This window comes from Eucalyptus grandis, chromosome 2 (assembly GCF_016545825.1).
Source record: "Eucalyptus grandis isolate ANBG69807.140 chromosome 2, ASM1654582v1, whole genome shotgun sequence".
Lineage (NCBI taxonomy): Eukaryota > Viridiplantae > Streptophyta > Magnoliopsida > Myrtales > Myrtaceae > Eucalyptus > Eucalyptus grandis.
This window is the reverse complement of record NC_052613.1, coordinates 26,946,253-27,016,822: the sequence shown is the minus strand read 5'-3', so window position 1 is coordinate 27,016,822 and position 70,570 is coordinate 26,946,253. Positions and strand designations below refer to the sequence as shown.

Sequence of the window (70,570 nt, the reverse complement as noted above, 5' to 3'; positions counted from 1 at the left end):
TCTATAGGCCAATTCTTAAGTGGGCTAAGAAGCATTCTTACCCCTTCGAGGTTCCAGAAGAAGTACCACCTACTTCTTCTATCGCTATGTTCCAGGATGCTGACTTTCCTCCCCTGGTCAAGGAAGGTTCTAAACTCTCGTTCCCGGCTGCAGAAGAGTTTACTGATCCCCAAGGAAGATACCGACATGTTCCTAAAGTTTCTACTCCCACTGATGTGGACGAACATGGAAGACAGAAAAAAACCTCTGCTGCTGAAGCTGTCCTAAACTGGCAATCAGAGACTCTGTTAGCACAAAATAATGCCTTCAAGGCAATTGACTCCAAAATTGGAAATGTGCAACAAGATCTCCAAAGGTATGATCAAAGTACCAAAAAGATACTCTCTGAATTCCAGAAAAGGCTTCACGCCTTGGAGTCAGGACAACATCTTGGGTACCATTATCTTGAAAATCCAAAGCCAGAAATAGAAAAACTCAAAAACCAAATCCAGCTTCTTGAAGAAGGAAGGTTCAGACCGTTTGATCCTTTAGCACATCCTGTTAGAACTGGGTATTTACCTCCACCACCGAAAACATCCATTTTCGCCACTATCCCAACAGATCCTTACAAAAGAGAACCAGATATGGCAGACCTGCGAAATCGCCTCAAAACCCTACAGAAAGAAAAGGGAAAAGAAAAAACACCACCTACAGGATCAAGTTCCATTATTATAAGAGAAAAGCCAGAACAGATGATGCTATCAAATCCATTAGAAATTTTCTAAAGGATTTAGGCACCCAGAACTGCACTGTTATCCAACAGCCCGAACAACCTGATCCTCCGACTTTGCTCTCAATAAAGCAAACTTCTCAGGATACTGAAATAGAATCTTCAGTATCCCTTTCTTCTTCATCATCATTCTCAATCCCTACAGTCGATACCCTCCCTATTGCACCAATTACTTCATCAATATTCATGGCTGACTCTCTAAGCGATGATATGGAATCAGACTATTCCAACCCTGAAATGAGCCAGACAAACAAGCCTACTCATCAGGTGTCTACTGCATTAAAACAATTCTTCACCATTGATGATATTCCTTATCAAAAATGGCCGATAAGGCTTGAAGAATTTCACACTTGGATGAATACGCAGTCTATCACCAACCATGATATGAATGATGTTTTGTACAACTTTGTTACAAGATTCACAGGAAGTCTGAAGCACTAGTGGCAATCCCTTTCAGAACAAGATCAGATCCATTTTCTAATGTCACCCACTTTCAGCCATGCGATTACTCTCTTATATCATGTCTTTGTGGGAAAACCTGGTGATCTCATAGAGATAAAGAAAAGAGAGTTCTTCGAAAGACGATGATGCTCCCTCCAGAAGAAACATCTTGATAAGCATTTTAAGTTAATGCTTCAAACCTTTTATCAGATTGGAGCAGAACCAAATCTGAAGCATGTTTTCCTTACTTCCATTCCAAAAGAACTATCCCAGATGGTGGAAAGATCATTTTTTGGAAAACAAAGGCAGGTACAAGATATTCCCTTGGGAGAAATACAGCAGGAAATCCATCTATGCCTAGAAGAATTATGCTTAAAGCGCAAGATGGTGCAAACATACATCACAGATGACCAAGTTTAAACAGAAACAAATTCCAAATTCCCAACTGCTTCGATGGGCTGAATGGTTTTCAAAATACTCCTTTGAAACTAAGCATATTCCTGGAAAGAAGAATGTACTTGCTGATTTTTTATCAAGGCCAAAGGCACCAGCCGAGATCAACATGTATATCAAAAGGCATGCTTTCCATATGCTCAACCATGGAGTAAAATACAAAATTGAGAACATCAAAGATTCGCAAAGCTGGAAATACCCCCAGAGATTATTCAACAAATCCATAACAATGCCTTGCTGAAAACTTGAGAACCTCATGTGGCAAAGCCACACGACCTATTCAGTTCAATGGAGGTTCGATTCTTTATCATTTTGGGTTAAACATGAATTATCCATTCATTCATCCTCTTATCTCGGAAAGAAGATGATTTTCCCGAACAGCTCAAAACGTTATTATGGTACTTAACCAATAAGTATCTAATAGCCTTTGAAATCCCAACCGAGAAGATTCGTTGCTAACCTCACAAGGATATTCTTGCTCGGAAGAAACATTGAAAAGAATGTGATAGAAATCTTTTAGAATTTCTAAATTGGTTCTATCATCCTACATGTTGGAAACAAGACTTGGAAAAAGAACCGAGATCCATGACACCAGATCCGAAGTCCATACCATCGTATTTTTCCGACGCCCTTGGAATTTTTGCAGAAATAATGGTAGTATTCTTGATGCACCACCGGAAATAGGAACTACATCTTATAAACCTAACCCGAACAAATTTGAGCCGAGAATCCCGGATTTACAAATCTTATCCTAGGTCTGTTCGAATTTGAACGAGAATATCGAGAACCCGTGAGAATCCTATGCCGGGAAAACAAGACCATTCCCGAAGATATTTGGAATAATGCACCACTACGTGGGATCATTATGACCTAGCACCGAAGCTAAGGAAGCACTCGGACAATACTGACAAGCCTCATCGTCCCAAAAGCCTGAAATGACAAGCGAAGATGACATTGTCCAATCCACCCAAGACCCCTATGCATGCTTTGGAGGACCTCTGTCTCAGGATCCCTACGCACAATTCCAAAGCATGGACACATCTTTTTATGCAGAACCATCCAACTGGCCTCAGCCAAGAATTATTGACCTCCAACAAGACGAAGATACAAACTGGGCTGAAGAAGAAGCATCACATTGGGCTCATGAACAAGCATCCTCATCACGAAGGCTGAATCAAATTCTCTCACCAAAAGACCTTGAAGCCCTTGAACAAAAATACGAAGCGCATCTCCTAGAAGAAAACTCGGATGATTCAGTCTGCAGCTACAATGCTCGAGACGGACGAGACCGTTGAGTCCGTACATTTCTACTGTAGCAAATCACTGTTCACTTTTACTGTAGCACTAGGCTAGGGAAAGTACTGTTCACAGTACAATTTCTGTTCATAGTGTTCGAATAATTCCCTTTCGGTGCCCTTGTTTGTTTCCGGACCCATGAGCTAGGTCCCTGTGTGTGTCTTTGTTACCTCTTATTGCCTATATAAGGCAAGGAGGGTGTAATGTTTTGGGCAGAGTCCCCTGAAGTAAAGTGTGTGCCTTGTGAAAATCTCTCCATGGCTTTCTAAATTCCTCTTCTTCTCAAATCTGGTAAGATCCTTCAAGAAAGGCAGCTTGGATAGATTAGAAACGATTCCATCCTGGCATCTCTGAGTGTCTCTAGGCTCGAACTAAAAGGCTGAGTGGTTTTTGCTAACAGCTGTCCCTAAAGGGCTAGGTTCGCCCATGTGGGATGCATACCGCAAGAAATTTACTCTCCTTCTCTAGTTCTCGCCAGGTCCATTCATGGTATCGAGCCATGGTCCCGTTTTAATAAATCCATTCCATGCGCTTGGTAGGTGAATCCAGATCGAGAAGATCTTCCCTCATAATGTCTACAGAACCCGAAATCCTTGACGCATCGGTTACTCTGGCACCTTCAGCTTCATCTTCAACACCTCCAATTTCGTGTTTCTAATGCTTCTAAGATAGACTATCTCTATGAAGTCTCTCTTAGCTATGAAACCAAGATTTCGTAAACCCAACTCCCCTCATGAACCCCTATTCCGCTTTTGCAAAACCAAGCTCTTCGTTTCACCTATCCGCTCCATCCGTAACTCCACCAAAGCCCAAAGCAAGTAAAGGAGTACGTCCAGTCCTCCTTTACTTGCTTTGGGCTTTGGTGAATTAGCTGACGGATGGAGCGGATAGGTGAAAACGAAGAGCTTGGTTTTGCAAAAGCGGAATAGGGGTTCATGAGGGGGAGTTGGGTTTCTGACATTTGTGGAGAAAGTATCTCCGGAAGCAGAGTTGAAGTATCGGGTGTAGGGAGTCCAGAATTCTTCAGGAGAATTTTGGTGTCTAGAATAGAACAACTTGCTCCTGTGTCAATGAGAGCAATGACAGTGATTGGTTTGGCAAACTTTGAGGTGAGGATTTTAACTAGGAAGTGTGGACAATGGGTTTGGCTTGAAAATATGTCAGGGTTTGGTTCTGGGGATGATGGTGATATATGGAAAATATCTTCAGACTCTGAGTCTGACCCAGTTTCACTGGAAGTTTGGTAGGAGGGAATGGCACAAAGAGTTTGTTCAGATGGTTCTTCATCAACAGAGAACAAGGATTCAATATCATCATTTTCAAGAGAAATACCTATTTCGCTTTCAATATGATGGATGAGATGATTGACCTTTTCTCGCTTGAGGACAACTTTTGGCGAAATGTCCTTTCTGAAATTTTGTCAACGTGTTCGTGGCGCATCTTCTCACATTTGGACAGTTTGATTTTCATTTGAAGCTCCCTACACTAGGTTTTTCACAAGTTGATTAAAACTTGCATTTTTGGTCAAATTTATCTTTGATCTCTTGTGAAATTTCTACGTATTACCAAGAACAATATTTTTGAGGTCTTTGCTACTTTGTACCTCTAGTATTTACTAAAGAAGAACTTTGTTCACCCGATTTTGTTGATAGTGAAGATTTTTTGGAAGACTCCAATCCTATGGTTTTTTATCTCCTCACTCCATTTCCACATAAAAACCGCATTGTGTTCACATGCTTAATATTTATTTTTTTATACTATATCGATTCATATTAGGTTTACACAAGATGGGAGATTATTTTATTCCGCTGCATTAATTCGATTTTGTTCGGATTGTTACTGTTCTCCTATCAGCGAGTTGCCTCATCTAGGATTGAATAACAACTTTTTTTTTCTTTTACATTAAACAAAAACGCGATAAGATTATACATGAGTTGAACATGGCAAGGGTCTTGCCCAATACACATGTGCAAGACCATGAAAAGAGCATATGAGTTATTAACTTTATGGATGAGCATCGACTAAACGATAACAAAAAATCCGATGTCGTGTCATTGCTATCATCACTTCATCCGCCCAATGCATAACCATCACATGTCTATGTGATTGGATATCCTTATCTAGATTCAAGCCCATTACAAATGTCCATTTTATGAGTCCCGAAAATTGGATGATCAGGATGTACTTATCCAATCAAGAAAGTCAGGTCATCATTACACACCCTTTTGTATGTCAAGCTATCTAACTCGTGGCTTGGTATGGCGATTATTTATCTCTTTCAGATGAGCTCTTTGTATCCAATACTCGTGGATTCGATAACCCATGTTATTGAATAGTACACAAGATCGAATGACCAATTACAATCAGTCTCTTTTAAGTTTTTGAAACACACTCAGCTTAGCATTGTGTCGAACCATGTTTGCATGTCAACCGCACAAACCATCCTCGCCCTCCTACAAGGATGCAACAGCCTCAGGAGGCTCAAGACCATCCACACGCAGGTTTTCGTCCACGGCCTCCAGAGTGACCCCTCCATCTCGGGCAAGCTCCTCCGCTTCTGCATAGTCTCGGTCTCAGGTTGCTTGGCCTACATTTGAACCCTCTTCGACCATATTGAATGCCTACCACCCATGATTGGAGTGTTGAATAGGTCACTCCTAATTAGAGAAGCCAATGTAATTATGTATATCTGTGGTAGAATATGTATAGTAGTGAGTTTGTAAAAATAAAAAGGAAAAAAAAAATCAAGAGAGATCGGGAGATAAATCAACATGATCTTCTACATCTAGGAAATCAAGAGAGATTGGGAAACAAATCAAAATGATCTTCTCAGATCTACAAAATCAAGAGAGATTAGGAGATAAATTTACGTGATTTCATATCGTACAATTCCAACAGGGATTGCATTTGCTCCTATAAATAGGAGTCCTCTTCAATGGAGAAGCATATACAAAAAGCAAGAATATCATAGCAGCGTAGCACAGCGGAAGAAACAGTTTTCTTCTTCCAAGAGAGTTATCTTTAAGTGAGTTATCCAGTTTGTGAGAGGTTTAGATCCAAAAAATAAAGACAGTGAGAGATCCACCTTAGAGTGAAGTTGTATCCCATTATTTATCATAGTGAAAGTTTGAAGTGGACTACGGTCCCGTGGTTTTTCCCTTCACCTTAAAGGGTTTTTCATGTTAAAATTCTGGTGTTATTTACTATTCATATTTACCACTTTCATTTGGTATTTTATCCTATTTAATTTTCACAAAAATAGTAGTGAGAAAAATTATATGGGCCTTCTTTACAAATATCGTTCTTTTTCCCAACAAGTGTTATCAGAGCGAGGTTGCTCTATATATATATATATATTATTTTATTTTTTGTGAAGAATTAAATGGAGGAAAATCTTGGCAACATGATAAAATTGACTGCATTCAATTATGCAATCTAGAAACCAAAGATGGAGGATCTGCTATATATTAAAGACCTTTAGAGGACAATTGTGATACCGATGGAGGTACCAGTACCAACGTCAGAGGCGTCCAGTCTTGTAGTGGAAGTAAAATTGGCATCATCTTCCGATGGCAAACCGATGACCATGTCCGAAAGTGAATGAATGGTGCTCAATCGAAAGTATGCCGCTCAAATCCGACAATGGATTGATAAGAGCATTTTTCAAAATTTTGCTAATGAACATGATGTTGGTGTTCTTTGGCAAAAATTAGAGAAAATGTATGCAAGAACAACGGCCCAAAATAAAGCAAATCACAGGCGGCGGCTCGTGAATCTGAAATACAGAGACGGGAGTAGTGTCTCGGAACACATGAGTAAGTTCCAAGGTATAGTAGACCAACTCAACTCTATGAAGATGACCATCATGGAGCACCATCATCAGAGGCTTTGCCGGCGGCGTATCCCCTCAGGAGGCCCTTCTTTACTACAACGGCATGCTTGGGTTTTTCTTTTCTTGCCCCAATGGCTATTCTTTCTCGTTTGCTGTCAAGGCGTGTGAGAGAGCTGGGACCAAACGGAAGTGTGGAGAGATTCATGGGACTGTATTTCGATCTGGGCATGTGGTAGATGTCATGGTTTGCACAAATTTGACGAGGTGCTATGCGGGGAATGGGTTGGTCGAGGTCGCGTAGAAAGTCTTTGAAAGGTATGTCTGAGAGGGACTTGGTTTCTCCGACTTATGAGCCCACGATGATGGCATATGTCGCATCGAGCTCAACATCAAATATGTTCAAGCATCATTGCAGCATCTTTCTTGATTCATGTTAGAATTTTTCTAGCTCGACACCAGATCTAGTCAAGCGTCGTTGCAGCTTTGAGCTTGACGCCTGATTAAGACATTATTGTGTAAATTGTGGGGCGCATCAATGGTGTTGGTTGGGGGAGCGGCCGGGGATCAATAGCATGGCAAGGAAAAAGAAAAGAAGAAATATGATGAAGCAGAGAAGAATGAATTTTATATGATAATCGTATCACGTGGTATGACAAGCCAATGAAAAGTGATTATTTTCAACATTTAAGTTCCAATTAAGATGACATACATTTACATAGGTATTGTGGATTGACCGGTTACACCACATCAATCGTGTGATAGGCATGTGAAATTTATGTTCGTGAAAATTTTGGTTTAGGAATTTTGTCTAAAGATGAATATTGCTACAAATGTCAAAACTTCATAAACCGTTTTTTAATGAGAAATTATCTAAAAAGTCATAAATCTATTGTACAACGGTCAATTAAGTCATTAACCATTCAACTGTACCAATTTAGTCATAAATCTTTGTGGGCTAATCATCTTCGGTTTAACACAATGCAACTTAGAGGCCAAGCTGAACTACGATTTTAGCTCGAGGTTCACTATGTGGACCGTAATAGCTTCGGTTGGGCCTTCTCTCTTTCAATGTCGTTCCATTCCTTGCGCCTTGCACTGTCTAGGCCCAACAAAAAGTGTGCTGAGGTTTAACGAAAAGAACGAAAACTGTTTGTCACATCAGTAGTCAATCGACTCCCACTCAACTTTTAGATGCTCTCAGGGATATCTATGAATTTTTTGAGTACTTGTGACTTTGATCTCATTGTCTCTAAGATTTTTTTTTTTTTTTTTTTTGCGTCAATATAGTCTCTAATTTGCACTAAAGTAGGATAATCGTTCTTCCACGTGACCTGAGTTTCAAAGATATATCATTTTTTTCACTTCAAATTAATGATGTCGAGACTATGTAATTATCTAATGATGTAGTTTAGTCATGAGTACCGACTTGTATTTTTGTTTTATAACACTTACTTTTATTTAATTTGAATTAACATGCTTGCGCGAGATCTGAAATTTTAAATATCATTGGATCACTTTTGAACTCGTTCACATAAGGGTACAAAATTATCTACTGCATAACTTCCTTATGTGCAAAAACTGTGGCCAATGTTCAACAAATCCAATTATCAAAAATGCAAATCACATATATGAAAAATTTTAGGGATCACAACCTCAAGATGTAAGTACTAACTCGTAACTTGCAATATGATATTTTTGTTACCTTCCTTTTGGTTACCCTTATTGGCATGAAGTCTAGGTCCACTAGTACCAACCATGGTACTAGTAAAATATCATAACGCTACATAAATATCTTTAAATGTATTTTATAATGTATCTCAATTTTTAAAGATTTAAGTACTAACTCCTAATTTTTGGGCCACAATCTAGAATCGAGCATATTTTGTCGTCTGTTTTTTACGCGTGTACCATGCAACAGTGTATATGATTACAATCGTGGCAAAGATATGTCATGGTTAGCCATGTGGGCCGTATTTGACCGACTAGTTATAAGTTATTGATTTATGACCTATGAAGTTCTATCTTTTAGTGAGTTTAAACTTGAAAAAAATGGATGAAAAGAGTATCTTCAAATTTATTTTTAATAATATGGCCCATTTGCAAACAACTTTGATAGTAAAATTTATGAAATATATTTAATGTGAATTGAAGCAAACTAGAAATTTAAAAAAAAAAAAAAAAAAAAGATATGTATCTCGTTAATAATTGTTCATAACTACAAGTATATTCATTAAATGAATATTTGTCACTAATGTCTCCTAATTATAATGAAATTAGTTACAGTAGAAATTAAAATACATATCTTATCACCCAAAAATTATAATACGAAGGATAGCTTATTCCATTAGTAAATAAAATTCACTTAAAAAAGAAATATGAGCAAAAAATCAATAATGGAAGGGATACCATGAAAAAACTCAAACTGGTATACCTATAATAAATTTATCACAAACTAATTTTTTTGACCATCAAGACCCCTAAATTGGTACACCTTTGATAAATTTACCTTCTATTAATTTCTATTAAATTTTACTATTGAATTGGGATTTTGCTCTGTTTATCACATTTGTACAAGTTTTGTATTTGCTTTATATTAATACAATTTAACGAATAATATATTTGTTATAAATGTACCATTTTGGAATTTTTAGCAATCAAAAATTAGTTTGGGAGCAAATTCAAGTGTACCAATTTGGTTTTTTTTTTTTTTCAGGTCATTTGGGGTAAATTTGCACAAGTATATCAATTTGGATTTTTCGTAACCCAAAAATTAGTTTGAGATAAATTCATAACAGATGTATCAGTTTGGAGTTTTTTTATAGTATTTAACCCATGATAGAAGCAATTTTGTTTGACCACACAACTTACTAATTGACACTGCTAGGTCCAACCACCTAACACAAGTGTTGATTATATATTACCACATGACTATTATTTATATGTAGCTTATTTTATTAATTAAATATATTTCACTTCATAAAGACATTCACTTAATTTTAAAGAGAAAACAATAGTATACAAATATATCTTAGTCTATTTGCAAGATCACAGTTTATAATTTATTCCAATAATTCAATTTTAAATAAAATGAAACTGAAAAAATATAGATGTCTCCTTACCCAAAAAAGAATATATAGATGTCTCAAACGCAACCTTATAATAGTGATAGTTGAAGAATCCTATTACTTTTTCTGGCATTAACAAATCCTATCGCTTCAGTTTATATTATTACTCAATAATTACAAAAGATTAGACATACATTTATTTCTAATGTGATTTATCTATTATTATAATTTATTTATTGCACGCGTTTGAAATTTATTATGCTTAAACTTTTCTATAGATGAATATATGAGGCGATAAAAATAAAGTGAATGTCCACCGCACCCTAAATCAAAGGTAAATTAAAAGGTGTTAAACAGTAAAATGTTTTTTTTTTTTTTTATGGTACTCACCCTAGTAACTAAAGGTAAGTTGGTAGGCAAGACAAATGAAATTGGTACCTCAATAGCAAAATTAGTAAATTAAAATATCATATAAATGTTAGTAGATATCTTATTTGGGGAAAAGTTCATACGTCACTCAAATAATTATTGGTAATTTCTTATAATAGTTGACAAATTTAAAGCAATGACAAGCAGTCAACAAAACTATGTAACAAATAAGAAAAAGATTGGTCTATAAGTGTGACATCCAGATTTTTGCTCGACAAAATAGCAAGCCCCACACATTTGATGATCCACGTTATGTTAGCAAGTTTGCCGTGGGACTGCACTGTTCATATCCTCACCACGTCATCATCAAGTGACACCATTTCCCCTTCATCCAAGGATGCATCTACATCATTGAGTCACCGCCGCTACATCTTCATCAATAAACTATTCTGATGCAAATATCCCAACAATTTCAAGAATTTCTAAGGCAATGGCCCTTTAAAGAAATAACTAAAAAAATTAAAAAATTACCGAAGACTCTTAAATTTCTTGCAAGACTCTTGAATCTTCTCCTTGGCGCCGCAACATCACGCCATCCCAGCTGGCGTGAAGGGAAATGCTGAGTCAACAAAAACCCCCGCCAAAGGAAGTCACAAAGTTGACCGTGAGAGAGAGAGAGAAAAGGGTTGGGGGGAAGAGAGAGAGAGGGACACCACTGCCGCTTCCTTCCTCATTGCCAACCATCATCACGTCCATCTTCAATCTCCCCTCTTCACTCCTGTTGCGGCCAGCAAGAGAAAGCAGCGACAATAAGCAGTTTAGATTCCTTTCTTGCCCGCTCACAGAAGACCGACAAGGCCCTCAGGCCTTCGACCACCGGGCCAGCAGCACGCTGTCGCCTCGTTGAGTTGAGACTACTGTACACGAGAACCCGAGGAAAGTGGATATTTTCCATTCCATCCTATACCGATTATTTGTCGTGCGACGAGAACAGTTTCCTAGAAATTTAAGAACGTTGCTTAGATTTAATCAGAAGTTTCAATTACATCACCTAGCTACGTTGTCGAGTTCAAAGTAATTGAGTTCATGGTTAGGTCATAGAGGCATGGACGGTCGATATTTGCACGTGCAAGGGCTGGAATGGCAGAAACTTTGAAAGAAAGTCGTGATTGGACTGAGGGCAGGTTCAGTTCTAGCCTGACACCAAAGTTTACTAATTTTGTACTGACTTATGTGGTGCAAATTTCATGCAGAATTTTTCACAAAAATCATCCCTTATTGACTGTTATAAGACATACTTTAATTTCAGAATTTTTGGACTTCGTATGACAAAAATATATTTGAAAAACTTCGGAATTCAAAATCTGTTTTTGAGTCCGCTGGACCATCCTATTTCTATTATTCATTTTCTACATATTTTTCGGTCCAGAATTGTAAAATACATCCTTCATAAAAGTTGTAGAGTACAACCCAGGCTACCACATATTAAATTTTCATAATTTTTTGGTGTCATTTGGCTGGAAAAGTATTTGTTTTCCTACTCAATTTCGTTCTGGAAATCTTGACTGTTTTGGGCTCGGTTTACAAAAATTATTTAGAACTATATGAGCGGAATCAGACTTTGAGTCCTCCATATAAAATGTTTTTTTAGGTCTTTTCTACCTCATATTAAAGTATCATAATTTTTTAAAACCTTTTACCTAGACAACAGCCACCATGTCTAAAGGCGCGCTGCACGCCCTATAAGACTAGTTTAGGCCTAGGATGTGAGATCTTCCTTATAGTCCACTTAATATCTATATGGATGAGATTATATTATTCTAAGGGATATCTAAGGGATGAAAAATGCCTGATGATTCATTAGATGCATGCTTGGATCCCTGAATAGTTGTGACTTTAATGTACTTTTAATTGAATTGTGAAATTGTTGCGTCATGGTTTGAATGTGTAACCGAGAATGCCATCAGTCCTTGGGATGACGATGCCCCGGGTTGTAGTGGGGATGCCTAGAGGGACAACCAGGTTCCTCCAGATGCCTAGAGGGTGTAATATGGGTCCCCCAATGGCCTCGCGATGCTGGATGGGTGCAAGATACTTTAGGGTAATTGGGTTCCCCAGATGATGACAATAGCATGAAATTATATTGATTATGACTTTGGTATTTCTGAAATGAATTATGATTATCTATTGGGAAAATGTATTACCTGTATTGATTGGTCATGCATTTTTAAAAGGTTCTCAGGTAAGTTGTTGTGCATGTGATTTACTGAACTTTCTATTATGACTTTTTTTGTTAGTACGGTGATTGATTTGTGTGGTATAGACCAATGGACCTTCTACTTACAAAGTTGTGACTCATTGGTTGTTGACTTCATCTTTTTAGATCAATAGAATGTCGATCCTACCCGTCTCCCCTATGGTCTATTACAAGGTGCCAATTGACTTCACATAGGAGGAAAGCAGGATTTCTGAAGTTAGGATGATTTTGACGGTATATGGGACCAGGGTTAGGCGACGCGTGTACAACTAGGTGAGGATGGGTGACCGACATATAATCCAGTGTAGTCAGTAGTCCTGACTTTTTGAACTGCTCAATGTACCCCACTTGTCGTCTGATGTGTATATAAATAAATAAATAAAATGAAGTTGCCCCATTTACCCCTAGATTTTCTTTAGTCCATTATGCTTCCTCGTGCTTAAGAAAAGTACAAGAAAGATAATGGCACTAATAGTTCTACAGTAACCGTGACGCGCCGGGGTTGTAACAATAAGAGAATTTGTTAATATGAAAAACGACTTATTGACTACTAACTCAAATAATATTTGGTAGTGTAAAAATTTAACTGGTAACTTAATAGAAGAAAAGTGGGTAATAACTTTAACTAAGGTTGGTAATTTCTAACTACTTGGTAAGTAAGATGAATAAAAGTTGAAAACTCCATAGAAAAGTTGGCAAATTCATATTATATATATATAAACATTGGTAGCAACTCAAATTAGAGTTGATAATCTAATGATAGAAAGTCAAACAATCACACGGATAAAATTTGATAAATTCATATAAAAGTTTATATGTATAAGGTGTTTGTAAGAAAGACAAGCAAAAGTTGATAAACTTAAAAAATTAAATAAACATTGGTAAGTAATCCAAATAAAAGTTCATAACGTGAAAATGAGTTAGTAATTTAAATGGAAGAAAGTTTGTAAGTCTTTCAAATTAAAAAAGTAAAGTAATATAAGAGTTAGTAACTTTAAGGCACTACTAAGAAAGAGAAATAAAAATTACTAGAAAGATAAAAAAAAAATGGCAATTTGCAAACGATTTCTAAGTGAAATTGATCAAAATGATTATATTGAAAAGTCATCAAAAGATTTAGGACTGAATTGATCAAATTGGAAAATTCAAAATTTGATTGCCAACTACTTTTGAGTGAAATTGATCAAAATGATTATATTGAAAAGTCATCAAAAGATTTAAGACTCAATTGACTAAATTGGAAAATTTGAAATTGGAATGGCCACTGTATAATAAATTTAGAACTTTTTAAACAATTATCCCGAGATATATCAAATGAGTTCATTACAACAACCTAATTTCACAACGGTACAAGTTTTGGATGTTACCATCCCATCCTACTTTTATGTGAATATAATAAATCTTGTTGGCTTTTCAATCCGTAGCCCAATTTTAAAGGGGAACCAAAGTTCACGTGTTGGGTGGCCTTGTGACATTTTTTAAACATGCGAAGGGGGGAGGTTGCATTCCTAAAGCGGTCACTTGCATGCTGCCAAACACCAAAAATGGAGTAGAAAAACGACCAATCGGATAAGGAGATCGAAAGTCAACGAGAGCCAAAATGCCAGAAATAATTGGAGTAGATAGATGATATTATAAATAAATGACCTGCCAAAACCCCTAAACTTGTGTGGTTAATGTGCTAGTTGCATTTAGATATGCCATAAATTAATTTATTTAATTGTCTCCACCTGTAAGATTCCCGAGCCGTCCTCGGACGCTTTCCCAAATTCAGTAAAGGCCTTTGAAAATTCCAGAACTGATAGTTATAAATCATTTTAACTTGTTTATTTTTATGTAAACATTCTTTCGATCAAAAACAATATTTGGTTACGGAAACTAGTAAAATTTTATTTATTTTCAGCTCGCTAAACAATGTTTGTCATGTCCAGATGTTATTATACCTTTTATTTGTGTTAGTCCATGATATCTTAAATCATAATGAAAATAAATGTCAATTAGTCAGAACTAACAAAAGTAGCACATTTCTTTCTGTATAACATTCACAGAACTACTCTAGATATCCTCATCGTTTATCATAGACACGAGAAAGTTTTTAATTATTGAAGGACAAATAAAAATGTCAAAGATGCTGATAGCTATTAAAAGAAGGAGGATACCCTCATTTTTTGCGTTTAAGAATAGAAAAAATTGATTATATAAACATAACCAAATGACTTTTAAGTAAGTGCAAATGATATGTACTCCATCAAACTGCTACAAAGCATATGCCATATGCCCTATTAGGTTCCATGTGCATAAGCCTTTTTGTTAGGGTGCTACGTGCCAAATTAAGATGTGTATTTTTCTGTATGTAATGAATTTAGAGATGCACACAAAAGTAACCGTGAATTTGATGCAATTCGCAAGCATATCTAGAGTCAGAATTGAATCTTGATATATGTATATATAAATATAGACAGAGAGTAACGATAGTGATAGCAAATGGTTTGTTGAATTGATTTCCTAAGTTATATACTATGTGTAAAGGGCATTCAAGATGAGAATGTTTATATTTAAGCACTATGAGAAATTTACAAAATCACTCCATAAACGTGAACTAACTTTGCATAAGTGTGTCAAGCATTTGTTTCCTAACGAAAAAGATGGTTCGATGAATAGCACTATTTCGTCGGGTGGGATCCCGTAACGAAATGTCTTTTATCAAGTGTTATATTTTATTTTTTATTAAAGGAGACTTAGGTTCTACGCTTATTGGACAGAAAGGGTCAAATGCTAATGAAGGTATATATTATATAGTCTCGAATCTAATGGAGTCGTTCAATACAAGCTTGGAATCAATGATAACTAGTGTTGAAATCTAATCAATAGCTTGATTCAAACACACTTCAACACGTTAATGAAAGCCCACTAAAATCAATGTGGTTTGTACAATAGCGAAGCTAATTCAACAACACTAGACATTGAAAACAATATCAAGAAGACACTACTCCTAGTTGGGTTCAATCACACAATATTGGAACCTAATCAATGACGCTAGACGGTGGAAACAACACCCCAGTAGCTACGTTTCCTAGATGGATATGAGGACACAACATCGAAAACTAATCAATGCTAGATACCAAAAACAACACCTGGTAGGTATTGCTCCTACATAACGTCGAAATCTAATCGATGACACTAGACAGTAGACACAACACCTAGTATGTACTACTCCTAGATGGATACAAGGACATAACGTCGAAATCTAATCGACGACGTTGAACAGTAGGACAATATTGGAATCTAATCAATAGTACTACCAAGAATATAGGCACTCACTAGAATTAGATCTACGATGGGAATCTGAAGTTACAACTAAACTAAGCTAGGCTAAGATAACTAAAAGGATAAGATAAAGGATTTTTATGTGTTGTTCAAGGGGGTCTACGTTGGATTATTTGCAGTATTTATAGGCCAATCTAGTAACCATCGGTAGCTGGTTGAATCCTCCTTGAAAGCCAATCCACATTCTCTGGTTAACCACTTTATCCATATCTTGTTGTCTTCTAACTTGATCGACAATGCTCACATGACTTGTCCAACAAATTTTAGCCGCTCCTTTGACTTTTAAGCACTAACCGTTCTTGCGTAAATCTCAATGCCAATTCTATCTAATTTTACTTCTTCAATAGTATCTCTTGGCCTTGACACATGGCAATCAAATGTTTTATCATTGAATCACATATCTCCACTATTTTTGTATGGTCTATCTAATACGTTAATAAATTACCTACTTCAACTTGTCTAACTAGTCAAACAAAATAAAACTTGGCTTTTTCCTCTCTATCCTGTCCTCGAACGAGATCTGGTGAATTAACAAACTAAAATCAAATGTGCATATGGAAAGATGCAACTTTGGTGAGGCATAAATAGATATCATAGTGGCAAATCACGATCAAAATCCCTCAATTGGTACACCTCTAACAAATTTACACATAACAGTTGACTAATGTACCAATTTAAAATTTTACTCTCTGTTTGTCACAAATGTACTAATTTTGTGATTTTTTTTGTGATATTAATCCAATTTATCGAAAGGTATACTTGTCATAAATATATCGATTTGGGATTTCTTACAGTCAAAAGATTAGTTTTTGGATAAATTTGTCACAAGTATATCAGTTTATGATTATTATTTTTTATGGTTATTTGGGATAAATTTGTTATAAGCATACTAATCTGGGTTTTTCCTTATCAAAAAATTAGTTTTGGATAAATTTGTCACAAATGTATCAGTTTGGGGTATTTTGTACTATTAACCCATGATAAAAAATACTTCTGTTTGACCACACAACTTACTAACCAACACTACTAGGTCAAACCACCTAACACAAGTGTTGATTATATATTACCACATGAATATTATCTATGTGTAGCTTATTTTATTAATTAAATAAATTTCACGTAATAAAGATGTTCACTTAATTTTAAAGAGAGATATATCTTAGTCTATTTGCAAGATCACAGTGTATAATTTATTCCAATAATTCAATTTTTAAATAAAATGAAATTGAAAAAATATAGATGTCTCAAACGTAAACTTATAATAGTGATAGTTAAGAATCCTTTTACTTTTTTTCGATATTAACAAATCATATTGCTGCAGTTTACATTAATACTCAATAATTACAAAAGATTAAACGCAAGAAAGTTTTTAATTATTAAAAGATGAATAAAAAATTCAAAGATGCCGATAGCTCTTGAAAGACACCCTTATTTTTTGCGTTTAAGAATAGAAAAAGTTGATTATATAAATGGAACCCAACGCCTTTGAGAAGTGCAAACGGATGCAAAGCTTATGCCATATGCCCTAGTAGGTTCCATGTGCAAAAGCCCTTTTTTAGGTCACCACGTTCCATGTGTATTTAGACATGCACATAAAAGTAACCACGATTTTGATGCAACTCCCAAGCATATCCGGAGTCAAAATTGAATCTTGATATATGTAAATATATAGATAGAGAGTGGTGATAGTGATCGCAAATGGTTTGTGGAATTAATTTCCTAAATGATATATTAGTGTAAGCTGGGCATTCGAGATGAGTATTGTTATATTGAAGCACTATAAGAAATTTACAAAGTCACTTTGTAATCGTAAACTAACTTTGCATAAGTTTAGTCTGTCAAGCATTTGTTTCATAGCGAAAAAGACAGGGTCAAAAAATAGCAAGAAATAACGTTATGATAGCGATAGCAGATTCATGAAAGAACCAGCCCTCAAGGGCACTTTGTCGACCTTGTCATCTGACTTGTTAAAAGGAGCCTTATAAAAGAAGTTTGGCATGTCATTCCAGCAATCAAGTTTTGAGCCCCTTCTTCTTTTCCATCAATAGAAAAGCATAAAAATGACAGAGGTGCTAGGAATTATTATAAAAGTTCATTTTCATAGTTTTGCTGAGTTTAATAATTAAAGAAATTTTGAGCTGTTTTTCTCCTTTCCAATTAATTGGTAATAAATTATTTTAGTTTTTTTGTTCTTTAGTTGGTCAATTATTTGAGTTTGAGAAGGCTTTTTCTTTGGGGCTAGGAGACATGTTTCATGCTCTGCGGCTTGATATTGTAACCGCATTCAAAAGTCAATGCCTGACAGTGCTATTTCTCCCTTATAAGTACTTCACTCCAAGCTGAGAAGAAGACACCATTTGCCATTCAAGCCTTCTTCTTCTTCGCTTCCCTTTTGCACGCCACTATCAATGGAGATCGGTCCAAGAATGGTGGCTACTGTTGTTACAGTCATGAGCTTCGCCATCTTCCTGGGCGTCGTTTCTGCTGATCCTGACATGCTCCAAGATGTCCGTGTCGCCGATCTCGCTTCCAGTAAGAGCATATAAGCTTGTCTATGCGCATTTCTTATAGTCTTCTTCTTAAACTACCGATTACTCCAGACAAGTATCAATAAATCCTAGACATTAATTCTATCATGTAGGTGGCTTGTTTTCTCTTATACTTCTCCATGACAGGGACTTTATATCTGTACTCTTTCTTGTTTCATTAGCCAAACTATTTCTTTTGTTAGTATAGAGCTCATAAGTTTTTCTCGCGGATCAAATAATATGCACGTTTAAGGCTTCATATGATTCATAGTATGGTGATGAACAGAAGTGAAAGTCAATGGATTTCCTTGCAAAGCGGATTTCAACGAAACGGACTTCTTCTTCAACGGCCTGGCCAAACCTGGACTCACCAACAACACCTTAGGCTCTCTAGTGACTGGGGCCAATGTTGAAAAGATACCAGGCCTCAACACCCTCGGCGTGTCCATGTCCCGCATCGACTATGCTCCTTTCGGCCTCAACCCACCCCACACCCACCCACGAGCCACCGAGATGGTGTTTGTGCTATATGGGGAGCTACACGTTGGGTTCATAACCACTGCTAACGTCCTCGTTGCTAAGACCATTAAGGCAGGCGAGATCTTTGTGTTCCCTAGGGGTTTGGTCCACTTCCAAAGGAATGTCCAGCATGCCCCCGCGGCCGTCATCGCAGCATTCAACAGCCAATTGCCAGGGACTCAAGCCATCGCGACTGCACTGTTTGCGGCCAAGCCCACGGTGCCTAACGACGTGTTGGCCAAAGCATTCCAAATTGATGCCAAGGAGGTCAAGATGATCAAGGCTAAGCTTGCCCCCAAGAGCTAGTCTCCTTGTAAAACTATAGACACTTCAATTCAAGTTTGATTTGACCCTCAAATAAAATCAAGTTTGACAATGCAATTTCCATTCTACTCCTCTGAGAATTATTATTTTCGCAAAAACCCCATGTTTGTAATCTTTTTGTACCCTTTATATTGAATAAAAGAGGCTTTTGAGCCACCAAAAAAGGGTTGGAAGATATTACTACTTTGTGCTACTAATGTCAACTTTAGGGCTTCCTTAGAAAACTTGTATTTTTGTATGACGGATCTAATACGTAAATAAAATACCTGCTCCAATCTGTCTAACTTATCAAACAAAATAAAACTTGGCTTCCCTCTATCCTGTCCTCAAACAAGATCTGGTGAGTTAGCAAACTTAAATCAGCCGTCTATATGGAAAATATGCAACTCTGGTAAGGCATAAATAGGTAATCATAGTGGCAAATCGCGATCAAGGGACTCAAACTTTGAGATAAAATGATCTAATTCTATCCGAATTTGTTCAATATCAAGGTAGAATCTTTGAGAAGTTTGCGACAGTATTTAATATGTACCTCAAGATTTATGCGAGAATTGCAAAACCCATGAGTATATATTTATGCGTGTTTTTTATGAAATTTAGTTAGACTTAACCAAGTAGCTTAAGGAGCCGCATAGTTGCCAAACACAGGTATCTTCCTCCTCTCATTTTTAGATAAGCTATAGCTAGAAGAAACTCAAGCAGGACCGTGGTAGCTTTAGTAAGCTAAATGCCATAGATGCATTTGAATATTAGAGAGAAGAAGTAAGAACTTCGCAATTGAATTGACAGCTCTAGACGTCATTTGACTGGATCCAGATCTCGTAGGCCCATCCATTTACTGCTCGCTCGATGTCCGAGTCTAAGGCCATGTTCGTTGTATTCTTCTGAATGCTCGTGTTGACCTCAATTTTCGCAAGGGAAAAATAATATTATACTTAAGATTATGTATATAGATAGATAGATAGATAGATAGATAGATAGATAGATAGATATTTGCATCAATCGATGCAGACTCTGTCAATGTGCCCGTTGTTGGTCAATGGTGATTATCCGTGCATTGGCGTTCCTTATTCCTATTAATTATCATCGAAGGCAGCAGTGGTGAGATTGTAAGGATTGGTCCTCAACAATCCCTTGGCAAAGTGCCAAGTGAGACATATTCCAATATCCAACAAAGCATTTCATATTTCCCTAATTTAATACCATCAAATTTATGTTTTCTTTTCTTTTCTTTTCTTGTTAAATGCAATGTGAAGCTATTAATGGGAATGTGAGTTTATCTTCTGATTTCCAAACTAAATCTATCTTTCCGGTCTCAAGGTCATAGAGAAATCAACTTTATGATTAATGGGTTTTCTCCAATCCCAATTATTTTTCAATAATCATATTAGATTAGAGAAATAACTATGAGATTTATACTTTTCTAATGTGCAAGTCTCGATTAGGGATTACTATGTGTGGGTTTGTTTCATCGGAGGAGCTTTTCATGAATGAATTAGCCGAACTTTCACATTTTAGTCAATGGAAAAACATTTATAATCAAAAGAAAATAAATGCACGTAAAATTAGAAAAACAAATGTCCTGTTTTGAATTAAAAAAATCCTTTTTTCAAATGTAATGAGTCTCTGACCACAAACGCTTGGTAGCTTCTTCACCTTCTATTGTAAGATAGAGTCTTATATGCTTTTCAACATATTACCAAATATAAGAAAACTAACTATTTTCCCCAAATGTAAAATGGAAAGTATTTTCCTTCGTTATCTTATGTTTTCACGGGCCTCTTTACACTGCTAGATGCTTGTTGAGAAAGAATTTACGTTGCACATGAAACAAAAAATAGAACGTGAAGGCGACTCATTCTAGCATCTCAATCTTGCTTATCAGCATTAATTTAAGAAACTAATAAATTAAACCAGTCACCATCATCCTCAATTAATGTTCACAATGAAAGCAACAACCCACCTTGTGATCCCAATTAAAACAACAACAAGCACTTTAGTAACCATGGCTTTGGCATTGACTAATTATTGTATTCAACTTGATCGGGATAAGTTAGCAAATTAGATTCCACTCCCCTCTTCTTATGCAAGTGGCGAGTTGCCTTACCTAGGATTGAACATCAACTGTATTAATTTTTTTCCTTTTACATTAAACAAAAACATGATAAGATTATACATGAATTGAACATATCTTGCCCAATACACATGTGCATAGCCTCTGAAAAGAGCATATGAGTGATCAACTTTATGGATGCGCATTGACTTAATGATAACAAAAAATCCGGTGCCGTGTCCTTGCTATCATTACTCCATCTCCTCAATGCATAACCCATCATGTGTCTATGTAATTGGATAATTCTTATCTGGACTCGAGCCCATTACAGACATCCATTTTGTAGGTCCCAAAAATTGGATGGTCGGGACGTACTTATCCAATCAAGAAAGTGGGGTCATCATTGCCATTGCGTACCCTTTTACAATTAGTATGTCAGGCTATCTAGTTCGTGGCTTGGCACGACGATTACATATATCTTTCATATGAGCTCTTTTTATCCAATAATCATATGGATTCAGATGATTTTTCAGCTAAACAAAAGAAAGTTACCCATGTTATTAAACAGTACACAAGATCAATGACCAATTACGATCAGTCTCTTAAGTTTCGATGCCCACTCAGCTCAGCATTGCGTCGGACCATGTTCGCATGTCAACCGCGCAAACCACCCTCGCCCCCCTGCAAGGTTGCAACAGCCTCGGGAGGGTCAAGTCCATCCACGCGCGGGTCTTCATCCCCGGCCTCCAGAGCGACCCCTCCATCTCGGGCAAGTTCCCCCACTTCTGCCCCGTCTCGGTGTCGGGTTGCTTGGCCTACGCTCGGACCCTCTTCGACCGCATTGAATGCGTGCTACCCACGATTGGCGCTCCATCATCAGAGGCTTTGCCGGTGGCGTGTCCCCTCAGGAGGCCCTTCTTTACTGCAACGGCATGCTCGGGTCTTCCTTTTCTTGCCCCGATGGCTACTTTTTCTCGTTTGCTGTCAAGGCGTGTGAGAGAGTTGGGAACGAACGGAAGTGTAGAGAGATTCACGGGACCGTGATTCGATCTAGGCATGTGGTAGATGTCATTGTTTGTACGAATTTGACAAGGTGCTATGCAGGGAATGGGTTGGTCGAGGTCGCGCAGAAGGTCTTTGAAAGGTATGTCTGAGAGGGACTTGGTTTCTTCGACTCATGAGCCCACGATGATGGCATATGTCGTGTCCAGCTCGACATCAAATATGGTCAAGCTTCATCGCAGCATCTTTCTTGATTCATGTCAGAATTGTTCAAGCTCGACACCAGATCTAGTCAAGCGTCGTTGCAGCTTTGAGCTTGGCGCATGATTAAGACATTATTGTGCAAATTGTGGGGCGCATCAATGGTGTTGGTTGGGGGAGCGGCCGCATCCATCGAGGACAGGATGGGGATCGGTAGCATGGCAAGGAGAAAGAAAAGAAGAAATATGATGTAGTAGAGGAGAATGGATTTTATATGATAATCGTATCACGTGGTATGACAAGCCAATGAAAAATGAATATTTTTCAATGTTTAAGTTCCAATTAAGATGACATACATTTACACAGGTATTGTGGATTGACCGGTTACACCGCAGCAGTTGTGTGATGGGCACGTGAAATTTATGTTCATGAAAATTTTGGTCTAGGAATTTTGTCTAAAGATGAATATTGCTGCAAATGTCAAAACCTCATAAATGTTTTTTGTAAGGATAAATTATCCAAAAAGTCTTAAACATATTGTACAACGGCCAATTAAATCATTAACTATTCAACTGTACCAATTTAGTCATAAATCTTTGTGGCTAATCATCTTCAGTTTAACACAATGCAACTTAGAGGCCAAGCTAAACTACGATTTTAGCTCGAGGTTCACTACGTGGGCCGTAATAGCTTCAGTTGGGCCTTCTCTCTTTCAATGTCACTCCATTCCTTGGGCCTTGCACTGTCTAGGCCCAACAAAATGTGTGCTGAGGTTTAACGAAAATAACGAAAACTGGTTGAGGTTATATTACCACATGAATATTATTTATATGTAGCTTATTTTATTAATTAAATAAATTTCACTTAATAAAGACATTCACTTAATTTTAAAGAGAAAAAAATAGTATAAAAATATGTCTTAGTCTATGACTCTATTTGCAAGATCACAGTTTATAATTTATTTCAATAATTCAATTTTTAAATAAAATGATTGAAAAAATATAGATGTCTCAAACGTAACTTTATAGTAGTGATAGTTAAGAATCCTATTACTTTTTCTGGTATTAACAAATCCGATCGCTTCAGTTTATATTAATACTCGATAATTATAAAAGATTAGACATACGTTAATTTCTAATGTGAGTTATCCATTATTATAATTTATTTATTGCATGCGTTTGAAATTCATTATGCTTAAAATTTCTATAGATGAATATATGAGGCGATAAAAATAAAGTGAATGTTCACCAACGCACCCCAACTCAAATCTACCAAGACTATGTTTGGTCAAAAAAGATTGGGAGGTGAAGGAAAATATAGGGCGAAGAAAATCAAGTTATTTGGAAATGTCTGGAAAATGAAAGCCAAGAAAATAAGATAAATGACTATTTTTGTTTGAAAAGAGTGGAAAATGAAGGTGAAGAAAGTTTCAATGAGTAAAAAGACATTATTATTATCCATTAGAAGAAAAATGAATAAAAAAAATGGAAATATCACATGAAAGAAGGGTAGTGGGCCCGAGAGAATGGCAAACCAAGTCGAGCTTATAGCCAATTTTCGGCGTGGTCCGAACTTTCTGGCCTGGAATTTTCGAGTTCGAGAAAAAGCGTGGACCCAAAATAGACTATCTTGTGTATTGCAGATCTTCAACTAAAAATGTACATAGCCGCAACATTAGATTGAAATATAATTAAGATCAATTATAATAAAAATTGAAAATCTGGCAATCATATAAAATGAGAAAGTTGTGCTTCAAATATTGTTTGTTGCTGAAAATGTTCGATTATAATTAAATTTGTCTTGGACTTTAAAAATTATATAAGTAATCTTAGGAAAAGGTAATCTCACAAACAATTTATTGAGTTCAAGTTTCAAGCTAATTATCCATCAAATAAGTTTGAAATAATTATGTAACTTTACTAGATAACGTTTGCGATAAAATTTGAAATAAAGGCAATTTTAGTAAGTTGCTAGTCAAAAGCTACTTGCATTGGCGTTTGAGGCTGTTTTTAGCCTTAAAAAAGTTCACCTTTTTTCTTTCTATCTTTGTTGCAACTTTTTCTAATCCAACCATTGTGGACGCATCATTTTTCACTCATTTGATTTTAATACTATCTTTTTAAATTATTTATGACTTTATTAAAGTATTCAGATAATATATTCTTTATACTTTTTTATATTTTATATTATTAAAATACGTATATTTTGAAGGTAGGACCAAAATCCCCACCTTAGCCTATTTGGGCCGAAAGTCACACCGCATCGATCTGGGCTTTTGGGTTCCGGGGGTTTTGCTCACACCTCAAGCGACGAGAAGAGATCTAGCTTATTTGAAGACCAATAATTGTGTTCAAATTAATCTATGGCATATTGGTAATAACTTGAACAATTTTCTACTTTATAAGAAGTGAACATATGAACTTTTATTTATTAATTTATATGTTTTGAAGAGGGGGGTGTAAATGAATTCTATGACCTCACAAAAATATTATATAGAAACTTTTGAATAAATCAAGTCAAAGAAATCTCATTCTTCAAAAATTATGTCGCAAAATAAGATGATCAATCGGTTTATCACAATCAACTGGCAATTACCATGAAATCAAATAAGGCCTAACAAGATCAGTCCAATCCAATAAGCCCAACATATGCTCCTAATCCTGAGTCGTGGTATGTATAGTATATGCCATCCCATAAAACATGTCACTTGCTAAAGGAGGATGCATCACATCCAACTTTGGCCTTGACTTCTTCCTGATAGTGACCTTCTCTTCGATCTTAGCAAGCTTCATCGCATTCACTTTCGCACTAACGTTTTGCTTTAGTCTTCACAGCCTCTCCCTTCTTTGGAATCACAGTCGATTTGAGATGTGCATGAAAACTTTTGGAACAGAAATTGATTTTTGACTAAAAATTAATTTAAATTGAAAAGTTAAACATTTTAACTTTTGATTTCTTCTTTAAATATATTTATGAAATAGATTTCTGTTTCAAAAATAAAATAAAAAAATCAAATTGTGTTACAAACGAATTTCTGTTCTAAACCTGTTCCGAAGAACGGAGAAACAGACAAATAGAGAAGTAGATAACTATTGGGAAAATGCAAAGTAATTTAACTTAAAAGAGTTTAGACAAATACAAAGGCCGTTTGATAAATTATGCTTTGAGGAGCAACTCTAATAATGCCGTTTGGTCTTCCAAGTCGCCCCTCATGTCGGGCTCGTGTAGCTTCCGGAACAGCAACTTTCTCCTCTCCATCCTCCCTTTTATTTGATATATCTTTCTGCTGCAAGATTTTGAACTGTAGATGAGTTTCTGATTTCGCTGAGGCTGTGCGTGATCTTGAAGGATGAAGAAGAGGAGTATTTATAGAGCCCGTCAGGCTTCCCTGACACAATTACGATCAGTCTCTTAGTTTCTGAAACACACGCAGCTCATCATTGTGTCGGAACATGCTCGCATGTCAACCGCGCAAACCGTCCTCGCCCTCCTGCAAGGATGCAACACCCTCAGGAGGCTCAAGGCCATCCACGCCCGGGTCTTCGTCCACGGCCTCCAGAGCGACCCCTCCATCTCGGCCAAGCTCCTCCACTTCTGCGCCGTCTCTGTCTCGGGTTGCTTGGCCTATGCCCGGACTCTGTTCGACCGCATCCAATGCCCGCAGACCCACGATTGGAGCTCCATCATCAGAGGCTTTGCTGTCGGCGCATCCCCTCGGGAGGCCCTTCTTTACTACAACGGCATGCTCGGGTCTCCCTTTTCTTGCGCCGATAGCCACTCTATCTCGTTCGCGCTCAAGGCGTGTGAGAGAGTTGGGAATGAACAGAAGTGTAGAGAGATGCACGGCACCGTGATTCGATCTGGGTATGAGATGGATGTCATGGTTTGCACGAACCTGATGAGGTGTTACGTGGGGAATGGGTTGGTTGAGGTCGCGCAGAAGGTGTTTGAAGGTATGTCTGAGAGGGACTTGGTTTCTTGGAATTCCATGATCTCCTGTTACTCTCGGGCTGGTCTGCACCATGAGGCATTGGGGTTGTACCGTCAGATGAGGAAAGAGAACGTAGGTGTCGATGGCTTCACTTTGGTGGGATTGCTCTCGTGCTGTGTTCACGTGGGGGCATTAAATATGGGAGTTGAATTGCATAGGAGAGCTAGCCGAGAGGGATTTTTGGGGAACATTTATGTTGCAAATGCTCTTATCGACCTGTATGGGAAATGTGGTGACTTGGCCAGGGCTCTTTTTGTCTTTAATGGGATGCCGAAACGGGATGTTTTCACGTGGAATTCCATGATCACCGCGTATGGAGTGAATGGGTGTGCGGATGAAGCTGTCTTATTATTCAGGCAGATGTTGAGAGAAGGTGTGCAGCCAAGCTCCATCACCTTCCTAGGACTGTTGTTGGGCTGTAGCCACCGAGGCCTATTGGACAAGGGTGTTGAGCTTTTCCACATGATGAGCTCTAAGTTCAACTTAAAGCCAGAAGTTAAGCATTATGGATGCATGGTTGATCTGTATGGACGTGCTGGGAAGCTTGAAAAGGCGCTAGAAATCATAGGAACCTCTCCTTTTCTGGTTGATCCTGTCATTTGGCGAACTCTTCTAGGTTCTTGCAAGATCCACCAAAATGTGCGCATAGGGGAGATTGCCATTAAGAATCTGGTCCAGCTTGGAGCATGTAATGCAGGGGACTGTATACTTCTTGCTACAATATATGCCGAATGCAATGACAAGCAAGGTGTTGCAAGAATGAGAAGGTTAATCAAAAGCCAAGGAATTAGGACGACTCCTGGTTGGAGCTGGATTGAAATTGGCAACCGGGTTCATAGATTCTTTGTGGATGATCAGTCACATCCTGATCGAGACGAAATCTATCGTAAGCTAGAGGAAGTAATTTACAGGGCCAGTTTGGCTGGTTATGTGAATAGTAAGTTTCAAGTGATCATGCCTGACTTGACATGTGAAGGGCATCTGGAGTCCTCCAGTAAGTATCACAGCGAGAAACTGGCAATTACTTTTGGACTGGCGGGAACTCCTGATGGAACTAACATCCGGATAGTGAAGAATCTGAGGATATGCAGAGACTGCCACTCATTTGCAAAGTTTGTTTCACAAGCATTTAGTCGAGAAATTATTGTAAGGGATCGAGTTAGATTTCACCATTTCAAGGGTGGAGTATGTTCCTGCAAGGAGTACTGGTGAAAACCGAGCATTGTTATCGATGACCCTCAACATTAAAGGGGAAAAAGGTAACACATATGGAAGAAGCTTAGGATTAAAGACTGCTCAAAAGTGCACCTACTTGCCCCACTCTCGGCTTAAAAGATTTTGCCAAAGAGACGCAGCTGAAGCTCGAGCTTTATTGCATTACCAAAGGTGTTGTCTGACAGGATCTCATTGATCTTAGAGTTCATTCTTGCAAGATACTTTCTTTTGGCCAGCCGTTCTTGCAAGATATATATTTAGGAAGTGAAAATAATGACCAATATTGTACTAACCTTGACATATATGATGCAAAACCATAATAAAGATGGAGGTTAGATGTCTTGAAAGTTTAAATTCGCGTACATATCACTTCCCTCAAAAGGTCACACTTCGGTTTTTCAGTATTTCATATTGCAACTTCCAATGTGAAAGGAATGTCAGATGATCATAATTCGAGGACAGTCCATGTGTATGTGACTCCGTGCTAATCTCTGACTCGCTATCTTCTAATGAGCTCCTAAGTACAATTAAATTGGCAAAATCTAAATGCGCTTTTCCCACCAAAGAAAAAAAAAAGGTAAACACTCAAATTAATTGAGTTACGTTATCCTGGCTAGCCTGCTCCCTGCTGCACCATTTTATTCAAGTATGACCACCGTCCGAGCCCTAGACTTTATATCCCGGTGTAAGTCACATATTGCCATCAGTTGTAGATGCTTTACTGCAGCCTGGCACAGCTTGATATACCAGTTCATCAACTAGACTGACCAGCTCGATGAAACAATGAAATTTCTTAGGGAGCTAATGCAGAATGCATGCTCTAACTAGCTTTACATATGGCGGCTTATGAAGACATGGACTTCCTTACTGCTGGAGCTCCTGAATTTCTGGGCCATTTGATGGATCCCATCTTCCCAGCGCAAGAACGAATCAAGTTCAAAAGGCTCTCAGAAAATTAAATTGCCCGATCAGATCTTGGTCTTTCCCTGCCTGTCTTGATTCTCTTTGTAGACTCAAGAGGAGACGATCGGGAAAAAAAAACGAGACATGAGTGAAGACGGGTGCTTCTCATATACATATTCAGCGTGTTCTCCACGTTTCATAAATTCGATATGTATGCTATTTAACAATATACCCTTCACTTCTGAATCATTACAACAGCAATCATGAATACATTATAGCTTATATGTCAACAAAAGTAAAAATAGCCCAGAACTGCTCGTCAGCGCATGTAAGTGAAGTTTGGCAAAATAACTTTAGGGCATTTGTCAGTGATATGTTCCGGGGATGTGAGAGGAGACCGAACTCACAATTGGGTTCCGCCAACGCTTATAAATGTTGCTTAGATAGATTTTTGAACTGGAATATTGGCTCTGTAGGTGCAAGAACCTGTATCATGCATTTCACGTTTAACTTGTTCCGCAGCTCCGAACCGACATTAAGTGTGCATGAGAAGTCTGAGTTCTCATAACTCTAATTTCACAATTCTAAAGGTGTTGTCATGCTTCCTCTCTTTCTTTGGAATTCACCAAAAAGCAACGGCCATCTTTCTCAAGCAAAACTTTAACAGCAACGAAAACAGTGTTTGACAATAGTTAACCCTTAGAACATCCCCTTCTCTTCTTTCCTCTCAGCAACAAAACCGGAAAACATACACCTAGTCTTACACCGGGTTTTCTGATAAACCTTAAATAACCCTTAGAAGAGAAAAAGACATAAGAGTCAAAAAGAGTTCAATTAACTTGAAACAGACTGGAGAAAACAAGTAAAATGAACCTTCGCTAGATGCACGGTACATGACATGACTCAAACTCTCATTCAGCTGTACAGAACGATTGCACATGTTAATTTTTTCCCTTCAAACTAGACCCAGACTTATTAGCTACAGCGAGTTCAACAGATATGATGAAGGTGGATTTTCCAGCTTCCCTCAGGTACTGCACATCTCCATTCATTAGCTTCACCAACTTTCTGCTGATAAGCAGGCTGATGCCTTCCTCAGATATCTCTCCATCATTTTCAAACATCTGGTTCAACAACGCTTCCGATATCCCACCACCAGCATAGGTCAATCTGATTCAAATTGAAGTATCAAATTACAAAATTCGTTTGAAACAGGGTGCTCAATTTCAATTTCTGGCCATCTATTGCCAACTTGAATAAACAGAGAATTGCATGCATAAAAACAGGTGCACTAGTTAACGTGAGAACAGAATGTCTCCATTACCTTAGTTCCAGGTGTGCAAGTTGAACAGATTCTCCTAAGTGATCTTTGGTCAAATGAGCTGCAATAACGAGTTGGCTTCCTGTTGGGGTGTAGTTAATTGATACCGACAAGAAATCTGCTAAGACCTGTTGAAGCCTGAGAGCATCCCCGTACAAAGTTTCGGTCATGGCTTCTTCCGTCACATCATTGACAATTCGTACACCCTTTCCATTGCTTTTTATCATGACTTGACTCATGGAAGCCACCAAGACTTTATGGAGAGTAAACTCGACCATTTCTAACTCCATGTATCTGTTGAGATAAATCAAGAATTAGCTAACAGAAAAGAGGAAAAAGAATGACACACTAAGCTATCAGCTCACCAAATGGAAATGCAGAATTAGAAAACAAGATGGGAACAAGGACCAATCTTTCATTCTTCTCTCACCGCATCATTATGTATCTAGGCTTTGCTACTTTTGAGAAACAGTATACTTGGTGATAAATACATCCCCATCCAATATAACAGACACGGCAATACAAGCATATGGGAAAAACACATCTCAACAGATCAGAGCTGTCTAAGCTTCAGTAGGTTTGATTCAATCACTGCTGCAAATTTTCATTTGAAGAAGGAGAAAAAGCAAACACATCCACGACCAGAGAAAGAACAAATCAACACACCACCAGAAAGGTAAGGAAAACACAACCACCAAATATCAACAACAGTGCTTCTGAAAGAAATTAGACTCAAGCCTTGTGTATTTCATAACTTTATTTCCCCTGAAAAGTGAATATTTTGAAATCTATCCTTCCAAGCAAACAGGAACACAAGCTAGAGTGGAGATTTCAGAGCATGAAAACATTCTACACTGGATGAGCTATGAAATTGCAGAATGAAATATGCAGTCATTATTTATGTGTATCAAGCAATCATACCCGTCAGTGATGCTATCCAGATCTGAGTCATCAAGGATCTTGCCCAGCTGGCTTTGGCATTGAGCACTGGTATGTAGCAACAGCTTCTGTTCAAGTCCTAACTCAGTTTCCTCCAGCAATTTGCGAGAAAATATTATCCCGGATAGAGGGTTTCGAATCTGCCTTTTCATGTAAGCTAATTGTTTTAACCTTTTCAAGGCAGTTTGTTCAGTTAGCCGTTGGAGATGAAGTGCCTGCTGCAGCTCTGGGCTTGCGAGCTGCAAGAAGCAAAAAATTCCGGTCACCGAACCCTCTCCGTCAAGTTTCTTACTCACGCATAGTAGGCAGTCCACAAACTTCCCACCCCGAGCAAAGAAACCAAACTGAACTTTCTCCAGCTCTTTGCCAGTCATAGCACCATTAAGCACTACTCCAAGATTAACAAAAGCTTCTTGATTCTTGAGACGACAGCATGCCATGTGCATCCCAAAAACCTCCCCAAGTAGCATTTTATCTATTATTTCTTCCCGTTTCCACCCAGTGAGTTTTGCCATAGCTGGATTCCACTCGGAGCACCAGCCAAATTCATCTGTTCCAAAAATCGGGGGTATCAAGGGGTTCGGATTTTGCACAATTGCTTTGTAGTCACCCTCAATTCTAGTGAACTTGTCCATGACCATTTTCTGACCAGTAATGTCCTGAGCGACGAAACACACACCCACAACATTTTCTTGAATGTCCCTGCTAGCACAGGCATTCGCAATTAAGCTGATTGGGCCAGAGTCAGCTCTAGAATCATGTGTTTTAATCTCAAACTGGATATTCTTCTCTTCCTTGCCTGCAATGAAAGAAGGTAGAACGATGTAAGTAACTATATTCATGAATTCCAAGCACAAAGGAAGAATTAATTTACAGATGAGGTGCATCCCCTTTACCAAGGACACATGCTGATTCTACAAACAGGCACAATATCCATGCCATCAACCATCAGTCTGAAGAAGTACAGTACTGAAACATGTGCCCAGATTTCATAACATATCATATTGAAACTCGGAGTTGGACATACCATGTAATGCCATATGTAACATTTTCTTCACTATATCGACAGAAGAATCCTCCACCAGTGTGAGGAAATGCTTCCCTAATGCCTTCTCAACAGACAGACCAGTTAGCTCAGCAATTTTTGTATTCCAACCATTAACCAGCCCATCAGCATTGACAGCCAGGATCGGTACCGTGGCTGTTTCAATCAGACGGACCATCTCACTCGTCACTGCTTCCAATTCTTGAATCCCCTCAATTTTAAGGTCATTAAGCCTCGTATGGATGGTTGAGGTGTTCATGTCAATTGCTTCATTTTCTTTGAAGGCATTCCTCAAGATAAGCTGCAGCGAGTGGATTGCATCCATTTCAAAGTCTTTCCAAGGTAAACTCCTTGTCTTGACAACTTCAAGAAAAGCCTTGAAGGATGACCTTGGATGCATTTTCCTACCATCATCCTTCTCATCAGGATCATGTTTCGCTCCACCCCAACGAATTTCCGAGGCAGTTGGTGAGCGGAACCAGAAAATCACATCCTTTGCACTTATTCTCACAGCAGCCATCCCACAAACAATGTCACCAACAGCAAGAGCCCCCGGGAATCCCGCATCATACAAGCTATCTGTACTCAATCCCGTGGAATCCATATGGTACTCGGACAACCACGATGCAATGCCATGCAATTGTGCATCATTCGGAGTTACTCCCAGCTTATATGTCTTGCTTTTATACAGAAGGGCAGCACCATCACATTTAACAAGGTCCATCACATTTGGGGTCTGAGACACAATGCCTAGAGGTGCATCACGCATCAGCATATCGCACAAGAGCGTCTGCGTACGCAAGATATTTTTCTCAATCATTTGATTTTCTAACTCAAGCTCCTTGCTGACATGGATGGCAAACACCTGGGCAAGAAACTCACAGGCATACCGAAGAGGGAACGGAACAAACCTTGGAGTCGTGTTATGGCAAACTACTAGACCCCAAAGTCTCTTTCTTTTTTGAGGCTGCACAGAGTTGGGGCCGTCGCCTTCTTCATTATCCTCATTGATGACAATCGCCATAACCAGAGAAGCGATAGAGTCCATGTTTTCCATGTACTGCATATGACAAGTGTGTGGGGCCCTCAGGGTTGAACCACACAAGGTGAGATCAAAGGGCAGATTCTCATCCTGAAGCACGTTCACGTGTTTTGCCCGGCAATCAACAATCAAGCGGACCTTATTCTTCATGAACAGAAACCGTGCGGCTTGAGGAATATCCGTGGCAGGATAATGCAGACCCAGGTATGGCTCCAGGCCTGGCTTTGTTATCTCTGAGACTACTTCACCGTGGTCATCATCATGGAACTTATATGCCATAGCCCTGTCATAACCCGTTAGTTCAAAGACTTCCTGAACCATTGTGTCACAAAGCCTCTCTATACTCCCACTGGGCAAAGACTGCAAGCGCGCAATGGCTTTAGCCGCAAGCTTATATGACTGCAAAGCTCCAGCAGCTGTCATAGGGACTTCATAAGGCTTCACAGGTTCGAAATCGATGATTATGCTTCCGGTCACTCTATGGACAATTCCATAGAAGGGCTTTCCAGAAGTTTTACAATGGACTAAGATGGGATTCAACAGAGAAACATCCGCAAATCCAAAGACCTTATGAAGAGCAGATGCGCTTGGTGCAGTAAATATGGTCCTTACGTCAGTCCCGATCCTGAGGACTGGCTGGTCCCCAACGCTTGGAACTGCGTGGCTAACCATGGTCAGCATTTCAGGTGCATTCTCACTGTATGCAATGACCTTGAAAGTTTTCTCGTCCAATGCAATAAGGCAACCAAATGGCTGGATAGTCTTCCCTTTCTGTATCTGGTGGAGGTAAGCCGTTGTTACTTTGTCAGATCTTGGTTGCTGATCTCCACTCGGGGTGCCAGTCACTCGTACTGAGCTTGAATAGTCAAAGGAACTACCAGACTCCTCAAAATCAGCATGCAGCTTAGCATCTACAGTGGTTTGAGCTATTATCCTCGAGCTATGCCTCGACCTTGCTGAGTTGCTGGATGACTGGCTGGGTCTTGAAGAAGACATCTTCGATCAAATCTGCTCAGAGCACAAAAATATAACTAACTCCAAGAACTGATAAATCCTGATTCAGATGGCCGCATGAATTTGCTCTGCCCAAACTCCAGTAGGATTTGGCAAATGGATAATAAGCACATACCAATATGTTCTGAAGAGGCTCTATAAAGATATAGCAATAGAGTACTTCAGTACTGGATATGCAAAACAATGTGCAACATTTCATTTCCAGCTCTCTAGTCAGATAAACGGTCACCCCATATTTGATCTAAGTTTTATGGAGCACTGGAAACTGAAGCTCGAGACAGTTTACAATTCCAGAGTAAACTAGAGCAAGATGACAGATATCCCACAGTTATGATAAAAATGTCCTGAATAAATGACATACGCCTTACGCTTTCATTAAGAAAATTCTTACAGATCAAAGACCGACAGCTACAGCGAAATAAACAAACTTGTTTTTATACATAAAATGAATTACCAACTGAAACAGAACAGCATAAAAGCCACGAGTGCCTAAGTCACACAGCCATGTAGAAACAATTACAACACAAACACAAGCCAATCCTCAAACTTAGTGAAGCTAAAAAATGAACTTTCTTGCACCTTGGTAAGCTCCGAGAAGGAAGCCCAGTAAGCGCAGAAAGCTTTTCTCCTCAGCCAACAGAAACGGTAGCCAAAAGAGAGCAGCTTCAAGAAGAGCTCAGAAACTTGAAGAATCCCAGGAAGCGAAGTGGACAACACCCTTTTGAACGACAAACAGAACCCCCCAACACAAATTTATCGAACCAAAACCTCGATCACCGCCTTCTCTGTCCCCCTCCTCTCACAACACTATACTTGAAGGGACCACTCAAATCGAACTCACCCATCTTTTATTTTCGATTTTTTTACCTCCCCTTTGATGAATCTCACTGCAGCTCCATCCAATGACCACTCACAAGGCAGACCCAAGAGTAAGAAAGATAACATAACTTAAAAATAAGAAACGGGAGGACTCGAGTACAGTTTCCAATGCTTGGATGATGTGAGACAGAGAGAGAGAGAGAGTTTGGTTCACAGCTATAATTAGCATGAACCCGAGATGTTATTAGCCGAGGCTCAGTCAGGCGCTCACATAAAGTTTCTATTTTTAATCAATACCGATTCCTCCCCCATCAAAGAATGGGTGAAAAGCAAAGCAGGGAAAGAGAAAGGAAAATGAAATCGAGAACGCAGTACCCACTACGATTACCCACTTGGGATAAACGACAAGATCTCCAAGTGGGGTCCTTTCATATCATTAAAATACACACAAAAGGCGGATAAGAAAAGGCAGGGGGCGAGACCAGTTGCAGGGGAGGCGGAGGAGAGAGAAACTGCGTGGGAGATGCGGAGATATCCCTTTCCCGTTGCGGAAAGGCGGACGAGAGAGAAGATGCGACCAGAGAAAGAGAGAGACACTGCCAAGAAGGAAGGGCAGGCCTTGGTTTTTTTATCAGTATTATGGAAGTTGATTCGAGTGCAGATGGGCATGGGCATGGCCTTGGCCTTGGCATTGTCCCCCACGTACGAAACCGAGGAATACCGGCGAGTGAATGGGGGAGGTTATGGCGTTCACGTGTGCCCCCTCCTCCCCTTGTCAGATCCCCAGCCAATCAGGACCAACTTGATCTTGAACAGCATCATCCCATCCCAGTTTGCAACTTTATCTTCCCGCTCTCTCTCTCTCTCTTGTCCGGATTATAGTTTCTTAACCTGGGAGGAAACCGATCTGCACAAGTTGGCGAGTACTTCTGAGATTTCGAGGGATCGTCCTCTCCGTCCTCGCGTATCGAGCGAAACTCGGGAAAGCGTGAGCGTGTGGAGCGGAACTCCTGGTCATGTCGTTAAAGTCAATAGCTCTTGCCGGGTGGTTTCTTGCCTAGCAGAAATATTGAAAGCAGCAATTGCGACGTTTTCATGTACTGCATGGTCTTGTGCAGTAAGCTTGGTAGCCTTTTTCAAGTCAAGCATAGCTCACGGACTTCATAGGATTTGACACCGCGACCGTCAAGTCAAGTGAAGCAGGACCATTAGTGAGAAATATTTCCATTTTCTTGGTATTTAGATGGATAGCGCGAGTGAATTTGTCGAGACTTTCCATGTGTTACATTATCAATGTAAGTAACCATGTTCGAGCGACATATATACACATACCTATATTAATTAAATCAATTTATTCTATAAATATCAGGATTGGGGACACCTCGTGATTCATCATCGGATGCAAATTTATCTGGTATTTGACATTATAGATTACATTAGTGCTTCCAGCCCGAAGTCTATCTGTAGTTATCATTTATTTAAGAACCTTGTCAATGTAGGTACATTCGTTTCAGCAGTATTAATGAAGTGATTCTGTGGTTAGGATGCGTATTAATTTCCAAACTGCTCTGCGAGTGAGTTCCGAGAACAGAGTACATGAAGTTCAGAGCATTTTCAGGCCTCGTACCGCCCTTTTCACATGGTCGTTGCAGACTTGGATCAGGCCGTGACACGAAATGTCCGTTAAAGAATCCAATCTCCAACTATGCATTCACTCAGTCACTTGTCTCTGTTCCCCTGTCCCCAGTGAATCCATCGGATCACCCGATGTAAAATGCAGGATGTAACGAAGAAGCGGTTTTCATTTGACACTTGGGAAACTGTTGGCTGAGTACTTCTCGTGCCTCTAGAAATTGGGTAAATGTGAGATTCGGTTTTTGAAATTGTTGAAAGTCGGAAAACGTATGCGGGAATCGATTGCAAAACTTAAACCTTCGTGCAAACCTCCATCATTGCAACACTTAACAACCATGCGTAACAATCGTTCGATGATTCTGAAAAACCAGCAGCAAGACACCGTTTCTTATTGCTGGTACACTGCCCACTGGGGAAAATCTCATATTGCTGTGCCCTTCCCATCTTAACCGACATATGTAAGACAAGGCGACCCGAATAACACTTTGAGAGGTTTTACTGACCTGCTGATATGGGCATGCTAAGCTTCGTTTTGGGTAGTCAGAAGCAACGTTAAGACATTTGGATCCAAAGTATCCCGAAATAACATACAGTGGTTCCACAAATTACAGTAGCCATTCTTGGACAGATCTTTCTTGCTTGCGAGCCTTCTTGTTTTGCATTTGTTCAACAATGTCCGGTGCTCACTGATGCTCACTGCAGCCGGCAAACACATTGCTGAAAGTGTTCAATCTCATTATAAGCATGGGAATCACTGACCCTGTGGTCTAAACTCAATTATTTTAGTGTCCGAAGACTCTGAACTAATGAATCCATGGTTCAAGATTTTGCTAGGCAATCATTACATCAATCTCCCTGCCTTCGCCAATCTGGATTGACTTCTAGATTTTGCATGTTAGTTTTCTTCTCAATCTACCAATTTCTCTGAGCAGCTGCTCAAATACTTTCCAGTTTCAGAATATCATACACAAGGATGCCAGTTCTCAATGAAGCAGTCAACCAACTTCTTCTGGTCATTGTTACTTATGAATTTGAGATCTTCTACATCTCTGGACGTGAAGGGCCAAAATCAGATCATCTATGAAAAATCTACCAGAGCTCTAGGTGTAAGCTCTACATGTATCAGAATCCCCAGGACAACTAGATGTTTTGGTATTAACTATTTGTGGTTTCCCAAACAAATGACTGCATAGACTCATCCTCATGGTGCAAATTCTAAAAGAGCGGTGCCCCAGATATAAAAAGAACAAATATTATACCAACTCACATCTTGATCACAGTCAATTTCGCATTTCAGGGCATTTTCCCAACACTGTATCTGCTTTATTGGTCCAGTTGAGCATGCTCTAACCATATGGATATTTAAGTAGGAAAGTTATGTAGTTGCCTCAGTTGAGAGACAAATATATGGATCAGGCACATGATAACCAACTCCTCGAAAACTGGACATACCATAAAAAATAACTAGTGCTAGGGAATATGGACAGCAATGATGATGAAGATTAGAGAAATAAAATGCACCACGATGGTTAGGTTCAAAAAGAAAATTATTATGTACATAATGGTTTACTCATATATTGGGTTAAAACATCTCTTTATGTTCCTTCTTTGGGGAAAGAAAGAAAAACACTGGGCACTAAAAACCTACTTCCTCCTCTCAGAATCACCCAGTTTCATGATAGTTCAAATGCTATCTACAAATTACCAAAGTCACACCAGCAAACAAATAAAGGAACTCGACCTCTGTGAAGCCAGAGTACAACCTTCTTCTCGAAGAAATCATCCGATTTCCCAGTGGTCCACCCAACTGCATCTAAATTGTCCACCTCATCAAACTGCTGTGGAGACAATTGGTTTTAATGAAGGTTGAAGAAATTACAATGCCTTGTTGATTTGCGTTGCCAATCAATATGCCTTAAAAGTCTTGTCTTGACTTCCATTCCATCCATACCAAATGTTTTCCCATGACTCCTATTTCCCACATTGCTGGCACTGAAATGTTCAAACCAGCCGATCCTTCATTCTCGAGTTTTCCACATTCAGTTCTCCTAATGAACAATCAACCCAAGAGACAAAGCGACACCAACACGCAAAACCCATCTGAAAATCCAAAATCTTTGTCTTCCTATTCATGCCACATTGCCATAAAACACTCAAAGCCGCTCACTGAAATAGTAAGTTCCCACTCCATTGAACTGCAGAAAGACAAGCTGTCCAAATAAACTGTCAAAGAAACCACAAGTCATCATCGATTTGCAACACCACTTACGTCAATCCATGAGCTCAAAGCCACTGTATAAATTATTCCATCGAAACCAAAATTTTGTTTTTTTCAATGAATTCCTCATCAATTGATTCTCAATGAATTCCATCCAAACTACGTGTCATCAATCGACTTGCAACACCATCAATTAACATTGGATTCAATTCCATCCGAACCAATTTTTTTTCCCATCATTCCTAGTCCCATATTGCTGTCGTTGAAATGTTAAAACAGCTAACCCTCCGCAGTCATATTTCTACACATTCAGCTCCCCTGTTGAACAATCAGCCTACGGTGACAATTTGACCCTGCACGCAAAGACCATCTTGAAAATTCAAAGCCTCTGTCTTCCCAATCGCTCAAAGACGCTCATCAATTACTCAAAACACAGACGCTCATCAATTACTCAAAACACAGACGCAGTTGATACAAACTCATCAACCGTCACCCGCCGCCTAGGACCCCATAAAAGGAAACAAAACTTCTTTCCAGAATCTCATCAGCTGCAAATCAAGCAAGAACCACCCCACGTCAATATCTCGAGTGGGGATTGCATTCCTTGGAGTAAAAATCGTTCTTTTCCAACGAACCCCTCATCATCTCCTGAGTGAAGGCGGGATCATTGGGGTCGCTTGAGCGAGACGCGAACGGCGACTCCAGAGCCGCGGGCATGCCAAAACAAAAGCCGCGACCTTTACCGCCAAGACAACCGCCGCGGCCGGTCCTCTTCTTCGCCGGCGACCCGGAGCCGATCCCAGCGACGGAGCCGCCGCAAGATTCGCACAGCCCTTCGCCGTTCTTGGCGCGAGGCCGCCTATTGCGGGCGGAGAAGAGGTTGAGGAGCGGCGGAGCCTTCCCGGACGCCGTGAAGTTGCGGCCATTGTCGCCGTCGCTCCTCTTCCGATCACGGGTGTCGGCGCCGGAAACAGACATCAAACCGACGGAGGCTGCCGATCATTCGAGCGTCGGCATCGGAGGTTGCATCTTCAGACGGGGACGGGGAGAGAGCATGATTTCCCACGAAAACAGAACCCTGATTAAAATATTCCGACTTTGCTGACCCAAAAAAAAAAAAAAAAAGAATTTAATTTGACTTTCGAGAAAGAAAAAGAAAAGTTGGCAAATCAATAAAAGTGAATTAAAATTTTCAGATTAGGTTAAAGATGGCAAGGAGCGTAAATTTGATTTCAATTTAATTCTAATTTGGCGTAGATGCTTTATATGTATTTCTGTATATGAGATAAGTACTATAAGGCTCCGTTTATTCGGAAGAAAATAAATAATTTGAAAAGTATTTTCCTTTAAATAATCGCTTATGATGATTAATCAATGAAAATACTTTTATTATTGGTAATAATATATTTTTAAACATTTTTGTGGATAATCAAAAAAATTGTCCATTCATTTTTATAAACAATATAAGCAATTATGTTAAGGATAAATATTGTCCAAATCATTCATTTTTTGTAAAATTAATGAAGCTTAAAGAGGCATTTGTTCGAGTGAAAAAATTTCGTAAATTAATTTTTCAAATTTTCACATGTTTGGTTGTGGGAATGATTAGTCAACAGTAAGAAAAAAAATTCTTTAACTTGAAAAGAGAAAAAATATTTTCTTATATAAAGAAATATTTTCCTTTATCATGAAAATTTTTTTGAAACAAACACATTATAAATCAAATATATTTGTATATAGTTTGTTTAAGCTTGACCGCCTGTTAGATTTGTGGTTAATATATATCAACATGATGCACACAAGTTAAGCGCATGCCAAATTATAATAAATCAAAAAAAAAAATTACCGTTATATTTCGAGACATTAATTTCTTTATAGCTTTTGTTTTGATTAAAAAAAAGGGGTATTCGCACAACGTAGATCTATTGGGAAACTTTAAATATATCCCAAATCCTATCTTTATGATGTCGAAAATGGAGAAAAATATTGAATTTTTGGTGGATGAGGATAGGCATTTTGAAATTTGACTTTAAAAATGGACGTAGGTAGATTTGGTGGGAAAATTAAGGATTGGATTTGAAGTGAACAGCGTGTTTGGTAGCCGTAAGTGTGAAAAGTATGAACCTTCTTTCAAGAATGGACACCAAATTCAAAAAATCGGATATATGTTATATAGTTTAATTAGGGTCGATACGACCTTTTGGGAGCGGACACTAAATTTGAAAGTTCAACTAATCTATGGGTTAACAAAAGCTAGACCAACTAAACGGATGGGTCGGTGAGGATTGGGTCAAGTAAAAAATAATCTAACTTGAATTGATTAATTTAACTAGTTTTGACATATTTTTATGCAATACAAATCTTGTTATCCATATTCGACTCAACTCATATTGTTAAAATACTTTCATATTTAAGTCAATCTAAATAAACTTATTTCTTATGATTTTTTTTTTAAATTTATTGATAAAACACTTTCATGCAAAACAAATCTAATTTAAAATTTAAATTTTTAAATTTTATTCTTTTTCTTTCTTTTTTTAAGTCCAATAAGGGTCAAGCCAATCACGAGAGGGTTGGCCAACCCTCGCTAATCACCAGTGAGGATTGCAATCCTTAGCCAATGGCTATCTGGGCGAGAGCTGCAACCCTCACCAAACTTTTAAAAAAGTAAAAAATAAAATAATATATATACAAACTGGCCCAACATTTCGTAGTCCAATTCCACCAAAGATGGGTTAGAAATGGGTTAGTTTTTCTATTTTTCATACATGTTAGTCATCAATCCATTTAAGACCCATTAAATTATAATATAACTCATTTAAGCATGTCTATCGATTTAGAATTTTCGTGATTTTAACGATATATATCATATCGAATGTGAATTTCAGAAGTAAGAAACTGAGATAAATGCTTCATTGCTCTTTGCTAAATATACGCGTGAGTGTACATTATTATATTTTGTGTGTGTACAAAACTTTGGTATACCGTATACGTATGTTTTTCGGTCGGGCTTGGCTGGCAATGTGCCCGTTCGGTTTGAGTAACCCATTTATGCCCGAGGCCCAGCGAGCCGCTCAGGCTGGCGGCCATGAATGCTTGATTTGGGAGCGTATGCCTTTCTCAATTTGATTTGAAAACTTCCTAAATTTATTTTTTTAAAATATATAGCACAAAAGTAACCAGTGGAGTTTATACTTCTGATAATGTTTAGTTCGAGTCCAAAAGTCTCTTTTTTTATTATTTTCTTATAAATTTTCATAAATTCAAGATATTCCTATAGCAGGAAAAGAAATACAGAAATCCATTAACCACCGAATAAAATGGCATGAACGATTTTGATTTACAGAAATTTCCGATAATTTTATAATTTTTAATAGAAGATATGCTATTTGGTCATCCTTCCGTCCATATAACTTCCCAAATTATTGTCTTATTGATTGAGAGCTATCACATTATTACTCCGTGTTTTTTAAGTGACTCAAGTCAAGCTATACTTAATTCAAACTTTATTCAAACACCCAATAATTATTTTTATTATCGTTATTTTATATGGGTTGCATCTTTTATAGATCTTGGATTTGATTGACACAGCTGGACCTGGAAGCACATGAACAAATAAGCAGTCAAGGTCAGGCTTTCCGCATGCTAAGCCTGCCCTAATATCAAAATAGGATTTAACGGATCATCCCTTATTTTTATTATAGTTTTTGCGGATGCTTCCTAATGAAACAAAGAGTCACGAAACCAAGGCAAAAAATGGCATCTTCTGTTCTGGTTGCTTGAAGAAGGCGGCACTGTGGTTGACTTCAGCGTACAGGAATATCTCCTGTAGCTTTTTATATTTATTTATTTATTTCTGTTTTTAGAATCGCATTTACATGGATAATAAAAAGATGCACAGATGGTTTCTAAATTTAATCCATCATGCATTGTCGTCTCTAAAATTTTAGACATTTTCATATAATTTAGGGATTATATTAAACATTTATTAATAGTTCATGAATTACTTTGAATAAATTTAAGAATAACATTGCACATTAAATTAAAGTTTGTGAAATATATTTGACAAATAAAAAGTAGAGGGATGACCTTACAAATTGGACTAAAGTTCAAAAAGTATATTGAATAAATTAAAAATTCATAAACTACATTGCATATTGGATCAAAGTTTATGGACCATTTTTGTCTTTACCTAATGGGTAATCATATTATTACTATTAGAACCCATAAAACTGAGAAATTGTAGCCGACTCAATAACATGATGGCCAATGATCTTGAAGCCTAATGGTAACAGAAAGGCGGGGTTGAGATGGCGATAAATTTAGTTCCGATATTGATGTTTCTAAAAGCTTTTGAAATGCGGATATACTCATCCGATCAAAGTGTTTCCATTGCAGGCTTTCTTCCTCGAGATGTTTAGTATGATCTGCCATTTTAGCTTTATAACTTCTTCCTTATTAGTGAAGGAATCAACTCTCGTGTGATGACTTTGTCTTGCTTAAAATGAAAAGAACCTTGCATGGAATGAGAGACTGGAGGTTCTCTCTCTCTCTCTCTCTCTCTCAGTCTTGCCCGATGGGACAAGGTAGGATGGGCCTAATTGTCGAGATAGGTGGCACTTCACTGTCTCTCTCATGCATTGACTAACTCAATCATGTCATAGATATCATAATCTTGAGACAGATCATAAGCTATCATCAAAGAAAAAAGGCAGTAAAGATCCAAAATCTGGTGAGTTGGGGTGGGACATGGTCCTCCCGAGTCACCAGGTGATGCTGGGTACAAAAGAGCAATGGAGCCCAAAGAATCAAACAAAGGAGGAGTGAGACAAACACCAGTTCAGACTGTACTTGCAGAGAGAGCCAAGACCAATGTGACTTTCGTTGCTGTTGCTGTAGTCAAGCTGAACAGCAACTGCATGTGTATGTGCAAAAGAAGTAGATGACACGCCACCCCCTTTGAACTTTCTCTCTCTACTCTCTTCTCGCTTCTCTTTCTTGTTCTTTTTTTATTATTACTATAATGTTCTCAAATTTTTCCTAGTACTTTGGCTACATCTCTCATCCGCAGTTTGACTTTAGTGGAATGCCAGCTCCTCCTAACCTAGAGTCTCCTGTTTTCCCCCTACCTTAAGTTAGGGACATGGAAATCTGATTCTTGATTTTACTTCACTATTCGGAGCATTGCTTTCCTTTTCCTGTTTTTGCCGCCTTTCATGACAGCTCAAGGGTTCCTAACCATCTGAGAGAGCGTCATCAACAATCAACGTAGTTGTAAGACAATGGATCTGAGTAAAATGTTGACTTTGACTTGAAATAACGTTTATCATGTCGGCTTTCGCAAGATCGGATCGCTCGGAACCCCAAATTGCATTACGGGGTGTGTTAGATAACCTTTTGCAATGTATACGCATCATGAGTCACCGGATCTTTTTTCTTCGTATATGAATTCGACCTTCCGCTAAATTACCAAATGTAAATGTAATGGAATTTGGGGGATAGACATTATAGATAAATGAATAAGGAATTAAAACAATGAAATATCTCAAGCTGATGTTCTATGACACATTTACCTCCAAATTAATTTTCATCTCGCTAACATCCCGTTGAAATGCAAATGTGTTGACACACGTGGTAGATGACTACCAAAAACAAATCTCACATGGAGAATGACATATCCTACATGGAAAATTCACGTGTATTCACATGTATATATTTCAATGGGGGTAGATAGTCAAGGTGCCGGTTTGAAAGTTTTTGGGAGATGGAAATTAATTTAGAGCAAATGTACAATGAGACGCAAAATTTAAGATTTTTTGTGAGAAGAAAATTAGCTTTTTGTAGGTGTCTTTCGAGGTACCACTTTAAAATTTATTGCACGATGAAGATGAGATCGGGATAATTGTGTAATAGAGAACTAGATTGGTTTTCGATGGTATTTACCAATAAATAAAAGAAGAGTATTAGAATTCGATGTTTTTTGCCAAAAAGCTTAGACTATCCATCGCCAAGACCCCACAAGAATTCACAGGCATATGGCATGTCTGGATAAGGTAAATGCCATGACCGACAGAATATGGTCCCATGGATTTCTTTTCTTTTCTTAACCACTCTAGACAAATTATAGTTATTATAGTTGCAGAAAATAAAGATGCTGCCCCAGAATTCATTTTTTTCTTTTTCTTTTCTTAAATGAAGAATTTGCAGTTGCTAGAACAACGAGGAGGTCCTCCCCCCATGGCTGAAAGCAGAGGGCTGCCTCTGCTTTTCCAAGCAGTGAGAACCTACCATTCGTTCAATGCCTCCTTGCTGCTAAAATCAAAGAGAAGGATAAAAAAATAAAACAGAAACCAGGAATACAGGGCGTAATTAAGTGGGTTCCATCCCATCTTGCCCCGTTACCATCGTTCTTTAATGTATCGCCGTGTCCTACTCTCTCTCTCTCTCGGCTTTCTCATGGCTTCACCATAAACTATGTTGACTAAAATATGAACCAGAGAAGAAACGGACACTGACACCAACATCCGCACTCTCCCAGAGAGAGAGAGAGAGAATGGGCAGTTCTATTTTTCTGATCTATTTTCTGCTTAAACTGCTTATGCAGAAGAAGAGACAACGATGATGGTCTTCTAAACACACTTTTCTTTAAAATTTGTAATTTTGGAATCGAAGGTTGCGGGTGTTCCTGCATACCAAAGAGATTATTGCATCCTGGAGCAGCTGGTATTTGATTTAATTTACTTGGAAAATAACTCCTTTCTATCATTATAAAGGAGCAGAGAATATAAAGGGACAGACCAGAGAACTACTGCAACATCTGAACTGAACTAAAGAGCAAATCATCACGTTCCTACCAATCATCACCAAGATTCGATCTAACATGCAGAGCACAAAAGGAAAATAAAACTAAAAATAAAGAAAAAAGGGGCAAAGGAACAAAGGTGAAAAAAAATGTCATCTTTCCTTATGGTTTTGCACTACCAGAAGCAGGAGTCGTAGCTATTGCTGTGACTACTGCTGGGATTGAGAAGGCGGAAGAAGCTCGACCTCCTTCTCCTTCCTCTGTTGCCGTTGCAGTAGTAGACGCAAGAACAGCCGTGCCCGCCGTGGAGATGAAGCCGGACCGATCTGCAGAGCCTGGCCCAGACGAGCCTCCGGAACCGGCGAGCCGACCGGAGCCTGAGCCAGACGACCCGCTTGACCCGCCTCAGCGACCGCCGAATCCGCTCCCCAAGCTCCGCTTCCTGCTGAACTGGTAGCTCCTCAGGAACAGCTGCCGCTTCTCCATCATCCTGTAGCCGTAGTTGCAGCCGTAGCCGCCGCCGGCGCTGCTGTCCATGGAATCCGTCCTGAAAACCGCCGGACCCGCCATCGCCGTGCTGGAGGAAATCATGGGTCGGCGTCCGTTTCGGGAGATGGGCAGGGAGGGGGAGAGATTTCGGGCTGGGAAGTGGCGGAAAAGGTGAGATTTTTGTGCTCGGGTGTTTCCTCAGAGGAGCGAGCTGTGAGTTTCCTGGTCTTCTTGCATCGTCGCGGGCGAGTCTGCAAAAGCGGCGAAGCGTGCGCCGCCAGAGAAGAGAGAGACAGAGAGAGGACCGTTTGGTGGTGGTGGTGGTGGTGGTGGTGGTGGAGGATTCTTGCGAGGGAAGACGCTCATTTGCAAACTACATACCCCTATATATATATATATATATCAATTTGGCTTTTGCGCTAATGTTTTATTAATATAATTAAAAATTAAAAATCTCATATTAATATATTTATGATAAATTTATCCTAAAAATAATTATTTGTTAATTTTTGTTAAATTTTACAATCGTATTCTGAATTGAATGATACGTGATAATTTGTAATTTTGCTCTCTATTTGTCTTAGGTATATTAGTTTGGAGTTTTTTATAATATTAATTCAATAAATTTATTAGAAATGCATGAGCTTAAAAATTTTGGTGTCACATATATTAATTTGAAAATTTTTATGATATTAATTCTTTATTTTATTTTACTAATATTTTAATTTTGTTTTTGGTAAGAAAAATTTGGGAGACTGTAAATGGCTCATTTGGTTCAACTTTAGGGAAATGGCTTTGCATTTCTCTAAGTATATTCAAATGAATGGGCATTTTGTGAAGGCAAATATGTTTGGAAACTTATTTTTGTGTATATTTTGCAAAGTAACTTTAAGGTGAAAATAAAAAATAAAAATAAAAAAATAAAATAAAAGGGAGGAGGAGATGTAGCAGCGTGGGAGAGGGGAAAATCATGGGGGAGCGACTCGATAGTGGTGGTGGTGGTGGTGAGGAGGCGGCTAGTGGCGAAGGCGGTGGGGGGGAGGCGCCTCAGGCGACGCCGCTTAAGGTTAAGCGACCCAAGCGACGCTGACCTCAGGCAACGTTGCCTAAGGTCGAGCGACCCAGGCGACACTCGTGGTCGCCCGACCTCAAGCCACCTCGCCTCAAGTCGTACGACCTTAGGTGAGGCTTCTCGGCAGTTAGATCTGGTTGCTCACGGTTGAGCACCACCCACCGGCTGAGCTTTCTAGTGAAGCAACAAGTCTAAATCCAAGGAAAAAGACGACAAACAGTGTTTTTTGAGAACAAAAGGGGAAAACATGATTATTAGTAAGGGTAATATTATAAAGAAAAAAATTCATTAAACCTTAGTCTAGCATTCCGAAAATGCTGAAAGTCTAAAGCAAGTTAAGGCAAAAGGGGAAAACATGATTATATATAAAGGCAATATTGAAAAGAAAAAAAATCATTAAACCTCAGCCTAGCATTCCAAATGCTAGCATTTGGCAAATGGAACCTAAAAAATGTGAACCAAACGCTTAATATTTTTCTCAAGAAGCTTTGGGGGCTCAAAACCCATTGGGAATGCTGAACCAAATGGGTTTATAGCCTTTAACTCAATTTAATGAAAACTAATGGAGAAAAAATTTATCACAATACACCAATTTGAGATTTTTTGTGGTCAAAATTAATTTGAAGTAAATTTGTTAAAGGTGTACCAAATTTAGAGCTTTTTGTAATATTAATATTTATTTTATTTTTATAATTTTTAAATTTTTTTGGTAAGAAAAATATGGGAGGCTGAGAGAGGGTCTTTATAGCTTTCAACTGTTGCACATGAGCAACTTGGCTTATGAAAGTTTATAAAGAGGGGAAGGGTTATCACGCGCCTTTTGTGCCCCCTCACCTTTTTCTTCTTTTTCTTCTATCTTTTATCTCTCCACGCTTTCCCCTCCTCCTTTATTCCTCTTTAACTTTTTTGGATAAGTTATTATCTCTCTTTTAATTTTTGTGATTATCGACAAAGTAAACAGCATATTCCTCGTCGACAAACCCCTCCCTCGAAAATGACCGCCCTTCAATCTTTACTTCATCTTTTTAGTGACACACATGACATGTCACGATCTCATCGAACTAAATCGAACCACCGATAACTGTTTCGAGTTCATGACCATATTTAGTTCATGTCTAAGTTAAGCCCCTGTGGGAATGAATCTTAGGTTTTGCCTGTGGCGAGTCATTCTATTCTTTCCTAACTTGCAGTTTAATTGGAAGTACCTGGCGAAATGGTAACTTTAGTAGGTTAGGTGGGGCATTGCATCACATTCAGCAGATCATGAAAATCCAAATTTGTTTGGTCCGATCTTGACCGTCCACATCAGCAGACATCCCGCGTTAGGTAGTGAGAAAGGTGGCTCTGATATGAGGCCATTCATGTCTGATTGGCAAAAAGGGTAAAAAGGAGGGTCGGTTGCTTGAAACGGATGATTACGTAATGACGATGATGAGTGTGAATGAAAAGCCGAGTGCATGATGCATGGAGGCGATTGGCTCGTCAGTTTTGAGAAGAAGAAATCGCAAGAAAGCTTTAAGACCGTTCCACACCAGCCTTTTCTGTCGTGATCAGGATGAGATGATGATCAAAGACAGGTGCAACCAACCCCATCTTTTCTTCTCAGGGTTTGCATCATTCGCCATCAAGTTTGGCCCAGGACATCCCCTTTGCTTTTTAGAGGAAAAGGTCTTCCCAAGATAGTCCTTTTCTCAACATGTTCAAGCATACCATATTCATGTCAACACAGGGAAAAACCCATGAGAGAGAGAGAGAGAGAGTCTAAGCAGTTAAAGCAACCATGAAGATGCTTTCTGCACAGAAAGTCATGGCCCACGAGAGCTTCCTCTTCTGGCAGCATCAACAACCCCAAATTTCTTCCCTAACCATGCAAGTTAGTCCAGGCTAACTCAGCAAACCAAGAGCATAGAGTGACAAAATCAGAGCATTGGGATATATTAAGAAAATAAAAGTCAAATATGGTTGCCGTAGCTTCTAAGAATGCACAGACACCTGAGGTGGTGATCTAGATGTGCACGTCAAAAGATCATATCTCAGCATGTGTATACAGTCATGTATTACATCATGGGCAAGCAAAAGATAGCCTCTGCAGGTTACTTTACCTATCCTGAATACATGGGGAAGAAGAGCAGAAAGTGCTCAAATAAAGGCCAGATTTATGGGACGTTTCAGTACACGTCTAAAGCTAAACAGAAAAGATGGATAAAAACTCTCATCAAACAAGCAACAGTTACATGTGCTTCTTTGCTTGCATGAGAAAAAAAACGGCTCAAGCTCATCGCCAATGGCTCCAGGAGTAACAGCAGATTGATATATTTGTGTTCAATAAATTCTCGCTAAGAGCTAGTAAGGAGACTTTAATGGCTCAAGACTATGGCGCACAATGAAAAAATCACATACCAATAGAATTAACTGCAGATTCATGTACAAACCAATGCATACTCCAATTTAGACCATGGTAATCACATGTGCTCACTCCCACGCCAAAACTAGAACACATGGAAGCCAAGAATCTATTGTGACACTGAATTACAAGTTGAACACTGTGAGTTTGTAAAAGTTTGAGAAATCTTTAACTACAATGTACACTGGACAAGCCCGTCACTAAACAAGATTCCAACAGGAAGCCCAATACTCAATGAGTACCTTGAAGGATATGATGACACGAGCATTGGTTTCCTAAAAATAAAAGGCAATATCTGTCTCCATCGACCCATGTTACTCTTTCGTATTTATCCCTTTATGTTAAGGGCAATTAAATCCATTAAGTGAAGATGCGGCAATTTTTCTTGTCACCTTTTCTGCCCATCATTAGCTGCTGGAACTTCAGCTGGATAGTTAGACATGTCTAAATCGATAAGTGTCATGTCGTATGGTGTAGATGACGAGACTGAGAGGTCAACAAGAGGGGAAGATTGTGCATTCATGGCTTCGGAATTTGTTGAATCAGGCACAGAGGGGTGATTCCTGGGCGTGCTTTCACCAGAAGAACTTGAGAGCTGCAGTTCATCCATCTTGTTTCCAAGCACATGTTTGTTTCTTCTTACAGTATCCATTTCCTGGCCTGTTGGCACAAATGTGCGTGATCGATACTTCTTCGCGCCCTCTTCACCCTCGCTATGATTATAAAGGACATATTCATGATATGTTGGCGCAAACTGCAAAGAGAAAAAAGAAAAGAAAAGAATCTACTTGAGACACCATCACAGGCAAATCACAAGCATAAAGTACACAGAGCTCACTATTAACCTGGTGGACGGTGTCATGGTAAAAATCAGTTAATTTCAAAGCATGGCCAAGGTTCCCCATGAAACTATTAGAGCCGCTGATATTTGCACCTGCATACTCTCTGTATGGAAAAGCATAAAGGTGACCAATGGCAGCAATTAGCATCTCAACACATATTATAAAATCCTGAAACCGAGCAGCTTCCTCTGCATTTTTTATAAGGCCTGACTTTGCAGCAAGAAAAACCAAGACACCCTGCAAAAAGGGAAGGGAACCAAGTTGAACGTAGGATGCAGAGCCCGGGAAAAGATTCAAACAGCAGATAAAATAGTTTAGCATAACTACAAGAATAAAACCATAACAGAAATATGTCACCTCATAAAATTATTATAGTAAATTACATATCGCTAACTAAATTTAAAAGCTGCTTTCCAGCAAAATAATCAGCTACACATTACACGAGAGATCTACAGTTATCTCACATCTTAACCAAAATGCAAATTTGCTATCAAATTCTAAATTGGGATAACTAATTCAGAATAAGATTAGCCAAATCGAACCATCATTCCTTCTGTACTATAAAAATAAACACCACACAACCTAGCCTGTGACCCTTGAAATCAATAGTGACTATCAAGATAAGTAAAAGCGAAACTCTCCTAAAATATTCGTGTGCTTTAAGACAAAGCCCTTTGCGATTCGTTAGGTTTGTACTCCAATACTTCGATAAGATACATGTTCATGAAAATCAGTATGCCAACTTCTCTTTTGCTTTGACTTGTGAGGATCTATGCATGCATGGTGATTTTATGGCTACAGCCATTCTGTTCTCTGGGAAGTGCAGGTGAGGTTTAGAACATTTTTCTCAACTCTTATTTCTATTCTCATTGGGTTTGGCGACAAGGGAAGACGAAATGGGTTAGGTATGTATGAAAACAACATAGCACATTACTTTTACCTGCCAATAAGTTAAAAAGACAACAGACTTGATGATGATAAACTTCGGAACAGGATTGAATGGCTGGAGTAGATCTCTACATGCCACGTAAAACAGTGCCAAAGCATAAAGAGCCATCGTGTATGATACAGTGTAGATGATAGTGAGATACAGGTATGATTGTCGAGGATCAAAATTTCCATCATGATATTTTCCTTGAGCATAGAGGACAAGGGTAACAACAACCAAAATGGGCTTCAGTATTACAAACTGTAAGCATCCTTGCTTGCATCTACGTATGAAACGTCTGCAACAAAGGTATAAAAAATAATGATAAGTTCATGTATCAGTTTGACAGGTAAGAAAGTAATTTGTATAATCATAAGTTGTAACAAAGCTTTGAGATCTTGAATCTATATCCAATCCTCATATATGCTGTTGATAGCATCCAACTCTATTTGTTTGCCAGATAATAAGGAAGAAAAACAAGTGTAGCCAAAAAAAAAAAAAAAAAAAAAAAAAACAGAGAACCACAATATGACAAATTTGGGCCAAAAGTAAGTGTTTATTCAAGATGACTACCAAAGGCCCAATGACCCCATTTATATCATCTAATTTTCCTAAGTGTTGATGTCAAGGTGACTTAATAAAGCAATATTCCAAGGACCAAATTAACTCTTGTAGAACTTGCAAAGGTATAGATCAGGGACCAACCCATCCAGTGGCAAGGGAGGAAAACAGCATGTCATTAAAAACAAGGACGGTTTGAGAACACGACCACTTAAGCTCAGAACCACAGCTCCTGGCCCACCAACCCATGCAAGGCACAGAGACAGAAAGTTGTAAATAACCCAGGCTTCATATCTGAAAACAGTTCAAAATCAGAAAGATGTCAGGGGAACAGAATTTAACAGGATGCAATGTACCATTGATCGAAGTTTATAATATAATCTGCATAACCTTTTCAAAATGTGTACCTTTATCGACTAAGAGGAAAAAAAGTATGCATGATCTACTTCATAGTAAGGGAAGATTCATTATGCCATCTGTTCTTATACAAGTCATTCAGGTTATGCGATAATGCTGCGACTCAAGCCAATAGCATTTATAGGAGTGCTTAAAAAGGCATTGTCCATCAAACCATGAAAATGACATTACAAATAATCAAGCTTGGCGTTACTTGTTCTAGCTTCTTTACATACTTTTTATTTTCCCTCGAGAACATTGAAAAACAATATATACTGTTAATATTAAGAAATTATTAAAGAACTCTAAAATGATTACACAGGTCAATGAGTGTATGTTTCAAGAGGTTTCGGGCATTCAACATAAAATAAAAGTCAACCCCAAAATGACCATAACCAATGATAGGGAGAAGAAACACAAGTAGAGAAGATTGCACATGCATGCAATTGCATCAATAAGAGTGCACTTACACTTCCCGAAAGGAGTTGAAATATATTGAACTCCCAGGTAAAACCAGAGACAAGAAGGACATCAAAGCATATACCTGTCAAGTAATACAGAGCATATCAGCAAATCATGTAATTACATGAGCTAGACTTGGAATAAGCATTACAATTGTTTCCCCTGATCCCAAGGCAATATACCGACACCAAATAATCCTCATGTCTATCGTTTTTTAAGCTATAAGTCAACAAGCATTTCACTGATCCACAATTGGATAAACACACATAAGAAAAGCTAAGTATTCCAAATTTCTCTTCTATCTTTAGTGCCGGCACATCCCAAGCATTCTTTGCCTCATTTAGTCAATTGAGTCGAGAGCAGACACTCATTTACAAGTGTTCATAATCATCACAAGCGCCAATCAACAGCAATCCACCTAACGGCCCAATTTCACCTTAATCAAATAAAAAATTTTGCTCACTAAACTCAACTTGTAATTTCCAAAATAAGGCACATTGATTGTTCAAACTAGGAAAAGCTATGAAAAAATAGGAAACGAGCCACAACACTACGTGGAACAAATTAAATTGATTGAAAGGAAACTCCAATTGAAGAGGCAGCATTAAACTCAGCAAGAATGGAAACACTCACGGGAACCATAAAGATGATCCGGACAATATATCTCTGGTAGATGGGCTCTGTATAGTTAATTAGGTGCCTGTAGATGTGAAGAATGGCCAAAGCAATGGCCCCCACTGTGCAAAAGAATGCGATGATGCTGAAGTAAATCGGCACCGACTCGGCCATGGCAATGTTCTGATCCACCAACGCGTCCTGACGACAAAAAGCATTCGTCAACAAAAACCAACTAAACATCGACAACCCACACTATTATTACTCAACTCTACATACCTCCAAGCACAGGCCACCAATGGTACACAACCTACACTTTCAATTTCAAATTCCCAAGCTCAGTTCGCATGGCGATCCTTCTTTCTCCTCCAACTGAACTTCGCAAATGCCGCAAACCCTATTCCAGAACCGCAACCAGCCTGCAAGCAAATGCCGCAAACCCCCGTAAAAAAAATAAAAATAAAATTACTCCAATTATCTCCACTAACAGCTCAATCAGTCAACTTCTCCTGCCAGTTGTCCAAACAATGTAGCTAAAGCAACCAAATTTCCCCACGCTCTCCTTAAACAAACGCGAAACCCACGACGGAATTCGCCTCACATCATCTCGCAAATGCCGCAAACCCTAATCCAGAACCGCAACCGGCCTGCAACCAAATGCCGCAAACCCCCGCCAAAAAAAAAAAAAAACAAAACAAAACAAAAATTCCCCACGCTCTCCCCAAACAAACGCGGAAACCCACGACGGAATTCGCTTCACATCAGACAGCAAACCGCACGAATCAGTGATTACCGACAACCGCCATCGAAAAACGAAACTCGAAGCCCCCAACTGCACGAGAACCCTGTTTCCTTTCACGGAATCGGAAGGGGAGTTAGGGTTTTACGGGAACTGACCTAGTCGAGTTGGAGAGAGAGGCGGGGATGGATCGAGAGGTGGCGCAGTCGAGCTGGAGGAGACGGATCGCTAGAGAGAGAAACTGTCGCGATAATGCGTAGAGAGAGAGAGAGAGAAGAAATTTGCTTTGGCTGGCGGAGGCATCAATGGCGGCTCTGCAGTCTTCTTCGCTGGAAAAAACAGAAAAATGACGGTTTTTTTAAATCTTTTCTGGGTCGAATTAATAATAATAATAATAATAATATTATTATTATTATTATGTATTTGAGCGACATAAAACCCCCAAAAAATTATGATACTCAAATAATTATCATTATTACTTTCTTTTATTTTTGAATACCGGCATGCGAAGATATCCACGTAACAATCAAACAAGATTAGGCCTAATCAATCACACGGCATGCGATCTATGGATTACTCTTTTAATCGTTATCTTTATCTCTTTTTTTTTGGGTTGATAATCAATATATTTATCTATGTTTTGGTATGTTTGCAGTTTTTGCGAGGGTAATTCGGACATTTCAAATTTGGAGATAGAATGCTTTGTTTTTTTCTTTTCACAATTTTATTTTAAAAAATAGAGTTTTTTGAGTTGAATAAAAATTTTATTTGCATATTCAAGCAATGTCAAACCCTTGAAAAGAATCAAAATATTAGAAAATTTTCTCCAATTGACTCTTGAATAATTACACATGTCGAGTAACGTAATAATTAAACAAGATTAAGCATCTAATCATACAACACAAGTATGGGAATTGCTCTTTTAATCAATATCTTTATCCATTCTTAATTTTGATATATTCACAAACCTCACGAGGGCATTTCTGACATTTCAAATTCGGAGAGCATTTTTTTTTATATATATAATTTTGCAATTTTGTTTTAGAAAATACGTGAGAATCAAAATTACTTTTGACTTCTGTTTCTATTGACTTCTGTTTCATTTGACTTTACTTTGAAGGAAATCTAAAAGCCAAATCTAAAAAGCCAAACAGACAAAAGCCAGGACGCAGACAACAGGAAAATACCTTCCTTTGTCTCGTGTCATTCTAACCCAAAACTTAAAATTAGAGCCAACCGTACGTACCCACAACTTAAAATTAGGGATTAATACCTTAAAAATCCAAAACCGATATTGTGATAAGTTTATCTCAAATTTTTTTTTTTTTACCATCAAAAATCCCAAATTGGTATGGTATATTTTTGACAAATTACCCAAACCGTATATTTATAACAAATTTACTCTCGTTAATTTTCATTAGATTTTATTGTCAAATTATTAAGTTAAATGGCAAGTGACAATGACCGGTATACCAATATGAGATTTTATGCTCCGTTTGTCATAATTTACAATTTTCGTAATTTTTTTGTGATATTAATCCAATTTAGTGAATGATATATTTGTTACAAATTTACCAGTTTTGGATTTTTTGCAATTGAATAAATTATTTTAAGATAAATTTGTCATTAATGTATTAGTTTAGATATGATCAGTAAATTTGTCATAGGTGTACTAGCTTGGGATTTTTCAGGGTATTAATCCTAAAATTAAAGCCCACTGTAGTAAACTAAACCTTTTTGGGGTCTGTTGTCTCAAACTTGTACCCCTTTTGATGCGTGATGGGTTGAGTGATTCAAGAACGGAGATTATGAAATTCGTATCTCCTACATTGGATAGTTTTCCCCTCTTTATAGGAGGATTTTAACCTTAATACATATTAAAAACAGACCTTAATAGCCTAGAAACTGAAACGTTCGACTCTTGGACTGCATAAAACGGCTAGGAACTTAATAAAAAGCCTTTACTATCACGGGAACTAAATGCCATAATAAAAAGCCTTTACTATCACGGGAACTAAATGCCATTTAATCTTCGGCCTTCCACATTCTCGAACCGTTAGCTTTCCGTGAACCTCTAGCCTTCCCAAAATTCGAGCTCTCCCCTTGACCAGAAAATAATCCTTCTGAAGCTTCTTCAATTGGTCATACAGGACATCTAAAATGGCCTCCCAATGATACCTATTGATATACTACAAAGTAATTAACATTATTCATTCAAAATGATCCATCGAAGCACATAATGCCCAACTTCTTTATTGGCTTGGATAAGCATCGATGGTTTCGAGTTGGTCCATGGAGCTACGTTGGATGCTCCCGCATCACCTTTGATTTTCAACTTGTGCACAAACCGGCATCTTGTGATGTAGTTTGTAGAGTTCGGTGGTCTGATCCAACATAGAAGTATGGCTTGTGACAATCTATCTTATGGGACAAACGATAATTCTTTCACTGTCTAGTGACAATCTATTAAAATATGGCCCACCTTTACCCAAGATTCCAGCATCACAATTCCATTTTTGACAAAGATCCTCCCCCATTTTCCTTTGATTCGGTCGATCAAATTCACCGCCAAGCACCTGACCGGATGATGGTGAGGGAATTGAGGGCAAGAACGGGGACAAGGCCGAGGCCTGGGATCATGCCACGGCACAACACGAGCGCTGGACCAGTGGTTCATGGTCTAACCTAGTACTAGGAATAATGCTTTAGTCTGAGTTCCTTTCTTGATGAATTGTCTAAGGCAAGCCACTCAACAAACCCTTTTGACCAACAAGAGCTTCAAAGGCAAGCCTTCAATGGGGGCTTCTTCCTTATCCATCAATGACAAAGACACATTGCAGAAGTGACATTCCGACATTGCCAAGAAGGCAAGAATCACCAACCCAAACTCAGAAAGTCAAAATTTTTCTCATTCTCATTAGCACACAGGCAGAGTCTCTCTACTTCCCAAAGAGAATGCTCATGACACTCCTGAAAACAGGACCTCTTTTGCTGCCAATCGCTTCCCTAACAGCCTTCTCATCAGGCACAAACCCTCTGCCTTTCATCGCCTCGAGGAACTCCCTCGCTTCTTCCTCTTTCCCGTCCTTTGCAAACGCCTCAAACACCGCGGCATAGGTCGCGGCAGGGGGCATCATCCCTTTGCTCATCATCTCTATGACGTACTTCTTCGCGTCAGCCAGCCTCCCATCGTCTGCTAGTCCCTTCACGAGGACTGCATAGGTGTAGGCATTGGGCGCAACCCCAGAAGCCAGCATCCGCATGAATACCTTGAGCGCCTCTTTGCTCTGTCCGCCTGCAATGGGAAACATATGATTCAGATTCCTAATGGAAAACCAATCATGGCGACAGAAAAACACAGGATTGTTTCAGTCTGAGTCCAGTTCGCACTCCTTCTTCTATTGGTTTCGAAATAATTCATCCAAACAATTGGACCGCAGAGTAAACGATTCGACTTAATTCACACAAGCTACTTGAGCTTGATCGGCTCTTATCAAATTTGAGCTATTTGAGTATCGAAATCTAGTCCAGTTTGGACTCCATCCTACTTAATTCGAGCGTTTGAAGCCTACTCATGTCATCTGCTCAAAAACTTATGCAAACCAAGTTCATACCTTCATTGGATTTTCAAGCAAGCTTGAACATATTGAGTTTAGCATAATCGAGTGCTAGCTTTTCTCGAGCTGAGTCAAGCGGTAAAGAGCACAGGGTTCCGCACCTGCATTGCAGTATGCCTCGATGACGGCGGTGTGGGCGACGACATCAGGCATGTGGCCCTTGTCCTTGATCTGGCCGAAGAGCTCGAGGGCCTCGTGGGTGCGGCCGTCCTTGGACAAAGCGTCGAACATCTTGACCGCATAGTCGGTCAGCCCCTCGGACCGCATCTTGTGGAAGACCTCCTGCAGGTTCTTGGGATCCTCGGGCTCCTCCACCGCCGGCTTCTTGCTGAACGGGTCGTAGGGCGGCGGGAGCTTCGCCTCGTCTGCGGGGGCCGAAGCGGCCGCGCCGCCGTCGCCCTCCCCCTGGGCTTCCTCGTCCTCGGAGTCGGAGAGCGAGAAGTTGACTAATTTGGGGTTTCTGGGTGCGCGGGGCTTGTGGGCGTCGTCGGAGCCGGTGGAGAACGGCCGCGAGGGAGCGTAGCTCGGGTGCCCGGGACTGACGGCGGCGGCGGTGGCGAAAGGTGGGAACGCGGCTGCTCTGGCGACGGCGGCGGAAGGGCGGAGATTGACATGGGGCGAGCTTAGTAGACGAGAGAAGTGCGAGAGGTGCTTGTGCAGAGAGGAAGCGAGGGAGGAGGCGAGAGAGCGGGAGACGGCGGCGGCCGCCATGGACGGGCGCTTGCTGCTGCTTCAGCTTAGAGAGAGAGAGAGAGAGAGAGGGGGGTTGGCTCTGGAAAGTTCATAATCTTGAAAAAGAAAAAGGGAACGTTCGTTTTTTCTCCCTCGGGTGCGTAATTTCACGGCGATGCGCGGGAAATTTATCTGAAAATGGTGACGTGGAATTAAAAAAAAAAGAGAGAAAGAAATTAAAACTAAAAATCACAACCTGCGAAGGGACTAGTGAGAGGTAGAAGAGGAGGAGAGATAGGCAGAGGGGAAGGCGGGCAACGGGGTGGGGCGGCGCCGAGCGTCGGAAAAGGCGTCCAGCTTCTCCGGTCAGCTTCTCCGGTCAGGCGACGGAAATCGAGTCCATTGAATCACAAACACAATGTGATCTCCCTCTACCGTCCTCGGTTGTAAAAAATTTGAGGTTATAAAGACTCATCTATTAGGTGAGAGGCTAAAACATAAATATAAAAATAGTGCAATGCATAGATTTATTGATTGTTTTAGGAAAATAGATTTGTGGTCAAAATCTAATTTGCTATACATAATGACCCGGATAAAAATCAAGAAAACATAACATGTATTGTATGTATTCAAGATTAACCGGTCAAAATATGGAAGTAATTCAGCTATCCCAAAATAGATAGGATTTCCCAAGTTCCAAGCATACAAGCCATAGTCTAAAAACTTCACCACCTCACCCTCGTCATCTTCTTCTTCCTTTTCTTCTCATTTTTGATATGTAAAACTAAATTTGGGGACTTTTAAGCACTTGATCAATGTCCATCGAGTATGGTAGTCTCCCACCCCATATTTACTAGGTAATTATTCATAAATAACCTTACAATTACAAATATGATTCTTGCCCCACAAGTCAATATACACATTCCAAAATTGCACATGTCAAAAAATTGAAAAATACTTTTGCGCCACATTCTAATACCTAATCAGGGATTCCAAAGTATTTAAAATAAATGAAATTATAAGTGACTCAACCTTCACGTTGAATAAGCAAATATATAATAAGCAAGTAATTCAACACCTTAACTTATAAAAATCATATGTTTGGAAAAGAAATTCATTGAATACTTAAGGAGCAGTAGTTCCCATCAAATACATAGGTATTATATGTTTCCTATAGTGCAATCAGCATAACCATAATGTACATGAGCACGCCCTAGTAGCAAACTGAACTCTCTTTAGAGGATTAAGGTCATATACAAATCTCACAACACATATTCTCAACAAAGTAATCACTACCCAACAACATATAAATATTCACAAAACATCATTTACACATTTAATTTCATTTCACAATCTATGTTAAAAATGTAACGGATGATCGTGCTACTTTTTAAAGACCAAAAAAGGCGAATACCAATCTTAATAATTCGGGATATCACCCGTTCGAACAATAGACATTTTAATTATCCAATAATATAAATTTATTATAATCTTAAAATACACTTTTTATCTTTTTTATTTTAATTTAAATGCGGATGGAGCAGCTGTTAAAAACTAAAAACCAAATTGCACTAAAACCCTAGTTGGTCCCCTGGTCGAGTTTCAACGGTCTGCCGTTTTGCTTCCTCCCCTGCTCTTCTTCTTCTTCTTCTTCTTCTCGGCATTCTTCATCTCCATCCGACCTCAAAGTTCTCTACTTTTCGGCCATGGAAAGAGACCCATCATCGTTCCTGTTCGCCGGAATCAATTTCAACCGGAAGAAGTTCGCCGGCGACTTTGCCAGATTCCGAGTAACGCCTCCCCCCCTCCAAGCTCGTTACTTTCTGCTCTCCTCGCAAAAGGGTCGATCGCTAATTCGTTCCTCTGGTTTCAGGACAAGAAGGAAAGAGACGATCCGGTCGAAAGCCCGAGCTTGTCGGAGAACGCCGGCGCAGTCGAGCCTGAAGAGGCGCCGGTGCCCGCGAAGAAGAGGAAGAGGAAGGCGGTGAGTGGTTCAGGTACTTGCTTGGTCGTCGAGTTGCTTTGGCTTTGGGCATGTCTTGTTGGGTGCTGTTGTTCATGGAGCCAGCCTTGCTTTGGCAGACGCGGTGGAGGGTATCAGCGTCTTCAAGAGTTCGAAGTCGGCTCCTGATTCCGCAGTCGAACAGAAAGAGAAGGATGAAGATGGGCACTTGAAGGAAAGGAAAGAGATGTACAGACAAATGGAGGTTTAATTCTTTTGCTGACGTTGTAAAGTTTCGTTTGTTTTTCCTTTCCGTGATTTTGCCCGTTCGAGTCGTGCCTTGAATTTGACACTTGGGTTCTGTTCTCTGGTTCAAGCGTGATGCCATTCTGCGAAAGAAGCATAGTATACACGTTTCCGGGAGTAATGTCCCTTCGCCTCTTCAGGACTTTGCAGAATTAAAAACTCGGTACGTTGCTGCTTGTTTCTCTTCGTGGTTGTTTGCGTTTTTTTGGTACATCTCTATGAAGTTTATGATTATGGCAACAAATTTTCTATCAATAGCCATGCAAATAGTTAAGCCGGACTTTCTGATTCGTAGTGGGGCTCTTAGGTTCTGATGGGTTAAACTGCATCATTTTCACTCGTTTTATATTTTGCTTTTCCTGCACTTTTAGTATATTTTGAACATTAATGTTTGGAAGTTCAAGTACATTAACAATTATGGGAAGTATTCTGTAACACGTTCAAAGAAACACATATTGAACAGCAATTCTCCTATTGCTCATTTTCCAGATTTTTTTCAGGCTATTAGTTATGTGATCAAGTGACTTTTGATTGCGGTACTCCGGACTGATAATTGGATGTCTTCATTAGGTTTAAATGCAAATCTTATTTATTACGGAACATAGCAGAGCTTGGATTTAAGGAGCCAACTCCTATTCAGCGGCAGGCTATTCCAGTTCTAGCATCTGTATGTCCCAGCATTGTTTTCAGATCCACAGTCCCTTTTTCTTCATGTTCATTGGAATAATGTCTGAAGGTCACTGGTTCCTATTCTGAAGTATTTTTCAATTTTTTACATCATGTGGTCGTTGCCAGGGTCGGGAGTGTTTCGCTTGTGCTCCCACTGGTTCTGGGAAAACTCTGGCTTTTGTATGTCCCATGCTTATGAAGCTCAAGGTAGCGTGTCATTCCCTATACATCATATTCTTCTATTTTTCAAATAAACTGTTGAAGTTTTAGGTTTATTTTTAGCGTGCATCCAAGGAAGGCATTCGTGCGGTTATCCTTTGTCCGACGAAGGAGTTAGCTGCCCAGACAACAAGGGAGTGCAGGAAATTGGCTAGAGGAAATAAATTTCGAATTAAGTTGATGACTAAAGCACTTGTGACAAATCCTGATTTATCCAAACTCCGGTGTGATATACTTATATCCACTCCCCTTCGCTTATGGCTGGCCATCAAGAAAAGAAAAATGGACCTGAGCAGGTATGCACCACTGGAAATGTCTCCATTATGTGTGACTCTGCAGTTTGTCAAAGACAACAAACATGTTGTATTTTTGCTGCTAAACTCAATAAGAAAAAATATATTTGTTGCTAAATAATCAAATATTTTCATGGGACATTTTATGGCCACATATCAAAGGCTTCACATATCTATACGACAATTTTTCCAATGGGAGCGTGAATGATGTGGACATTTGCATCTACAAGGTAGCTGAAGACATTCAATTTTCTTCTCTTGGTTGGGCATATATGGAATAATTCAAGAGTCTGCAATGATCTTATTTGAATCCATTAGAGTGTGTATTGAGGAAACAATGTTGAATTGAGTGCCTTCTCTCTCAATGGATATAGTTTGGTAGAGATTGGTGTCAGATATTGATGGGGTTTAATTCATGAAAGAGAAGCCTTTTACAACTTAGACGGGGAAATTCTGGACTCAAGCCAAGTTCATAGGCATCTCTTATGACTAAACTTTTATAATTAAGTTAGGGAACCAAATACCCTACCTTCACACTGTCATGTAATGACTGACAAAATATAAATACAAGAACAATGCCTCTCTAAAGTAAGTTTTGGTGATTGATCCGTGAGTCAAGAACTTCTTGCATAATTTTGAAGATTCTAAATCAACCAATTGGTAAACAAATGGGGGGATAACATGCTCACTTGTGACTATGCCTAATTTGTTTCAAAAGAAATTTATCATACATTGAATTGTATTATCTCGTTTTATCTTTTACTAAGGCCAGCTCCAGGACTGTCTTTTAAATTATCCTAATTTCCTTAAACTTGCTCCAATAATGTCATCGATACTTATACCTGAGTGTGGATGTTATTACAGGGTTGAGTATCTTGTCTTAGATGAATCTGATAAGCTGTTCGAACTTGGTCTGGTAAAGCAGATTGATTTTGTGGTCAAGGCATGCTCCAATCCTTCAATAGTACGGTCTCTATTCAGTGCTACCTTACCTGATTATGTGGAAGAGCTTGCCCGAACAATTATGCACGATGCAGTTCGAGTTATTGTCGGCAGGAAGTAAGGAGAAGATGCTTTTTTGTAAGTTGGAAGTGCATGAAAGTTCCCATCTTTTGACATGTTCCAATATAATGTGTGCAGGAATATGGCTTCTGAATCAATTAAACAAAAGTTGGTCTTTGCTGGAAGTGAAGAAGGGAAGCTTCTTGCACTGCGTCAGAGTTTTGCTGAGGTAGGTGTTATTATATGGTAAAAACTTTGTTGTTAAATTAGTGATCAAGCATGTGAGCGAGTGCTAAAAAGCAGGTGCATCGCATTTCTGTTGTGGAGAAGGAGCAAAATACTCTCTCACAATATATTGTGATGCTTGATGCGGGAAGTGGTACCTTGAAAGCATCCTCATCTGTGAGGTTCTGGGAATCTGATATGCAATATGAGAGATATTACATCCCCTTCCATCATCTTGCAAATTGTGGCTAAATCTGAATCAACAATTTGTTGGTTTTCCTTCTTTTTTCTTGTTGGGCTTTTGGCGGTGGGAACAAGTCAGTCAAATGTGGGTTATAATTGAATCAGAGAAAAGAAATAATTGAGGAGCTAAATTGACAATGTGATTCTCTTGTTTGTTTAGCCTGGTATTTTTTCTTTTTTTTTGGGAAATTTATCACTATACCTTCTTGGCAGTTCTTTTGTTTTATGTATTTGGTTTCCATGTATATGATGTGTTTGCAGAGTTTGAATCCACCTGTTCTCATCTTCGTTCAAAGTAAGGAGAGGGCTAAAGAACTCTATGGGGAGCTAGTGTTGGACAACATTCGAGCAAGTGTTATTCATTCTGATCTATCCCAAATACAGGTAATTTTATTCCATCTTCTCTTTTATTGATGATTATTCCGCGATTTCTCTCTCTCTCTCTATTTTTCACTTGTTCCCTCATATCTTAAGCAAGGGGAATTTAGTATGGGTAAATCATTCTCGGCAGTTTCTCAGACTCCAACTTTTAGAGTCACTGATTCTGTTTTGCGACCCCCTTATCTTAAGCAAGGGAAATTTAGTAAGGATGAATCATTCTTGCCAGTTTATCATAGTCCAATCTTTAGAGTCACTGATTCTGTGTTGCAATTGGCAAAAAAGAAAAAAAAGGGGGAATCTTTGTTGAAAGAGATGTTGGCAGAAAAAGATGGGGAAAATAGGTACGATGAAGTTCTTTTTTGCGTACTGATCGTGACAATGAGATGTGGCAGATAACCTGTCACTTGAAGCATTTCTGCACTAGCTATGTCAAATCCCTTTGGCAGTTGCAAAATTGCTTGTGTATAAGCTGAAAATGGTAATGGGCGAATTAATCTCATATATTGCTATTAATTGTCCAGGCATTGTAAATTATATAGCAGCAAATCTCTTGTTTTCGCATCTTCTTGTGAGCATCTTCAGAAATTTTGGTCTGCTTTATTTTTATTTTATTCTATGTGTGGGATGCAGAGGGAAAATGCTGTTGATGATTTCAGAGCTGGAAAAACTTGGGTATTAATTGCTACAGATGTTATTGCAAGGGGTATGGATTTCAAAGGTGTCAATTGCGTCATCAATTATGATTTTCCGGATTCTGCAGCGGCATATATTCACAGGATAGGTATGCTTCTTCTATTGCATCTACTTCGTACTATTGACTGGTGCCATAGTAGCATGGTAGTTGTCTACTTGGAAAGTATCTATCTATTTTTCATATAGAAATCTTGATGCGTTCTCTTTAGCTTTGTGAGAAGTTGACACATGGCCCCTTACTATTATGACATACTCAAATCGTCTGTGAAGGACTCTGTCGCAGGTGACAGTCCAAAGAATATTCCTCCCTCTATGTTTGTTGTCTCTGTCTCTCTGTCGTGTCACAGTTGTGGATGCATTAAGCCACCTCACCAAGGTTGCCATGGGCCACAACAACCTCATATTGAGGTCACCCATGGCATTGTGACCTTGATCTAGGGTTGCAATGACCATGATGACCTCACAGAGGTCATTCCAGCAATGAGACAGAGAGCGAGTGAGCTGAGGGGTTGGCAATGTCACCTGTAAGGTGGTCAGAGGTGGTGGGGTGAAGGCTGGCGGCGGATGCTGATGGTGGGGATTTTGTTTAGGGTTTTGATATCTAGGATTGTGGAGTCAAGGGTTTTCTTTGGGCTGTTTCTTCTAGGGGACTGTAAGTCAGTCATTTTAGCTCTAGTTAGTTGTTAGTTTTAGATACAAAATAGTGGGTTTAGAAATAGAGCGCACAAGCTAAAAAAGGTTTGAAAGTAAAGGATGATTTTTGGTATTTTCCCTTAAAAAACCATATCAATCAGTGATTAGTACATGAAATGATGGTGGCTATAAACCTACATACCATGAATCAATTGCATCATGAAATTCAGTGCACTTGGCACAATTAGATACAAAATGATTTATGCATGTTATTTCTATGCCAAAGACAACCTATCAATTGATTCATTATGGGCAATCTATTAGATCAACCATCTCTATCTGTTGAGACAACACACAGGCACAGTGACCTATTTTATCTTTTTGTTTTTTCTACTGTTGTTTGAAATAGGTCGATCGGGCAGGGCAGGAAGGAGTGGAGAAGCCGTTACCTTTTACACTGAAGATGACATTCCATATTTGCGGAACATAGCGAATGTCATGACAGCTTCAGGCTGTGAGGTACCTTCTTGGATTATGGCCTTGACCAAAAAGAGGTGGAAGAAGCACAGGCCACAAAGAGAATCGATCTCAACAAAACCAAAAGATGAGAGGGCATGAGAAATTCCTTGGAACTTCATTTTTCTACAAGGCTCCCTAATTTTTTCTTTTTTCTTTTTATTTGGTTTTTTCCATTACATTTCTTTGGCCATAGATCTTTTATCTTTAAATTTTGAAGCTGTGATGGCGAGGACCTGAGTAATGAGATACACAATTTGAGAATGATTGGAGCAGTGTACATGGTGGGGTTTATCGGCTTTTCTTAGTTGAGAGTAAGACTAACCTTGTGGATTAGAATCGTTTGGCCTCTGCTGTTTCTGAGCCACATGCCCTCGGTTCTGATTTGCAATTTCGTTGAATTGATTTCCGGTTCTACAGATTTCTACTAGTATTGGATTACTTTTGCGTTGGACGCAGTTTGGTTTCAATTGTAATAAGGATATCAAGCTACTGATTGAAACATCACCATTCATCATTCTCTGTTTATCGTCGGCGATTACTTTTAGTTCTTCCAAATGCCATTTTCATTAAAATTGTGGTTGGGGGATCAAAAGAGAAATGGGTTAAGCTTATTAGAAGTTTTGGGTATTTGTCTCTCGACAAGTAAAATTATGGGAACATAAAAAAAAGTTGAATCTGAACACGAGTTTCCTTCTTGAGATTTGTTACTAGAGAACTTCTGGCAAGGATCTCGTTCATTCCTAGGAAAATGGCCTAGTCCCTCCAGAGAGCATTTTCCGAAACTGCAAATTAACAATGTGCATCTTGGTCACAAGAATTGACAATGTGAATAATGTTAGCAGAGTGGCGCCAGGATTTTACAATGGAGCTGAATAGTTAAATTACCCAATTAATCCTAAACTTATTGTATATGTATCAATTCCGTCCTTTCAATGAAATTCCAAGGCAGTTCTCTAGGTCAATTTCTGCCGGAAATAATTGATATGGCGAATTAGTCATCGCCAATTGTCCTACATGCACATCACCACATCAACAATCTCCGGCAAAAATTAACCAAAATGATTATATTGAAATTTTACACAAAGGTTTTAAGACTTAATTAACAAAATCTAAAAGTTAAAGGGCAAATTTGATACCTGTCTTGCACCTCCATTTCTTCGATCAATTGGTAGAGCCTCGCATCCAAAAAGAGTCATGGAGACAATAGTATTCGCAATACCACGAGACAAAAGAAACGAAACCTGATATTTCTATAAAGTGACATTCCTATTAAAATCAAAACCAGCATGCGATCTATGCTAATGGTTTGAAAGTGTGCAACCATCAGGACTTGGATGCTATAGTTATAATAGGTAGTAGTAATTTGTGTAGCACCGACATGGACACGTAACACATGACACGATACGACACGATACGTCGACACGCCATTTTTCATAAAATAAAGTATTCTAATATTTTTGGACAAGTTATATATTCAATAGATATTTATATATAAATAAATAATAATAAAAAGTGCATAGAATAAACTTACATACTTCCAAATTTATTTTGTTGCACTTATTCATGTTAGGAAAGTATTTCCTAAAGTATTTTAGTTTTTTTTTGGTCTATAAACTCGAGTAGGATCTTTATTAAGTCATTGATCACTATAGTACCTTATTTAATAAAATTAAAAAAAAAAACATAATAAGTAAGAGGATTATTATATTATCATGTCAAAGGAAGGATAACTAATAAACTCATATAATTTTAGAATGACTTCTTAACCCATTCAAATATTCACAAACTCTTATTCTTATTGTGCATATCAACATCAAACTTTTTTTAATCAGTGCACTTTTACATACACATAATAGGTCATGGGAGGAAAAGATGAAATAACAAGAACCCTCTTCAAAGCATTGCCGAGATAAAATCGCAATTACACTCCCCAATCCGAACATCTAAATGATATAGCTAAATGAAATGAAAAAATTAAAAGAAAAGAAAATTCATTCAATTTTGGATGACAAAAAATTTAATATCATCCAGAAAGGGAGTACTTTGTTTGCGGGCCACAGAAGTTTGTAAATGCACGCTTGATCTTCGACACTAAATCAATCTCCTTACCTATGCTCCTCACTCTCACGGCCTTCCTCTGCAAGCCACGGATTCTACACCAACGGTTCCGCGTTGAATCGCACCTAACTCGCTGGCTCGCACCTGACGGCGAAGAAGAAAGGGACCGGCACCGCCGCCGCCGCTACCGGAGCCGGAGAAAGCGACGGGAAGAGATAATCGACATTGAGGCAGTTGTAGGCTCGGCATTTGCGATGCCTCGGTTCCACCTCGCTACTGAGGATCAGCTGGTTGGAGCTTAACAGTGGCGGCAGCTGATGAGCATAGCTTGTCGAGCTCCTTCAATGGGGGCGAAGAAGGTCGGCAGCGACAACAGCAGCGATGGCGGGGAGGTGGAGGAAGACGGCAGAGGATAGCCGGAAGGGATTGGCGCTTTATCTTATGCCACGATCTAGGGAGGAGAAAGGAAATGATTAGTTTGGCTTTTTGGTTACCTATTTTTGTTATTTTTTTATGTATTTACATTTTGACTCCTCAAATATTGATTTTTTTTTAAATTAACCCTATATGTGTCGGAATCGCATCTTGAAATTCTAGACTTGAGTGTTGAGAAGAATTGACCACATGTCGAGTCTTCTAACACTTATTGATCTCATGTTGAAACATATCGGATCGTGTCGAAACACATCACACTTGTCGAAACATTGAACACGACACAAAGGCCTTCCGGAGAGTGTCGGTACTTTTTAGGTAGTAATATTGTCCGAAGAGTAGTCCGGCATGGGAAGTAAGAACGAAGTTGAGTCCTACACTCGAGAAATAAACCTCAGCAACCGACTTGGAATAGAGATTGAAGACTGCCCAGACAGGAGAAACAAGACCACAACGAACGACGACAGGAACAGCAATCTGATATAAAAAGAAACGCAAAATCACGGAGGACCGTCCCATGAATGCATATCATAAAAAAAAAAAAAAAAAAAAAAATACATATCATACAAAACGGGCGGTCCTCTGATAGATTTACAAGAGCCGGCGGCTACATGTGGTGTACTGAACTCTGCTTCTCGTACAGGGTGAATAACCCTGTTGCCTGCAACAGAAAACAAAAAACCCGCACAAATCTAAAGCGAAGATCAACTTAGCAAACCATCCTAATCTGCATGCATCCAGCAATCTGTGCCTCTCGACATACTAATGACTGATCAATGGTTGCTTCGGCTTCCTGATCCACTGGGAAAGGACATAGCAGCGGATGGTTCATCACGAGCGGTGGTAATTCGAGCTCTCCAGGAAAAAGAACTCTACTGCTAGCTTTAGAAGATTGCTGCTTAGATAAAAAAGTCCGGTAACGGTGTGGACATCGAAACCCCAGATGCAACTGGTAATGGTGCAGACACAACCGGTAATGGTGTAGACGTCGAAGCCACAGACGCAACTGGTAATGGTGTAGATGTTGAAACCCCAGATGCAACTGGCTCCTGAGTATCTGGCGTCTTGGGGGTCACTTCCTTTTTTTCCTCCAACACTGCTGGCTCTTCTTGTTCCTCCACCTTCTGAGTATCTGAACCAGGATCCGATGTCTCATTCGTCTTTTGTTCTGCTGCATCAGCACCAGAAGTTGTTGGGGCATGCTCGCCTTCTACCTGAGCAAGTGGGCCCGGGTCACTGGCTGATGAAGATAGAGGAGGAGCTCCAGCATCCTTGGCAGGTTCACTTCCTTCTACTTGTGGTGGAGCGCTTTCTGGTCTTGGGGGTGTCTCTGTAGGTGCCCCAGTAGGTGCACCAGTAGGTGCCCCTGTAGGTGTTGCTGAGGGAGGTGCTTCTATTGCCATTGGCTTAGCAGGATCCGGCTGTGGATTTTGCGCGGCAGGAGGGGGTTTCTTCTTCATTGCCATTGTAGCTGAAAGAGAAGGCATTCCTGGTGGTAAAATTTCAATTGGTGGTTTCTTGCCAGCTTCTGCCAAACTGGTAAGCTTCGGTTCCTCCAAAGAAGCAAGAAATGCAGCTGCGGCATCTGTTTTAGTGGCCGGTGCATGCTCAACTTCCTTCTGTAACATTTTATTCCACGCCTCCACCAAGTTCTTTAAAGTGGGTCTTCCATGAGCCTAGAAGTACACATGCATTAGGAAAGTCAGGTCAGGACAAAATGAGACAAGATTAGGGAAGTGTAAGTTGATTGACCCATACATGGGCATGGAGTACAGCCTCTGCAAGCATCCCAGTTTCTTGCCATGCCCTCTCCATGAGAGCATTGTCGCCCAAAACAGCCGCTGAAAAAGCTGCTTCGCGTCCCGAGCCAACCGAGACCAAATTGTTAACCAGACCCTGTATTGATTGTTAGAAATTAGAAACCACTTGGAGTTCACCAAACAACTTTTGGTATTTGATTACTTCTGTGTGCCTAATGACATTTAAAGTCCCCAAATAATCCATTTTGATTGGAATCCAATTGAACGGTAATGAAGATGACAAACTCCACTAACATGCAACACATAGTAAATGTACTAGTGCTCATCACAACCTAGTTTGGTACTGGTGCTCAACATGGGATAAAAATAACCGAGCAATAGATGTGCCCTAAATAAATGGACAGCCTGAGCAATTAGTATCAACGCACATAATGACACAAGACAAAGTCACACAAAGATAGCTGCATACATTAAGCCGTGTCAGTTCTCCATGATTAGCAAGTCGCAAAGCCAGTCCCCTTAGCTCATGACCCTGTAAAGCTCCTTTTACTGAACCGGCAGCAGATAACCTTTTAAGAGCTTCCCGAGCAACGTCAGCTTGCCCAGTAGCATCCGCAGCATCAATAAGATCCAAAAATTCCTTAGCAAATTTAACAACTCCTTGCACAGCCTCTACAAGATTTTCTTTCTTAGTTGTTACGGTGAGGATATCTTTCAAATCAAACCCTACACTGTCTTGGCCCAGCTCCCTACTGTTGCTCATTGTAAGAAGGCACTGTAGAGCTCTTTTCAGATCACTGCTTTGCATAGCCAAATCAAACTCCAACCTGGATAGTGTAGAAACACCAAAAATGCTTAATACCTCACATTTCATCCTAAAACACAAACAAAAGCTGAACACCTTGTCATATGCTCAGAGAAATGGATGCATCATCAAGGATTAATCTAATACCATCATCATAGGACCTCTGTCCATATGTACTATAGAATAGACGAGGACCTTCAACCAGTGATGTAG

At 39.2% G+C, this 70,570-nt stretch overlaps 7 protein-coding genes across 9 annotated transcripts in view; 3 read left to right on the top strand and 4 right to left on the bottom strand.

The window, feature by feature from the left end:
- The first annotated feature begins 18,175 nt into the window (after positions 1-18,175).
- Positions 18,176-19,357, top strand: LOC104431783 (germin-like protein 5-1). The gene is made up of 2 exons (XM_039307805.1): positions 18,176-18,341; positions 18,624-19,357. Exons 1-2 carry the CDS (start codon positions 18,218-18,220, stop codon positions 19,160-19,162), a joined length of 663 nt encoding a protein of 220 aa, XP_039163739.1. The 5' UTR covers positions 18,176-18,217; the 3' UTR covers positions 19,163-19,357.
- Positions 19,358-25,636: 6,279 nt separating this feature from the next.
- LOC104426533 (pentatricopeptide repeat-containing protein At3g56550) lies at positions 25,637-27,967 on the top strand. Its single transcript, XM_010039628.3, has one exon. It carries the CDS (start codon positions 25,897-25,899, stop codon positions 27,637-27,639), a length of 1,743 nt encoding a protein of 580 aa, XP_010037930.2. The 5' UTR covers positions 25,637-25,896; the 3' UTR covers positions 27,640-27,967.
- A 1,199-nt stretch (positions 27,968-29,166) lies between these two features.
- LOC104426540 (phytochrome A) lies at positions 29,167-35,169 on the bottom strand. 2 transcript variants are annotated; one of them, XM_010039641.3, is made up of 5 exons: positions 34,486-35,169; positions 31,833-34,041; positions 30,788-31,604; positions 29,870-30,160; positions 29,167-29,715 (listed from the first exon to the last, which is right to left on the bottom strand). In XM_010039641.3, the coding sequence occupies exons 2-5, from the start codon at positions 33,886-33,888 to the stop codon at positions 29,487-29,489; spliced, it is 3,393 nt and encodes a 1,130-aa protein (XP_010037943.1). In that variant the 5' UTR covers positions 33,889-34,041; positions 34,486-35,169; the 3' UTR covers positions 29,167-29,486. The 2 variants fall into 2 exon arrangements, with proteins under 2 accessions (XP_010037943.1, XP_010037952.1); XM_010039650.3 differs by having other exon boundaries at positions 31,833-33,900.
- A 14,144-nt stretch (positions 35,170-49,313) lies between these two features.
- LOC104426563 (transmembrane protein 184A) lies at positions 49,314-54,220 on the bottom strand. Its single transcript, XM_010039670.3, has 8 exons — positions 54,047-54,220; positions 53,429-53,568; positions 53,168-53,350; positions 52,543-52,616; positions 51,821-51,970; positions 51,128-51,413; positions 50,191-50,424; positions 49,314-50,099 (listed from the first exon to the last, which is right to left on the bottom strand). Exons 3-8 carry the CDS (start codon positions 53,321-53,323, stop codon positions 49,734-49,736), a joined length of 1,266 nt encoding a protein of 421 aa, XP_010037972.2. The 5' UTR covers positions 53,324-53,350; positions 53,429-53,568; positions 54,047-54,220; the 3' UTR covers positions 49,314-49,733.
- Positions 54,221-56,615: 2,395 nt separating this feature from the next.
- Positions 56,616-58,287, bottom strand: LOC104426574 (pentatricopeptide repeat-containing protein At4g38150). The gene is made up of 2 exons (XM_010039680.3): positions 57,607-58,287; positions 56,616-57,183 (listed from the first exon to the last, which is right to left on the bottom strand). Exons 1-2 carry the CDS (start codon positions 58,214-58,216, stop codon positions 56,828-56,830), a joined length of 966 nt encoding a protein of 321 aa, XP_010037982.1. The 5' UTR covers positions 58,217-58,287; the 3' UTR covers positions 56,616-56,827.
- A 1,474-nt stretch (positions 58,288-59,761) lies between these two features.
- On the top strand, positions 59,762-65,819 carry LOC104426585 (DEAD-box ATP-dependent RNA helicase 57). Of its 2 annotated transcripts, none has more exons than XM_010039691.3 (12): positions 59,762-59,967; positions 60,051-60,174; positions 60,260-60,384; positions 60,497-60,588; positions 60,996-61,092; positions 61,221-61,301; positions 61,377-61,609; positions 62,471-62,665; positions 62,747-62,837; positions 63,338-63,460; positions 64,088-64,238; positions 65,193-65,819. In XM_010039691.3, exons 1-12 carry the CDS (start codon positions 59,884-59,886, stop codon positions 65,399-65,401), a joined length of 1,605 nt encoding a protein of 534 aa, XP_010037993.2. In that variant the 5' UTR covers positions 59,762-59,883; the 3' UTR covers positions 65,402-65,819. The 2 variants fall into 2 exon arrangements, with proteins under 2 accessions (XP_010037993.2, XP_018723693.2); XM_018868148.2 differs by having other exon boundaries at positions 59,950-59,967; positions 60,051-60,161.
- Positions 65,820-68,180: 2,361 nt separating this feature from the next.
- The window catches only part of LOC104426595, a 12,798-nt gene continuing 10,408 nt past the window's right edge, over positions 68,181-70,570 (bottom strand). Inside the window, exons 19-21 of the mRNA XM_039307518.1 lie at positions 70,022-70,379; positions 69,551-69,688; positions 68,181-69,468 (exon numbers count right to left, since the gene is read on the bottom strand). Of these exons, the coding sequence (XP_039163452.1) occupies positions 68,692-69,468; positions 69,551-69,688; positions 70,022-70,379 (1,273 nt within the window). The 3' untranslated portion in view covers positions 68,181-68,691. The remainder of the gene's footprint in view (positions 69,469-69,550; positions 69,689-70,021; positions 70,380-70,570) is intronic.

Bases quoted from the DNA above. Each gene is read 5' to 3' on its own strand.
- LOC104426563 (XM_010039670.3), bottom strand. From the start codon at position 53,323: ATGGCCGAGTCGGTGCCGATTTACTTCAGCATCATCGCATTCTTTTGC. The intron at 51,971-52,542 runs GTAAGTGCACTC...AACTGTTTTCAG, and splicing joins TTCAACTCCTTTCGGGAAGT to ATATGAAGCCTGGGTTATTT. The intron at 50,100-50,190 runs GTTAATAGTGAG...TTCTCTTTGCAG, and splicing joins ACCATGACACCGTCCACCAG to TTTGCGCCAACATATCATGA.
- LOC104426585 (XM_010039691.3), top strand. From the start codon at position 59,884: ATGGAAAGAGACCCATCATCGTTCCTGTTCGCCGGAATCAATTTCAAC. The intron at 60,589-60,995 runs GTACGTTGCTGC...TGTCTTCATTAG, and splicing joins TTTGCAGAATTAAAAACTCG to GTTTAAATGCAAATCTTATT. The intron at 61,302-61,376 runs GTAGCGTGTCAT...GTTTATTTTTAG, and splicing joins CCATGCTTATGAAGCTCAAG to CGTGCATCCAAGGAAGGCAT.
- LOC104426574 (XM_010039680.3), bottom strand. From the start codon at position 58,216: ATGGCGGCCGCCGCCGTCTCCCGCTCTCTCGCCTCCTCCCTCGCTTCC. The intron at 57,184-57,606 runs GTGCGGAACCCT...TTCCCATTGCAG, and splicing joins CGAGGCATACTGCAATGCAG to GCGGACAGAGCAAAGAGGCG.
- LOC104426533 (XM_010039628.3), top strand. From the start codon at position 25,897: ATGTCAACCGCGCAAACCGTCCTCGCCCTCCTGCAAGGATGCAACACC.
- LOC104426540 (XM_010039641.3), bottom strand. From the start codon at position 33,888: ATGTCTTCTTCAAGACCCAGCCAGTCATCCAGCAACTCAGCAAGGTCG. The intron at 30,161-30,787 runs GTATGATTGCTT...TTATCTCAACAG, and splicing joins CTGGATAGCATCACTGACGG to ATACATGGAGTTAGAAATGG. The intron at 29,716-29,869 runs GTAATGGAGACA...AATTTGAATCAG, and splicing joins CTTGCACACCTGGAACTAAG to ATTGACCTATGCTGGTGGTG.
- LOC104431783 (XM_039307805.1), top strand. From the start codon at position 18,218: ATGGAGATCGGTCCAAGAATGGTGGCTACTGTTGTTACAGTCATGAGC. The intron at 18,342-18,623 runs GTAAGAGCATAT...GGTGATGAACAG, and splicing joins TGTCGCCGATCTCGCTTCCA to AAGTGAAAGTCAATGGATTT.